General features: G+C 44.8%; 3 protein-coding genes and 2 long non-coding RNA genes across 5 annotated transcripts; 3 read left to right on the plus strand and 2 right to left on the minus strand.

Annotated features, from left to right (window-relative positions):
- The first annotated feature begins 12,424 nt into the window (after positions 1-12,424).
- LOC134640738 (olfactory receptor 4B13-like) lies at positions 12,425-13,402 on the plus strand. Its single transcript, XM_063492639.1, has one exon. It carries the CDS (start codon positions 12,473-12,475, stop codon positions 13,400-13,402), a length of 930 nt encoding a protein of 309 aa, XP_063348709.1. The 5' UTR covers positions 12,425-12,472.
- A 9,637-nt stretch (positions 13,403-23,039) lies between these two features.
- LOC134640739 (olfactory receptor 4C3D-like) lies at positions 23,040-23,969 on the minus strand. Its single transcript, XM_063492640.1, has one exon. It carries the CDS (start codon positions 23,967-23,969, stop codon positions 23,040-23,042), a length of 930 nt encoding a protein of 309 aa, XP_063348710.1.
- A 6,611-nt stretch (positions 23,970-30,580) lies between these two features.
- Positions 30,581-31,503, plus strand: LOC135933754 (uncharacterized). Its single transcript, XR_010573927.1, has 3 exons — positions 30,581-30,791; positions 31,103-31,191; positions 31,305-31,503. It is a non-coding gene; the product is annotated as an uncharacterized LOC135933754 (long non-coding RNA).
- Positions 31,504-31,748: 245 nt separating this feature from the next.
- LOC134641667 (uncharacterized) lies at positions 31,749-32,786 on the plus strand. The gene is made up of 2 exons (XR_010095555.1): positions 31,749-32,093; positions 32,574-32,786. It is a non-coding gene; the product is annotated as an uncharacterized LOC134641667 (long non-coding RNA).
- A 7,208-nt stretch (positions 32,787-39,994) lies between these two features.
- Positions 39,995-40,957, minus strand: LOC134640741 (olfactory receptor 4B13-like). The gene has a single exon (XM_063492641.2). The coding sequence runs from the start codon at positions 40,955-40,957 to the stop codon at positions 39,995-39,997; it is 963 nt and encodes a 320-aa protein (XP_063348711.1).
- Between the last annotated feature and the right edge of the window lie 31,132 nt (positions 40,958-72,089).

Here is a 72,089-nt window from a genome sequence, read left to right on the forward strand (position 1 = left end):
CCAGGTGTTTCTGCTGTATGTTTAAAGATTCCTGGTCGGTTTTGTTAGTTTTCTCAATTTAGCTTCCCCTTAGTTTCTGTGTATGCCATTGTCTGCTCCTGCTGTATCCTGCTCACCTTAAATAAAGCTCACTTACATCACAAGCCGTGCCTGCATTTTGGGTGCTCTATCACAACCCCACACATCTGCCACTGCAGCCGTGGCAATATGGACCAGCTGAGTATTCCGGTACGGACCCACTGGAATTCGCCCCGTTGGAGGAGCTTTGTGAGGACATTATTTACTCCGTTGAGAAGTTGGTAAACCTGTGGCTGAACCAGTCCGGGAAGGAGCTTCACCGCACTGTGGAGGCCCGGCTACACAGGATTTCCTCCTCAACGAGTTCCATCTCCACCCAGACACAGCCGCTTGCCTTCCCAGCCCGGCGGAGGATTTGCTGCCCGGCCCGACGGAGGATGTTTTGCCCGGCTTGTCAGTTCAGCCTTTGGGAAGGAAGTGGCGCTCACACTGCTGACTCCCTCGCCCTCGCCAGACCCCAGGATTTCAGAAAAGATGGCTGTGATGAGTAAAAGAGAGACTTTTTCCATTTTTTAGGATGTTGAGACTGTTCACTCTGGCTCTAAGATTGTTAAAGACTGCTGTTCATCTGCATCTGCTCACTCTAAACAGAGAGCTAATCTCACAAGGATTGTTTTGTTTCTTTTTTTTAGCCTGGTCCTCTGCCTATCAGTGCTCCAACCCCTCTTTCACTACCACCACCACTACTACTATTAGCCCAGTCAGCTGCCCAACCTGGAGCTCAGGTACCTACTCCATTGTCTGCATTTCAGTTACCTGCTCAGTGTGCAGCTCAACCATTAGCTCTGCCTTCTCCCCAGTATGCAGCTCAACCTTCTCCCCAGTGTGCAGCTCAACCATTAGAGCAGCCTGTGTCCTCGTGTCCGCCAAGGGTCCTGAAGAGCCCAGCCAGTGGTCTTCTGCCTCCACTGGAGGGTTTGAGGGGCCCATTCAGCCGTCTGCTGTTCCTGGTGGAGGGTCCAAGGGGCCCGTTCAGCCGTCATCAGTTTCTGCTGGAGGGTCCAAGGAACTGCTTCAGCACCACCAGATCCTCCATCTATGGTTTCCACACCGTCACCTGGCCCTGCCTCATCTGGTCCTGCCTCGCCTGGTCCTGCGGCTGCCACGCCATTGTCAGGTACATGTCCTGTTCGGACGGCACGTATTGCATAGCCGTCTCATCCATGTTTGCCTCGTCAACATTGCCGGACACTTTCCAAGCAGTTGGCTGGACATCATTGTTGTTGTCGGCCTGAACTCTGTCGCCGCTGCCATCCGCACGGCCGGCCCCCCTTTTCCCCTTGGCTCCTGTGCTGTCGGCCTCTGGGTCGACCCCCTGAGCTATCTGTGAACTGTTGCCTGAGCTCCTGCGTTTCTTGTGGATTTTTTGTTTTGGACTCAGTCCCTCCGTCCTGGTCGCCCACCGCCCGCCATTGTTCCTCCTGTATCCGAGGTCTGACTAACGAACAAACTCTCCTTTCCAGCACCCTGGCATAGACTTTCCCAGAGAGGCTGAGGAGTGTGAACACCCCTATAGAACACATCCACCACCACAGTCGGCCATTCAAGTCTGCAGCTCACCACCTGCGCTATACACAGTACAGGTAGAGCACAGCTTTCCCGTCCTGAGTCGCCTGATGGTTTGCCAGAATCACTTCAAGGCAGTCCAAAAGTCTTTTTCCATGGCCTCTCTGACCTTCTCCTACACCCAAGTTTTTGCTTCAGCCACTGCCCAAGCCATGTTCGGTTTGGCCTGTCAGTACCTATCAGCTGCATCTAAAGTCCCACAGGCTAAGCCCGGCTGGATTTCTTCTTCAGCCTGGTGGCTCCTTTCACCTCTGGTGTCCACCATTCGTTACCACCATGTCAGAGACCAACCGCCTTGTAGTGTAGAGCTCAGTGTAGCAGCTTCGGCAATGGAGATGCTCAACATGGTCCATTCCGACTCAGTGTCCCCTGTCTCATTAGGAATGCTCTTAAAGCTCTGCTGAAGGTGTGCGTTAAAGAGCTCACGAACCAGGGTCTGTGCTTGGTGTTCCCAGTGCTATACATTTAAGTACACCAGGTCTCTCCAGCATCCTCCCCCGGCATCTGATTCAACTCACCACCAGGTGGTGATCAGCCCCTCTCTTCCACCAAGTGTCCAGAATTTATCGTAATACGATTACAAAATCAATCATTGACCTGCGGCCTAGGATGTCTGTCAGGTTTATATTGTGGATTGTCATTTATGCTTAGAAATATTTACTCATATATGCTTAGTTTTATAATTGATTGCATAATGATAGGATGTCTGATCCTTAGCAGTCTGCAAAGGAGAGAGGTCATACCTTCTCTTACTGATTTATGGTATAGGAGGACACCTACTCTGTATCTGTTTAAGTATAAGTGCCTGTTGTTTAGGTGGACCGCTGGGGAGTCTTCACAGGGTCACATTTTGACCCCCCTCTCTCTCTCTCACACACACACACACACACACACACACACGCACACACGCGCGCGCACACATGCCTATATGTACACACAGACAAGGTACTCTTTGTTTACATGTATGCCTATGCAAGACGTCATATGTTAATGAACTTATGCATCTTCATGTAACCACAATAAAGAGCAGTGTTACGAGGGAGCAGACGAGAGCGACTGGGGTGAGCGACAGGAACATGCTTGTCACAGTTCTCTCCCTCGTGCATGAGATCAAAGAGCTCTGCTTGGTGTTCAATGCTTTTTGCTGTTGTAGTAGAATTGTCTCATTCCAGTGGTGGGTCTGTGCTAGACAGACCCGTCAATGTCCCAGTGCCCTGTGCACTTATGGACACCCTTATGTTCGAACATAGTGTTCGTTATGGACAAACTGTGGTTTGCACAGTCCAGTAACTAAAAACCCCTTGGGTTCAGATCCAGGATGCTGTTCCTCCCAATCGAGCCCCTCCAGGTCTCACTCTCCCTGAAAATCTCACAGTAGGAGAACAGTCCCCAGGTGGAGTACCCTCAAGCACCCCAGGGACCCCAAGAAGGCTGGGTACTCTGAACTGTTGCTCGGTGCATATGCGAGGAAAACAGTTAGGACCAGTTCCCCAACCCACAGGGAACAAACCTTCTCATCCACAGGGAGAAACCCTGCAAGCCGAGGGGATACTAGGATACCCACCACAGCTCGCCCCCTCTCACCAAGGGCAATTCCAGACTGAGACAGAGTCCAGTGTCACAGTCTGGCTACAAAGCAGACTGTTGAGTGAGGAAGAGGACCCAAGTGCAGACACGCAAGAACAAAACTTAATCTTAACAGAAAACAAGCTGTTCATTAAGCCTGACAAAATAAATACAAACTAAGGGCATGGATGAAACTGAACAATAACCTAAACTTGGTGGACTAAAATTAAAACATGAAAAAAACTTTAAACATGGAGACCTAGCATGGATACATAGAAAGACCTGGAAACATGACGTGAACCTAGCAGACGACCTGATGATGAATGACTGGAAACAGACTAAATGCACACATGAGGTGATCAGGGGAAGTGGAAACACGTGGGGAAAAAGCTGATATGAATGAACCTTTTGTGAGTGTGGACGCTTCCTCTCTTTGCTCTTTAATGCTTTGCTTCTTTTATTGATTTTTATGCTGATTTTTTCCCTTTTTTTCCGTATGAGCTTACCTGCGATAGCTTTTGGACACTTATAGATCATTTAGACTAAAGTGTTCTTAACAGAAACAGCAACATTTTTATAGTTACCTTATCTTCAGCGCTCCGTGTGTCTGTGGCCTATACACAGCTGAAGCCTGATTACTGCGTCTGGGCACCGAACAGCCTCAATAGCCTGGAAAGGTGCTAACCGCTAGGCTAACTAGCAACAAGATGCCTCCCCTCTCCACAGATGACTACCACAAACTCCTGCAGAAGATTGCAGTACTGGAGACAAAAATTCATCGCTTAGAAGTAAACGTGGAGGTAAATGGACTGTGTGGAAATGAAACAACCTTGCCTTTGATTCAAAACAATGGCGATGAGCAAGCTAGTACACAGCTAAGGAGCACAGATAACATGACCAAGAAAGTAGACTCTGTGCATTATTATAAATCATCAAGCGATAATCCCCCCTCGGACTGTCTTGGTGCAAAACCAAGACATAAATCATGTCTCCTGGAAGGGGGAGGACGTATCACAGGCAGAGCACAGCGAGCTGAAATCTCTGAAACCGACTGGCCTTCACTTCCTACGAGACAGAGAAGCTCTTCTACCCCTGTATACGGGAGGAAACAGGACTGGACAACCGTGAATAGGAAGGTTAACAACAAACCTCCAAAACAACTGAATGTGAAACTGCAGAACAGATTTGCTCCACTATCAAAGGACCCTGGATCTATATCGGACAACCATCCATCTAAAAGTAGTGAAGTAAGGTCTGAAAATCTGTTGAAAAGTAAAAGGCCACAGGGAAAGCTAAAGGCTAGGCCTGAAACTCTGATTGTGGGTGACTCTGCCGTAAAGGATGTACAAAGGATGTGCGGTAAGAACACTAAAGTCCTCTGCTTTCCTAAGGATATGGTCAACAACCTGAAGGAGAGAATTCTTCAGATTGCAGATGAATATCCAACTGTGACAAACATTATTTTGCATACAGGGTCAAACGATGTGTCCAAACAACAGTCGGAGGTTCTGAAACGGGACTTTACTGGATTATTAAATACTGTAAACTCTCTGAATGCAGCTGTATTCATCAGTGGGCCTGTACCGCCCGTCAGAGGAGGAGACGAGAGATTCAGCAGGTTGTTAGCACTGAATAAATGGCTCATATCAGCATGTACTGACCACTCAGTGCATTTTATCAACAACTTTAATATTTTCTGGGAACGCAGGCATCTGTTTAAAGCAAATGGATTTAATTTTAACAAGTCAGGGGTGAAACTGTTCACCTCCAACTTGTTTTATTTCATACATCATCCATCTGTGCTTGGTGCCAAGGCTGAGATAAACGAGGAGTTATCTCATATAGAGGAACAAACAGTACTCCAAGAACAGACAAAGCCCAGCAGAAACCTTGAGGAGGAGCTCCATCTGCCCCCACCCGGGAAGAGCCTCAGAAAGGAGAGACATCTGAGGCAAGAAGAGGGGTCCCTACTCGCCTCCAACTCTCTCAACAACACCAACGACCAGGACCAGGGACCACAACCTTCCTCAGTCCCCCAAACCCCTGACAGGCCATCACCCTCCTCTCCCTCCCTTTCTCCCTCCTCCCCACACCTGAAATTCACTGAGGAGATGATGGAGCGGGTCAATGCTGGGCTCAGATCTACCCCCCGGCCCAATCCCTTTTTGTCCCCCATTAACCCCCCACCAGAGCAGCCAAAGGTTCGCCATCGAGCCCTGCCCTCAACAGAACAATCAAAGTTACACTGCCCAGCCTCGCCCCCCTTAGTTCCTCCTTACCACCTTCATGCTCTGTCTCCACAGTCTGATGTGTGGAGGGTCCCGGCTGCGAGGATTATGACAGTGGTGACTTTTCCCAGGAGAAGCTGGGACCCTGTTTACTAGAAGGTTTTAAAATTTCTGTACTTTTAGGTGACAGAAGGAGACGTGTGGCCTGGTCAAAACACAAAGAGCTGCACTCTAAAAGATCTTTAAATATAGTAAACATAGCTTGTGTGCCACAGACTGCTCCCAAACACGAGGGGGCAAATAATACCTCTAAAACACTTAAGTTGGCTTTATTAAACGTGAGATCTTTAGCTGGGAAAACATTTTTAATTAATGATTTAATCACTGAGCACAGCCTTGATTTTATGTTTTTAACTGAAACTTGGTTGGACCAAAGTAACAGTGGAGCTGTTCTCATCGAGACGACCCCTCCTAACTACAGTTTTATCAGTGAGGCCAGGGTGAGCAGGAGAGGAGGAGGGGTTGCTGTCTTATTTAATGAATCATCTCAATGTAAGCAGCTATCTCCTGGAAGTTTTCAGTCTTTTGAATATGTGGCTTTACAGCTGAAGGCCCCATTCAAAGTTGTGTTTCTTAATGTTTACAGGCCTCCCAAATACTGCACAGACTTTTTTAATGACCTCAGTGAACTGCTGTCTGTGATATGTGTTGATTTCGACTGTGTAATTATTGTTGGGGATTTTAACATCCATGTGGACAACCCTCAGGACAAAGGGACTAAAGACCTGAGTAACACTCTGGGCAACTTTGGGCTGACTCAGCATGTAACAGAGGCCACACATAATAGAGGACACACTCTTGACCTACTGATCTCCAAGGGCCTGAGCATTTCAAAGGTTACTGTGTCTGATGTGGGCCTGTCTGATCATTACTGTGTTTTCTTTGAAAGTAAAATTTCAGCCCACACAAATATATCAACAGCAGTGATCACAAAACGGTGTATAACTGAACACAGTAGTGAGATCTTTAACCAGGTCTTCCCATTAACACCTGACCTGTCCAGAGGTTCAGTCAATGAGCTCGTCACTAGCTTCAATGCTAAAATGTTAAATGTAATGGACACTATTGCTCCCATTAAGGTGAAGGTTATCTCTGGAAGGAAAAAGTCTCCATGGAGAAACTCCACACTGGTGAAAAATGCAAAAAGAGAGTGTAGGAAAGCTGAGCGCAGATGGAGAAAAACAAACCTCCAGGTTCATTATGACATCTATAAAGAGAAACTTCACAATTATAATTTACAACTGAGGAGTGCAAGGAGGTCCTACTTCCCTGATATCATCACCAAAAACAGTCATAACGCTCGGGTCTTATTTTCTACAGTTGACAGACTAACAAACCCTCCTGTGTCAGTGGCAGCTGAACTTCATTCGACCATGGCCTGCAATGACTTTGCCAAATTCTTCACAGAAAAAATCCAAAAGATTAGACAAGCAATTGGTACATCAACAGCAGATCCAGGATATGTACTGTGTCCACCGAAAAACTGTTTAAACACCATCAAACAGTTCCACCCTATTAACAGCAAAGACCTGGAGGACATCTTAGGTCAACTGAACTCCTCCTCTTGCTGTTTAGATGTCCTGCCAACAAGTTTTTTCAAAAAGGTCTCAAAGACTTTAGAGTCAGACCTGTTACAGATCGTAAACTTTTCTTTAATGTCAGGTGTGTTTCCAGAATCACTAAAAACTGCTGTAATTAAACCTATACTGAAAAAGGACAATCTTGACAAGACACAAATGAACAACTACAGGCCGATCTCAAACCTCCCATTTTTAAGTAAGATCATTGAAAAAGCAGTTTCTCAACAGCTCAATTACTTCTTAACACAGAATAACTGCTATGATGCCTTCCAGTCAGGTTTTAGACAGAACCACAGCACTGAAACCGCTCTGACCAAAGTGTTTAATGACATATGTCTGAATACAGACAGTGGAAAAATGTCAGTCTTAGTTTTACTGGATCTCAGTGCAGCATTTGATACAGTTGACCACAACATATTACTCAAACGACTGGAGAACTGGGCAGGTCTTTCAGGAACTGTACTAAACTGGTTCAAAACATACTTAGAAAGCAGGAAATACTTTGTATCAATAGGTAACTTCACATCTGAGCAGACAAGTATCACATGTGGAGTTCCCCAAGGTTCCATCTTGGGACCCCTTCTGTTTAACATTTACATGCTCCCACTGGCACAGATTATAAAGAACAACAAAATAAACTATCATAGCTACGCAGATGACACACAAATATATATCACAATGTCACCAGGAGACCGAGGCCCTGTACAGGCTCTTGGTAAATGCATTGAGGAAATTAATGACTGGTTGTGCCACAATTTTCTCCAGTTAAACAAAAACAAAACTGAAGTAATAGTCTTTGGTGCCAAAGAAAAACGATTACAGGTCACCAGAGAACTTCAATCTATACACCTAAAAACCACAAACCAGGCGAGAAATTTGGGTGTAGTGATGGATGCAGACCTAAACTTAGAAAAACACATTAAGACAATAACAAAATCAGCTTACTATCACCTCAAGAATATTTCAAGGATAAAAGATCTGATGTCTCAACCGGACCTGGAAAAACTAGTCCATGCATTCATCTTTAGCAGGCTTGATTACTGTAACAGCATCTTTACAGGTCTACCTAAAAAATCAGTCAGACAACTACAGCTCATTCAGAACTCTGCTGCTCGAGTCCTCACTAAGACCAAAAAATTGGACCACATCAGTCCAGCTCTGAGGTCTTTACACTGGCTGCCTGTCCGTCAGAGGATAGACTTTAAAGTTCTGATGCTGGTCTATAAAGCTCTGAATGGTTTAGGACCAAAATATATCAGTGACCTCCTGACCCAGTATGAACCTTCCAGATCCCTCAGGTCATCTGGATCTGGATTTTTATCAGTTCCCAGAGTCAGAACCAAACACGGAGAAGCTGCATTCAGCTTTTATGCTCCATATATCTGGAACAAACTCCCAGAGAGCCTCAGATCAGCTGAAACACTCAGTTTATTTAAATCCAGGTTGAAGACTCACCTATTCTCAGCTGCATTTGAATAAAACACCAAATCCACACTTTTAAGCTTAAATTTCTAAACTTAAATTTTAACTACTGATTTTATCTACTGTTCTGATTTTATCTACTGTTTTTTTTTAATCAATTCTAATCATGCTTTTTATTTGTTTTTGTTTTTAATGTCCCTGTAAAGCACTTTGAATCACCCTGTTGTTGAATTGTGCTATATAAATAAACTTGCCTTGCCTTGCCTAATGTCACAGGAGGAGAGTAAAACTAAACACATGGATCGCAGAAGTACAATACCTCTTCAAAATAAAACAGGAAACTTAATGAGATGAGCTTGACAACATAAGATGCACAGACGTGACACACATGAAGGCAAAGGAAACTTAAACACTGGGGTTGAAGACCCAAGGGGATCTGAAAGATAAACTACAACAAGGCAACCTAGGCAAAACAGAAATGAACTTAGAAAACCTAGAGGACTTAAACATAAACTAAAACTCAACACGTTGGGTTACAAGACACAGGATCATGACTTCCAGCTCCTCTCCAGGAGATTGGTTCCAGAGACCAAGCGATGTGTTGATGTGACCCCGACCTCTAAACCTCATGCACTAACTCAGACTCCATCCCCACCAGAGAGTTGACATTCCATGTACCAATTGCTAGTCTTGGTAGCCAGGGATCCATCCGCCAGGGCCTCTGTTCCTGGCCACCGCCCGACACACATTGCACCTCACCACTATGGCACCTCCTGCGGCTGTTGGGTCTACAGGAGGATGGGCCCAGGTCCCCTTATTCGAACTGTGCCTGGCCGCCCCCCATGAATCGCTCTTTGTCTGGTCCCTCACCCAGGACCAATTTGCCATGGGAGACCCTGCCAGGGGGCAGATGCCCCCAGACAACATATCCCCTGGGATCCCTGGGACACACAAACCCCTCCACCACAATAAGGTAGCAATTCATGAAGGGAAAGAAAAGACTTATGAAGTAAATTTCTAGATCACAGCTGTTGGGTGATGGTTAATCCACCAATACTTTTTTTCTTAGAATCCAGCTTCGAACCATAGCCATAATACTTTCTTTCAGATATCCTATGTGCTCACTAAAAAGAGCAGAGGAAGGATGTTGTTTTTGATGCTCTGTCCACAGACCCCTCTGGAGATGCCTGAACTTGTCAGAGGCTGAAAGGCTGATATGTGGGAAATGGACCCAAAAGTAGACTCAAGGCACAACTGACAATTACAGTGCTTTATTGAGCACAGGAAAGCAAAACTGGAAATGTGGAAAATGTAGCGGGAGTCTCTGATGTGGGGATTACTGAAAGAGAGGGAGAGGGTAATTAATTCCTTAATTAGTTAGGAGCAATGTCTTACTTTGCAGGCAAAAATAGTGTCTGGTTGAGAAGCAGGATGAGACAGATGGTTAATCCCATCCTTTATTTCCAGAGATCCAGAGTGAAGCGATGGGCAGGAGGGCAGGCAGGTGAGGCAGACACGGCCGAAGCGTGTAGCCTGAGTAGACAGGGTTGCCAACTGTCTTGTTTTAGCGGGACATAAAGCTACCTTAAATGTCCCGTATATTGACGTTTACCTGCACTGTCTTGACTGCAGTTGTATCAGACGCACACCAGATGTGATGTAATATGTGATTCATAAAAATAAGGTGCCATTTGGTCTGCATAGCACAACAAACTGGGTAAGTGAAGTCTGTATTTACAGTATTTTATTACAGTATATAATTTTTCTTTTTTGCTTGCTTTTAAAAGGAAATGCCTGTGTGATTTCTGTTATCATTTACTGTATTTTTCAATAATGTTTTAGATGAGGAATTGATTAAATTGAATACCACCATCAGCACAGCTGAGTGTGCATTGAGCGTCTGGCATGCCAAAGTCTCCCTTATTTGATAGTTAGTAGTTAGTAAGCCCATGAGGTGATGAGTGATTGCAGATGAACAGCGAAGCAAGTTGCAGGTGAGTTCAGTACTGTTCCAGGAAAAACAAACTGGGCACACAAGAACACCACAGTTAGAATATGACGAGGCCATGCACAACCCCCCCGACCCTGAAGAGAACTGAACACCAGTAGGGATGGGTATCGTTTAGGTTTTATCCGATACCAGTACCAAACTGGTACTTTTGAAACGGTGCCGGTGCTTAAACGGTGCTCGAACCGGTGCTTAAAGAATCAAGAACACAAACTTTGTCCTAAAACCTCTCATGTTTAGCTGTTTTTTGTAAAAAGATAACAATGTTAGCCTTTTCTTCAGCTATAGGGCATATATGGTATCACTCTTGGCTGGAAGCAGTGCTTAATCAATGGAAAAAAAAACCCACCAACTTTGTCCAAAAACCTCTCATGTTTAGCTGTTTTCCACTTTTTCTTTGGTCATTTTAGCCTTTTTGGCCAGGGTGAAGGGAGTATCTGCCATCAAACAAGAAGACAGCCGCATGTAACTACGACGGTGTTTGCTAGTTCACCTTACATGCATTAATTTAATAACGTGGTTAGCCTACTCAACGTAAATTACACACGAACAACATTAAGCTACTCACGCAGAGAAGAACGGCTGCTGCTGCCATCATCATCCGTCATCATTTCTGCTACACTGGCAGGGCTAGGGGCCACGACTCTACTCTTCGGGTTCTTGGAGGATGTTGCTAACTCCGGGTCCGATAACAGGCACCACACCCGCAGTAGATGTGCTCGGTGTGAGGTCTTACAGCAAGCTATCAAATACGGTGCATTTCTCGGCTTTTAAAAAAACGCTATGCGTCGCCAGGTGTTTCATCAGATTCGAGGAGTTACCTCCTTTGCACAGTATCACCTTAAAGCACTTGTTGCAGGCTGCTGAGTTTGCATCTTTTGCTGTGAAGTACAGCCAGACTTTTGACCACTTCCTGGGCCCACCTACTAGTACTTGCAAAGGTAAAATGATTGGCTAGAATCCAAAGTGTATGACATATCAGTAAAAAAAAAAAGCACCGAAATAAAGCACCGAAATGTGCGCTGCTTTTCGGTCTGGTTACTACCATTTATGTCAGAACCGGTGCCATAATGGCACCGGATACCGGTACCCATCCCTAAACACCAGAGGCCACTCGCCCTGAGGATAACTATGTGTCATCCCCAGAAGAAGGAAGAGGGAGGCACACGGTGGAGCCTACATAGCCAAAGGTCAAGAGGCCCAAAGGACCAGAGCCAGTGGGCAACTGGCAGTGGTGGGTCATCCCGGTATGAGCAGGACAGGGCCATTATTCCTCAGATCCTCCAGAACAGCCTAGCACCGGGCTCACAAAAGTATGAGAATGGGAATAGCAACACTATCTTCAGTGCCACTGTGTGAAGTTTTGGGTATTCTCCCGTAACTTTAATCTGAAGGATACAATAGGTTGGGATGTGAATAGAGCATTTTACTTCTACATACATTTCCTTGATGTTGTAAGTTTGTGGTTAATTTAATACTCTCAGTAAAATAAATAGCAAAGAACAATCCACTAGGCCTACATTTATCTCTCCCCCCCTGTCTTCCTCCAGGTACCAGCACTGGCAGGAACTGTGCTGCTGTGGGATAGATGAAATACAGTTAATTTGAGGTTGAATATTTACCAGATTTAGAGTAAAAAAACTTCTGAACTAATCTCTCTCTCTCTCTCTCTCTCTCTCTCTCTCCCTCTCTATAGGAAGGTTTATAAGAAGCTGAAGCAGTGTTTCAGCTCAGTGGGGACAGGGCAACGGGACATTTTGTTAGTTATTTCTAAACTAAACCTTTAATTGACTTTGTTATGTTCTTTCCCTGATAATGAATTGCTTTAGCATTATAACACTCACTCATCCTCCGGTGAGCTTAATGTGTAAGGTGCATGTGGTGTCAGTGCAGTCCAGTTTCAAGAAAAGGTAAATTATTTATTGATGTGAACTAATCAATTGTTCTAAATCCAAAGAACAATCATGATGAACACCACACAGGTCTCCTTTTTCACCCTTGCTGGCTATTTTGACACAGGACATGTAACTAACTTGTGCTTCATTGTTATTCTTGCTTTATATATTTTCATTGTAGGTTCCAATGTCCTGCTGATTGTGGTTATCTGTGTGAACAGAAGCTTACATGAACCTATGTACATGTTTCTGTGCAGCCTGTTTGTGAATGAGCTGTATGGTAGTACAGGGCTGTTTCCGTTCCTCCTGCTTCAGATCCTCTCTGATGTTCACACTGTTTCTGCTCCTCTGTGCTTCCTGCAGATTTTCTGTGTACATTCATATGGGGCTGTAGAATATTTAAATTTAGCCATCATGTCTTACGACAGGTACCTTGCTATCTGCTGTCCTCTGCAATACAACACACATATGACATCAAAAAAAATCGGCATACTTATAGCTGTAACGTGGTTCTATCCTTGTTTTGCAATGGTTGTCTTGCTATCTTTAACTTCACCTTTGCAGTTCTGTGGAAACACAATTTACAAAGTATACTGTGACACACACTCTGTTGTGAAGTTGGCATGCTCAGACACCACTGTGATCAACTTGTATGGCCTCCTTGCTACTTTTAGCACAATCTTTGGTGCTTTGCTTTTCATTCTTTACACCTACATGAAGATTCTGCTGGTTTGTTTTTCTGGTTCTGATCAGACGAGACAGAAAGCTGTCAGTACCTGCACGCCTCACCTGGCTTCCATATTGAACTTTTCCTTTGGAGCGAGCTTTGAAATTTTACAGAGCAGATTTAATATGAAAAATGTGCCAAACATGCTGCGCATATTTTTATCATTATATTTTCTTACATGCCAGCCGCTCTTCAATCCTGTGATGTACGGCCTGAAAATGACCAAAATCCGCAACATCTGGAAAAGTCTGATAACAAACACACACCTCTGAAATAAAGTTGCGCATCATTGCCCTTAATTATTGACCATTTTTAAGCCTATATGTGTATGGTGACATTTAGACATTTAGGTATACATTTTCCACCAGGCTCTCAGACTTGAATTACATTCCCCTACTGTAAATGTTAGAGGATGATCTCACATGTAGGAAAACCTTTACCTATATATCTCATGGGAAGAGTAGTTGCCAATAAAGTGATGATTTTGCCTAAAATAAACAAGTTTTTTAACTGGTCACAAATAACCCTTGTATTGCTTGGTTTACATGACTAGATTCAAACTTTTGGAAGTTTTAAGAAAAAATAAACTGTTACGGATAAATATAAAAACTCTGCAAAAGCCCAAACACAATGGTGATCTTTTTATTACTACATTTTATCTCATGCAATAGATTGTCATATATTTCAAAATGGACCTCCTAGGTCCCTTGGCTGGACCTAGAAAAATATCTAATCTCGCACTCATCAGCTCCAGTATTAAGCATCATGACTGCTTTCAAAGCCTTCACATAAACACCTCTTACAGCCCGGTTTGAATTTTTAAAAAGAACGTCACTTCTTTATTTATCCCATGTCAACTAAAACCCATTTGGAACAATCCAGAAATTTGCTTCGAAAAGAAAATACTATGTTTCTTTTTGTCATTCATGAGAAAGTGATTAAAAAAAAATGTATAAAATACTGTGGAAACTTTATTTCAGCTTATATCAAAATATTTAATCAGAAACAGTAAATTTACTGAATATAATCAAATCCATCACGCAACTGAATCTAGAAATACCTACGTGGGGAACAGAATTTCCAAAATTCAGTATCTCCAAATTGTGATAAAAATGTATGTTATTGTTGTTTGTTATACTCAAACATATACATCTACTGAACAGACAACTCTGCTGAGAACTACATGCATCCTATATGGTCCTGTATGGCTGTACAGAGGTTCTGAGGTTATGTCCGACAATATTTTTACGGACCGGCCTTTAAGGTGTCACAGATAAATACAACAAAATAAAACCAGTGCCGGTACCGAAAAAAGAAGATTTATTCTTCTTTTAACATTAAAAATGATTAAAAAATAACGCTAAAAGCTGATAAAAACCCTGAAAACCACAAATTTCACACCCGAGCCTCAACTCTCCCGGCCCGATACCAAATGACTCACAGACCGGTACCGGTCCCTCCAGTCATGTTTTCTGTCCTAGTCCTGCCTCTGTAGAAATCACTCGTCTCCATGATTGTTTACTTTTTCATCTCTGTGTCAGTGTGCGTTTCCGTGCTGCGGGTACCATTCATCCTCCCGTAGCGTCAGCTCCAAAGTCCACCCCTCTGCCACCTGCCTCACTCGTTGTTTTGTGCTTATTCTAATTGCTTCCGTAGATTGTGCGGCTCCATCTTGCTGCCGATCACCCATCCTCTCCTCTCCTCTTTCCTGCTCGCCTCCACCGCTGCCACCAGCCCTGCCAGCAGTGATACACTCTGTCTTCTGGTGGACAGAAATTATTTTTTGAGTGGCACAAATCACTTATTTGGCATCTTATTGTGACACCTGATTGTTCTGTAGTTCTGAATGGTTGTACCAAAAACGCCTAAGGCTGTATTATTAGGTAAATAGTTATACAGTGACTTGCAAAAGTATTCGGCCCCCTTGAACTTTTCCACATTGTTTCACATTACAGCCACAAACATGAATCAGTTTTATTGGAATTCCACGTGAAAGACCAATACAAAGTGGTGTACACGTGAGAAGTGGAACGAAAATCATACATGATTCCAAACATGTTTTACAAATAAACAACTGAAAAGTGGGGTGTGCGTAATTATTCCGCCCCCTGAGTCAATACTTTGCAGAACCACCTTTTGCTGCAATTACAGCTGCCAGTCTTTTAGGGTATGTTTCTACCAGCTTTGCACATCTAGAGACTGAAATCCTTGCCCATTCTTCTTTGCAAAACAGCTCCACAACTGCTCTGTGATGGCCTCAGAGGTTGTCTAAGAGAATATTGGGAGCAACAAGACCATGAAGTCCAAAGAACACACCAGACAGGTCAGGGATAAAGTTATTGAGAAATTTAAAGCAGGCTTAGGCTACAAAAAAATTTCCCAAGCCTTGAACATCCCACGGAGCACTGTTCAAGCCATTCAGAAATGGAAGGAGTATGGCACAACTGTAAACCTACCAAGACAAGGCCGTCCACCTAAACTCACAGGCCGAACAAGGAGAGCACTGATCAGAAATGCAGCCAAGAGGCCCATGGTGACTCTGGACGAGCTGCAGAGATCTACAGCTCAGGTGGGGGAATCTGTCCATAGGACAACTATTAGTCGTGCACTGCACAAAGTTGGCCTTTATGGAAGAGTGGCAAGAAGAAAGCCATTGTTAACAGAAAACCATAAGAAGTCCCATTTGCAGTTTGCCACAAGCCATGTGGGGGACACAGCAAACATGTGGAAGAAGGTGCTCTGGTCAGATGAGACCAAAATGCAAAACGCTATGTGTGGCGGGAAACGAACACTGCACATCACTCTGAACACACCATCCCCACTGTCAAATATGGTGGTGGCAGCATCATGCTCTGGGGGTGCTTCTCTTCAGCAGGGACAGGGAAGCTGGTCAGAGTTGATGGGAAGATGGATGGAGCCAAATACAGGGCAATCTTGGAAGAAAACCTCTTGGAGTCTGCAAAAGACTTGAGACTGGGGCGGAGGTTCACCTTCCAGCAGGACAACGACCCTAAACATAAAGCCAGGGCAACAATGGAATGGTTTAAAACAAAACATATCCATGTGTTAGAATGGCCCAGTCAAAGTCCAGATCTAAATCCAATCCAGAATCTGTGGCAAGATCTGAAAACTGCTGTTCACAAACGCTGTCCATCTAATCTGACTGAGCTGGAGCTGTTTTGCAAAGAAGAATGGGCAAGGATTTCAGTCTGTAGATGTGCAAAGCTGGTAGAGACATACCCTAAAAGACTGGCAGCTGGAATTGCAGCAAAAGGTGGTTCATATAACTTCCGGCGCCGTCTCGGATGGCAGCCTGTCTAGCATGCTCTCTACAGTTGAAAATTACTTTCCCCTTTCTTTCTTTTCCTCTTATTTATTTCTTTTTGTCTACTTAGTTAGTTTTTTAGTTTATACTTCTTGTGTAGTCGAGAAGTTTTTATCCGTGTTTGGACACGAAACTCCATGTAAAACTACTGAGATGACCGCGACGCCACGCTGCCCCTTTGTCTATAGCTGGGACCAGCTGCTGGGGCTAAGACAGCACAGCCATGCCGGTGTTCAGCATGAGATCCCTGCGGTGATCAAGAGGAACTACAGTGTTATGTGTTTCACGGAGACATGGCTGCACAAAAACATCCCGGACCAGGTGGTGGATATAAACGGATTTACGTGTGTGAGAGCGGACAGGGACCCAGGCAGCAGCGAGAAGAAGAGGGGAGGAGGACTCGCTCTTTATGTCAACAACTGCTGGTGTTCCCCCAGTCACGTTAAGGTTAGGATGGCTGTGTGTAACAAACACATCGAACTGTTAGCAGTCGGTCTTCGACCATATTATCTACCGCATGAGTTTTCCCTCGCCATTATCGTCATTGTTTACATCGCCCCTGATGCCAACATATGACGTCATCAGCTCTTTTTTTTTTTTTTTTTTTTTTTTTAAACCTGTCCCGTTTGGTTCTTTTGCCATCAGAATTATTGTCTAAAGGCGAAGAAAGATGCCCAACGGATTTACTTTACCAAATGGACCATCCCAGCCTTGCCGTAATGGTCCATTTGATTTACCTTTTATTGTTTATTTTATTTATTTTTTTTTTTTACTTGCTAGATACGGGACAGGGGAAAAGAAAAGGGAGAAAGAAAGAGGGGGGAAAAAACAAAACAAACAAAAAAAAAAAACAGCGGGGAAGAGGGACGGGGATAAAGGGCAAAAAACAAAAACCAACAGAATAAGCAGACAAAAAATACATATATCGATCACCTGGATCACCTGTTGAGAAAGAAAAAAGAAAGCAAGCAGAAGAAAACGAGAGTAATAAACAACATCACAATGATATATGGGACAGTGCACAGTGTGCTTTGAGGTAGGAGCCAAAAAGGGTGTAGTTTGTGTGTGTGATCACCCGTGTGTACACCTGTGAGCATGAGCGCGCTTGTTTTTAAAAGGTTCCTTCATGTAATGATCTGCTAGAGGGTGTGGGGGGCCACTGCCCCGTCCTCCAGGGCATGAAGCAGGTATGGAGGAGATCCAGGCTCCAGACATCCAGAGGCCCCCAGAACACAAGAGACCAAGGAAGACCAACAGAGGGGCAGCCGCGCCACTGTCCCAGAAAGAGCTGAGGAGAGTTCCAGATGAGGGGTCACTCAGCAGCCGCGGAGCAGAAGCCAGGGGGGGTTGCAGTGACGTGCCCGTGAGCTCCGCCGGCAGCCAGCTGTGCCTGAGTGACCGAGCCCCAGGCCGAGAGGCCGAGGGCACCCCACCCCCGAAGTGGCCCGAGCGAGCCCCAGGTTCCAGGCCCCGATAAGCAGCCACCAAGGAGTGAGCCGGTGTGTACCCGGACGCCCACCCCCGGACACAAAGAACCACCAACGCATCGATGTCTGAGGGCGTCTGCCACCGGCAGGGAAAGTGGTGGGGGGAGATAGGCCTCCAAACCTTGGAGGGCCTGAGATGTCCCCAGAGAGGTGGCGTCTGATACCCAACCTGACATATAGACACAGACATACAGGCACACTCAAATACAAACATCCATTCCCACCCTCATGCTCTCATAGGCAATTACTCCACACTCAACCAACGTACAGACAGACATAAAGAGACACTGTACACACAATCACACTCCCCAAGCGTACTCTAAGAACCGGGTCTAGGTACCCTTGCCCCTGGAGGGGGAAACTGCACCCAGACCCAGGTGGTGTTACCCTTTTCCCTGCAGTGGGGAGAAGCAGACTGCCCCGACTCCGCAGCAGCAGGGAGGCCCCACACCCCAGACCCCAGTCGGACGGCCAACTCCTCCTCCTAGCCCCCCCGCTCCAGCAGGCCGCAGAGACCGGGGGTGTGAGAAGACTCCAAACCTCCCTCTACCCGCTCATATGTAGTGTTGATGTATATGTGTTCTAAGGTGCAATTAAAACCCAGGAGGGCATGGAGCTACCTGCCAGAGAGCAGCAGGTAAGCGCATAGCCCCTCCTGATAGCCCTCAATGTCTACGTGTATTTAAAATTGAGAGGTGGGCAACGACGCCAGGGGTGAGGTGTACACCCTGATGGTAATTTGGAGTCCGTGTTGTGAGCCCACCCCCAAGATCCTATATGTATGTGTTATGAGAGTGTGAGTAATGTGAATGTCTAAGTTGTGAGATAAAATTGAGGCAGAGGCAGCCAGAAGGGGACAGAGGGGGGGGATGCCTCCTCTGCACCCTGGTGACACACCCCTACCCCAAGGCCCTGCATGTGTGGGTGATTGTGGTGGAGCGGGAAGAGGGAGGCAGCTGGAGATGGGGAGGGAAGAAAGGGAGGGGCAAGTGACCCCTCCCTGGGGCCAGCTCCCCCGCTGACCCCAGTAGGCACCCCCATGCTCTGCAACCCGCCAGGGAAAGGGGGCCCAGGCCCATCCGGACCAGGGCCCAGTGCAGCAGCGCCGCCCGGCCCCACAGGGCCCGGGACAGCCCACCCGACCCCACTACAGAGAAAACTGCACCCACCCCATCATCCACTCATCTTCGTCATCAGCTCTGCGACAGCGGACCTGCTAAATCGTAGTCCCTCTGCGTTTGTGGCTATAACGGGCGATTTTAACCACACGAACCTCTCCACTGTTCTACCTACATTCAAGCAGTATGTGGACTGCAAAACAAGAGACAATAAAACACTGGACCTGTTTTATGCCAATGCTACTGAGGCATACACCTCCAGCCCTCTCCCTCCTCTGGGCAGGGCTGATCACAACCTGGTCTACCTCCAGCCCCTTTACAGACCTGCTGTTCAGAGACAACCTGCAGCCACAAAAACGGTTACAGACTATATCAACTTCTGTGTGGACACTCTGGTTCCCAAAAAAACCATTCTGTGCTTCCCCAACAATAAGCCCTGGGTTTCCAAAGACATAAAAGCAACCCTGAACAAGAAAAAAAGAGCTTTCAGAAACGGTGACAGAGATCAGCTGAAACTGGTGCAGAAGGAGCTGAAAGCCAAGATTGCAGAGGGTAAAGAGTCCTACAGACGGAGGCTGGAAAACAAACTGCAGGAAAACAACACCAGGGAGGTGTGGAATGGAATGCGGGCTATCACTGGCCTGAGACAAAAGAGAGGTGTTGGGATGGATGGGGACATCGAAAGTGCTAACAACCTTAATCTGCACTTCAATAGGTTTGACTGCCCTGCGTCTCCTGTCTCCACACCCAGCTCTTCCCATCTTCTCCTTTCGCCTCCCCCCTCTCCTGCCCCCTCAGACTGTCTCACCCTGTCCCTCTCAGCAGATGACATCAAAAGAGAATTGGGCAGACTCCACTCCAGCAAGGCTGCTGGCCCTGACGGTGTCAGTCCCAGGGCCCTCAGGTGCTGTGCTTCCCAGCTGTCTGGAGTTCTACAACGGATCTTCAACATGAGCCTGGAAATGCAGAGAGTCCCATCACTCTGGAAGACATCCTGCCTGGTTCCTGTCCCTAAAAAGATCAACCCGTCGACCCTCGGTGACTACAGGCCAGTGGCTCTGACCTCACATGTCATGAAGACGCTGGAGAGACTCATCCTGAGACACCTGCGTCTGCTGGTGGAGCCTTGGCTGGACCCCCTGCAGTTTGCTTATCAACCCCGTATCGGTGTGGAGGATGCCATCATCTACCTGCTGGACCAGGCTTATTCTCACCTGGACATTGTTGGGAGCACTGTGAGGGTCATGTTCTTTGACTTCTCCAGTGCTTTTAACAGAATCAGACCATCACTGCTGGGGAATAAGCTCACGGAAATGCAGGTGGACGCCCCACTGGTAGGTTGGATTACGGACTATTTAACAAGTCGACCACAGCATGTGCGACTGAAGAGCTGCCGCTCAGATAACATCCTGGGCAGCACGGGGGCGCCGCAGGGGACGGTCCTATCACCCTTCCTCTTCACTCTCTACACATCTGACTTCAGGTACAAGTCTCAGTCATTCATCTGCAGAAATTCTCAGATGACTCTGCCATTGTGGGCTGTATCAGGGATGGACAGGAGGAGGAGTACAGGAGTGTGGTGGACAGCTTTGTCGAGTGGTGTGAGCTAAACCATCTACAACTTAACATCACAAAGACAAAGGAACTGATTATGGACTTTAGGAAGCATGCTCCTCCTCCTACCCCTGTCACCATCAGAGGGGCTGATGTGGAGATCGTTGAGGACTACCGGTACCTGGGGGTACACTTGGACTGTAAACTGGACTGGACCAAGAACACCAATGCTATCTTCAAAAAAGGGCAGAGTCGGCTTTTCCTACTGAGGCGGCTCAGGTCCTTCAATGTTGGTAGGAAAATGCTGACCATGTTCTATCACTCGGTGTTGGAGAGCGTCGTGTTCTTTGCAGCTGTGTGCTGGGGCAGTGGGGTGAAGACAGCTGATGCCAACAGGCTGAACAAACTGATTAGAAAGGCTGGTTCTGTCCTGGGTGTCAGACTTGAGAACCTGGAGGAGGTGTCTGAGAGGAGAATGCTAAAAAAGCTTCTTTCTATCATGGACAACCCCTCCCACCCCATGCACGCCCCCATTTGAACTTATGAAAATGGTTCTTTAAACATGTTGTTTTCACAGTACATTCCTTTGTGTTTTTTGTCTGTCAACTGTGTTAATACAGAAATAAAAAAAATAATAATTGTAAATTCAAACAGGTTGTCCTGAAAAGAATGATACAAAACACATTTTCAAAGATGAACTATATAGGTAAAATCAAAAGTATAAAGGACAGCCAAACATGTGCTGGATGGAGCTGGCATAAGAACTTTGAATGAAGGAGTGAATCTAATCTTTGCCACCCTGAAAACTTCGAGCCTGACAACCTTGTTTCCTGCCCAGTGGCTATTTGTGTTCCAAGATGAGTCCTGTTTGAATCCGTTTGAATCTGAACCATGCACCTGAGCAGCCTTTTCCAGGGACTGTTTATGCTCCGCAGCCTGCATATTCCGTTGCCAAGCCTCCAATTTGAGAGAATAACTTCAAGGCAGTCCAAAAATCTTTTTCCAATGCCTCTCTGAACTCCTCCCAGACCCAAGTTTTTGCTTCAGCCACTGCACAAGCCACGTTCTGCTTGGACTGCTGGTACGCATAGGCTGTCTCCAAAGTCCCATATGTTAACCAAACCCAGATCTATGATACGATTATAAGATTGATCATCGATCTGGCCTAGGGTGTTACTCTTGCACAGAAGTCCAGTAACAGAACACTTCTCACTTTTCAGTTTTAGGTCAGTCAGACCCTTCCCCCAGGTTTCACTGTAGTTGCCCACATGAGTGTTGAAGTGTCCCAGAATGACGACAGAGTCCCCAGGTGGAGCGCCCTCAAGCAACCCACTGTTAGGGTTGAAAATATTTTATTTTCCTACTAAAGAAAGCTGGTTTCAATCATTTTCATATAAACAAATGTTCTCATATGAGTTGGCACTCCGTCTTTTGAAAGTCGAAAGCTTTGTTCAGCGTGACTGTCCGGATATAATGTTGAAATGATGTAGAGTGCAGAGGGTTGATTGCAAACACGCTAATGGTTAAAATAATTCTCTGGTTAGAGAGTCCCGAACATGATATCCTGAACCAGAACTTAGAATCAGTAGAAGAACAATGGATAATAACATTAGATTAGCAAGGCTAGGTGGGGAGGTGTTTTCCTTGTGTGTCTCTTAGAGAGGAGGAAGCAGATACCAGACGGGGTCACAGAGGTATGAGGATGATTCGCAGCAGACAGCAAGACTGCCACGTCCATGTGGGGGAAAGATAGCTGCGATAATCTTTGTTTTTGTCTCACTATATAATGTTATACAGCCTGCTTGAGGGTTATCCTTTTTGTGAAGCATGCTGCTGGTTCACACAGAGGTCCACAGCGCTGTGTAAACTTGTAATTTCAACTGCCAAAGCAAATTAAATCAATCAAGTTAAATCATTTTAAATGACAGATCTTTCTCCTGAAATTCCTTCTGAAAAACTTTGAACATGACACCACCCAGGGACTCCAAGAAGGTCGGGTACTCGAATTGATTTTCAGCGCAAAAGTGCAGACGAATTGATAAATATTTTTAAAATACAACACTTTAAAGTGACGGGAACATTTCAGTAATGATGATTTTCACTTCATTCATGGATCAAGTATTTGTTTATTTTAGGCAATTTATTGTGTAGTCAGCAGAAATTACACAACCATCAAGCAGACATAGTAATTAAAAAATATACATAGTAATACTAAAAATGTAACATAAAATGTAACTCTAACCCCAAATCTAGAAGTCGAGAATAAAATAGTAACATTCAAGCATCCTAAGGCATTTAAAAGACCCATGGCTGCCTGGAAATAAGGTTTAATGCCTATTTTTTCTTAAGGTTGACTTAAGATGTAGCCAAAGCCAAGAAACTCCTTAGAAAATGTATGTCTAGGATCATCATGCAAAACTTTACTTCAATTTAAAGTTCTAAGTGTCAGCAGATTTTTACATAAAATGCGGATCTTAGTCATGTTCAGGCCATAAACTAAAGGATTTAATAGTGGTTGGCTTATTAGCCAATATAATGACAGAAATATACGTAACAAAATAGGTACACTGCTCATATTGAACCTACTCTGTAATATTTCAAAGCAAGCTCCACATGAAAAGTTTAACACACAGGCAAGATGAGGACTGCAGGTAGTGACAGCTTTCTGCCTCACCTGTTTAGAACCAGAAGAACAAACTCTAAGGATTTTTATGTAAGTGTAAAGCATGAACATCAGAGGACAACATACTGTGCATAAAACAATAATAATTCCATATATATTAAGTGCTTTAGTGTCAGAACAAGCCAGCTTTATGACAGAGTAGTTGTCACAGTACACTTTGTTAATAATGTTCCCACAAAGTGGTAAGGTGGAACTCAATGAAATCATGAGAGCACATGCAAGAATAGCATATAACCATGTTATAGCAATTAGTATAGCAATCCTCTTGGGTGTCATGTATGTGTTGTATTGCAGTGGAAAACAGATAGCGAGATATCTGTCATAAGACATAACAGCCAGATTTAGATATTCGGCACTGCCATAGCAGTGAATACAATAAATCTGCAAGTAACATAAAGATGCAGAAATGATATTAATATCACAGATGATGTGAAGCAGGAGCGGTGGAAACAGAGTTGTGCTACCATACAATGCATTCACAAACAGGCTGCACAGAAACATGTACATAGGTTCATGTAAGCTTCTGTTCACACAGATAACCACAATCAGCAGGACATTGGTGCAAACTACTGAAATATAGAAACATATGACAAGCATAAAACTTAAATACTTAAAAATCCCAATATTCAACAATGCAAGTCTGAAATGTGAGAACTGTGTAGAGTTTGTCATGATTACCACTTCAGTTGATAAAGCTTATTGACAGTGCCCACTGGATGATGTGATTTTAACAGTTCTTACGTAAAAATGTAAAAAAAATCTTTGGCACAACATCCAATTACATCATCAACAAACTGAAACTGTGGTCAGTTTACATATTCAGATGAAATTACTCAATGTGAAATCAACATCAGCTTGGTTTTAGACCACTGTGTAAATCCCAGTGTCTACCTGCAGTCCTTACCTGCTCACAGTCAGCCCCTCCTAACTGAGTGGAAACTCTGCATTCCCTTTTAACCATTTCAGTTCAGGGAAAGCCCACAGCAGGACACTGACCCTATTACCCAACATCCCACAGGAAGGGCCTCTTGGTAACGTTGGAAGTTTGTTCCATCTAAACAAACAACTATAATCATATTTTGCATTATAATAAAGAATCCACAGAAGTAAGAGGTTTTTGTTTTTTTTTTATTTGTGGGATGTGTTTGTATGTTTGCTTTTGTATGTGTCCATATTTTAGATTATGATTCCATGACCAACAAGGTCAGTAATAAGGAAAAAGCTACACACTATCATGGGCTCCTTTTGTGTAATGGACACAATGTTTTTTTGCCCAGATTGTCCCGAGTTTTTCCAGTTAAACACTTAACATTCTTAAGTTACTGGTTTCCCATTTTCCACATACTTTTTACTGTTAATTTCCTAATGTAATTACGAGTGACAACAGTAGGGTACGAGTATGTGCCTTAGACGTAGAGAGAGGTATTTGTTGCTGCTTGCCAAAAATGAAGGACATTTTCAAGATACTCTGCTGAACACAGAGAGCTCTGAATGGCGCAGCACTTGGTACTGCTATCAGAGGAAAGTCATGTATGACAAAAAGGAGCCAAAGCATACAGCGTTGCGAGTCAAGCAACATTTATTTGCACTGTTTTTCTTTCACCCTTATCAGAGCAGCTTTTCAGCTACCTCCATTGTTCCACATCACACACTCTGCACAGATTCAGGTGTTTCCTGACAGCTCCGACTTACTGCCCTCCTCCTCTGGCCCTGCTGGCTCCTGAAGTAGAGAAGGTGGATTAGGTAATGCTCACCGGCTGTGACAACCAGCCTCCCCTGACACCCTGAACCTGCTGGTGCACCACTGCCCTGCAGCTGAGCCACAAACCACACTTTGCCAGTTGGGTGGGAGAGGAAATCAGCCACGACCATTTGTGCCCCCAGTCTATGGACCACTTTGAACCTAAAAGGCTGAAGAGCAAGAACCCACCGTGAGATCCCGGCATTGGGATCTTTCATGCAGTGGAGCCAATGCGGGGGGGGGGGCGTTATCCGAACAGAAGGTGAAAGGGTGGCCCAGGAGGTAATAATGGAGGAAGTTGACCGCCCACCAGATTGCCAAGCACTCTGTCTCCACGATGCTGTACCTGGACTCCCACTCCAAAGGTTTCCTGCTGATATACACAACCTTTCTTAACTGCTAGGAAAAACAGCCCCCAGGCCTACGTCAGTCTGCATCAATCTGCAGGATGAAAGGTAGGGAAAAGTTAGAAATGGTGCAGGGGTTTCCCACAGAGAACCTTCTTCACCTGTGCAAAAGCTGCCTGGCACTGTTCTGTCCAATTGACCAGATCTGGTCCAATCAGGGAGATCCTTTTGGATGAGATCAGTTAAGGGGCTGGTCAGCTCCACAAAGTTCAGGGCGAACCATGGATAAAAACCAGCCAGCGCCAAGAGCTTGCACACCTCTGTTTTAGTCTTAAGATGGGGGCAGGCTGTGATAGCCATTGTTTTATCCACCTGCAGGCGCACCTGCCCACCTACCATGTGGTACCCCAAATATAGTTCAATCTCAGACTTTTTCAGCTTCAAGGACTCCAGGACTGTGGCCATCCATTGCCCAGGCAGCACATGCAGCATGTGAACAGAACACCTGGCCTATGAGGCGTTCCAAGATGGCGCCAGTGTTCACGGCAAGCCGTCTCCTCCGCTGTTGTTTGTTGTTTGTCGTCCTTCTCTCTATGTGCTGCCCTGATGTCTCCACGTTACTTGCCTATGATCGCCAAACTCTTTTGAATCTCCGGCCTTTGGACTACCAGACACAAGATTTTAAATGGAGATCTGACAATCCTCCTCTGCTTTCGAAGGACTTCCCTGATTACCTCTGCCACTTACCATCTACCTTCTCTCAAAGGAAACGTTCACGGAGACGGGGTAAACGTGGCGGCATCCGTGTTCGTATCAAGGCCTTTTTAAAGTCCTATGTTGCGACAAATGACTGCTATTCTATAAACATTTTGTCATCTATTCCTGCCCTCTGAGACCATGCTAACTTCAGACTGTTCTGTCATCGCTGGATTCGCCCTGTTGGACCTTATGGTTACCTCGACCTCCCAGCTGATCTTCCACCCGGTCGGTGCTGGGTGCGGTCCTCCAGAGGAGGCGCGAATCTCGGCAACCTTCGCCTGCTGCGGCGTTCTCCTACCAGTAACAGTGTGACCACTCTCCGTATGGCATTGCTAAATACAAGGTCACTGGCGAATAAGACTTTTATTTTAAATGATCTTATTCTGGGCAGCACGGTGGCACGGTGGTTAGCACTGTTGCCGCACAGCAAGAAGGTCCTGAGTTCAATTCCAACATCAGGCCGGGGTCTTTCTGTGTGGAGTTTGCATGCTCTCCCCGTGTTTGCGTGGGTTCCCTCCGGGTACTCCGGCTTCCTCCCACCGTCCAAAGACATGCAGCTTGTGGGAATAGGTTAATTGGATAATCCAAATTGCCACTAGGTGTGAATGTGTGAGTGAATGTGAGTGTGAATGGTTGTCTGTCCCTGTGTGTTGGCCCTGCGACGGACTGGCGACCTGTCCAGGGTGTACCCCGCCTCTCACCCTATGACAGCTGGGATAGGCTCCAGCGCCCCCCGCGACCCTGAAAAGGATAAGCGGAAGCGAATGGATGGATGGATGGATGGATGATCTTATTCTATTGTCAGGACTGGATTTCTTATTCCTGACGGAAACTTGGCTTCGCCCCGGCGAACTTTTTCCCTTCTCGGAGCTGCTCCCACCTCGCTACGCTTTTATTAGCTCACCCCGGACCACTGGAAGAGGTGGAGGGCTAGCTTCAGTTTTTAAAAACAAACTTCGATGTCGGCAGCTGCCACCTGTTTTGTACCCCAGTTTCGAGGTGCAGTTATTGGAAGTGAACTGCGTCCCCTCCATCCTCTGTGCTGTGGTGTATCGCCCCCCGAAACTTATCAAGGATTTTCTTCCAGAATTTGCTGATCTACTGGGGAGCCTAGTGCCACGTTATGACCGTATACTAATTGTTGGTGACTTCAACATTCATGTTTGCTGTCAGGACAGTTCGCTAGCTAAGGATTTCCTCGCTCTTATTAGCACCCTCAATCTCACCCAGTGGGTAAGTGAACCAACTCACACTAAAGGTCATATACTTGATTTGGTACTATCTTACGGTCTGGATATTTGCATCACGGACATAAAGGACTCTGGGATTTCTGATCACTTCCCGGTTTTGTTTAATACTGTAGCGAGCGATGTGGATTTGAACAGTGATGGTCCTGTGCGGCAATCACGCACGATTAACTCCCAGTCAATCGCCCACTTCATTGATGCTTTCCTTGACTCTCCCCTCTCTGATGCTAACTGTAATGGGGTTTTATCAGCGGATGAGCTTGCTAACCTCTTTTATACTACATGCGCTGACATTCTTAACTCTGTGGCACCTCTGAGGATTAAACGTGCCAAATCCTCACAACCCTGGCTAAATGATACTACTCGCGCCCTTTGGCGTGAATGTCGTCGTGCTGAAAGAAAATGGAGGAAAGACAAACTCCACGTCTCTCTGGACATCCTCCATAATTGTCTAAGTATCAAAAGTCTGTTAAAGCTGCCAAATCTGCCTTTTTGTCTAGCATTATTATGACTAATAGCCACAACCCCCGAGCCCTTTTTAATACTTTTAACTCTGTGATAAACCCTTGCACTATCACTTATAGAGACGCCTCCCATGCTCTTTGTGATAAATTCTTAAAGTATTTTTCTGAAAAGATCTCAGCTTTAAGGGCTTCTCATCCATCTTATTCATCATCAGTTTTAGACCCAGTTCCAGCCTCTGAATGCTTGACTGTCTTTCAACAGTTTGAGCCAGTGTCTTATCCTGCTTTAAAAGATATAATTGATCATCTCAAAATCTCTGGTTCCCCACACGATATTCTTCCTTCTCGTTTCTTTAAGGAAGCTTTACATACTATTGGTCCTTGTATCTTATTTCTGCTGAATGCATCATTGTCATCAGGTTGTGTACCGTCTGTCTTTAAGCATGCTGTTGTGCAACTATTATGAAAAAGAAAAATCTTGACCCTAATGCTCTCACTAACTACAGGCCGATCTCCAAACTCCCTTTTATTTCCAAAATATTCGAAAAGGTAGTTCTAAAACAACTTCAGGCCTTTTTAGATGCAAATGGTATTAACGAAAAGTTTCAGTCTGGTTTTAAACCTCGCCACAGCACAGAGACAGCCTTACTTAGAGTTTTTAATGATCTTCTTTTAACTGTTGACTCTGGATATTCCGTGGTTTTAGTTTTACTTGACTTGTCTGCTGCTTTTGACACGGTTAACCACAACAGTCTTCTATCAAGATTGGAACATCTTGTTGGTCTCAAAGGTACGGTTTTATCTTGGTTTAAATCGTACCTCTCAGAGAGGTCCTTCTCTGTTGCTATGGGGCAACACTCCTCGGCTTCTGCCCCTATTTATTGTGGCGTGCCTCGAGGGTCCGTGCTGGGACCTGCTCTTTTCTCTTTGTACATGTTGCCGTTGGGATTAATTTTTAAAAATATAACATCTCCTTTCACTGTTATGCCGATGATATCCAGATTTATTCACCTTTGAAATTCGATGTGACTGCTTCTTTGCAACCTCTGTTCAACTGTTTACATGAAGTTAAAATTTGGTTATCACATAATTGTCTTACACTGAACGAGAATAAGACCGAAATCATAGTATTTGGTAGTCAAACTCCGCTAGACCAGTTAGCTGATGCCCTAGGCCCTCTCGCTAGCCATCTCTCGCTCACTGTAAGAAACCTCGGGGTGTTCCTGGATGGCTCTTTTAAACTTGAGAAACACGTCTCCACTGTGGTAAAAAAAAACAGCTTTTACCAGTTGCGTCAGATATCTAAAGCAAAGGCATTCCTTCCTTTAAAGGATCTTGAAAAGCTTATCCACGCATTTATTACATCTAGATTGGACTACTGTAACTCCCTCTACTCGGGCCTCCAACACTCTTCTCTTTGCCGGCTTCAGTTAATTCAAAATGCAGCTGCGCGTCTTTTAACAGGTACGAGAATCTATGAACACATAACTCCAATTTTAGCCAAATTACATTGGCTCCCTGTTATATATCGGCCCAGATAGCAAGACGACATTGAATCTATGTTGATTTTTCATCCGAACCGTCGTATATGGTCGGGGTTGAAATGCCAATGTTGTAACAACATTGAAATACTGTGGTAAACCGACGGTCTTACTATAGAGACGTTGTAACGATGTTGATTCACCGTTGTTTTTTTGTCATTGATATTTGATCTATTTATAGTCGACCAGGTGACAACAACAACGTTGAGAAAACGTCTATTTATAGTTGACGATCATTCGGCTCCGGTCACCATCAAAAACCATCGATTTGTAGTTGAGCATTAAATTGCATTGCAACTGATCGGGTATAAAGTACCAGAGAAAGTAGATTTATTGTTCATTTGTTATCAATGACTTGGTCTAGTTCACCAGCTTTAAAAAATCGTGTCTATGTGCAATTTATGTATAGTTGACCGGGAAATTAAAGCAGCGATCACTTGGACTATTCCACAGCACCCCTCTCACATTGGTACATCCCCCCAGGTATTCATTGTCTTCTACAGTAGAGCGGGACATTTGATTTACTCTCAGCGGAATTGACCGGAGAAGGCATCAGTTCATGCACTGCACTGGCCTGCACCATGATTAGTATAAGGTAAGAATGAATGATTTTTTTTTACTCGTTATTTCGTTATGTTTGCATTTGAATAACAGTAAAAAACTTGTTAATGTTGTACATTAACGACTTTTTTACTGTTATTTACGTTGCTCCCACAAAATGTGGGAGCCCGAAATTGTGTCTACTTCTTACAATTCGGCAACAAATAAATTGCACTGCGAACAAAGTATATCAACAAAGAAAACATTTTCGTTTCATAATTTCTTCGTTATATTCCCTTACAAAGCTAGCTTTAACGCTTCGAGGTTTCCTTTCTTCTTGCCGTCGCCTCGGCGCTTGACCCAGACTTTCGCTCTGTAGTTGCTTAGTACTACAAAAAATTCTAAATCTGTGATATATGATTGATAAACGTAAAGTTAACTGTATAAACGTGTTCAATGACTTTGTTACTTTTGATGATTGGAGAGCACTCGCTTCAATTCGCACACGAAAACTTTAGACTCAGTTTGAAAGCTCACGCAGCATGCCCACGTGACTGTACGTCGCACGCGCACCTAACTTTACGTTGCACGTGTACATGACTTTCCGTTTGTGCCTTAAATAATGAATAAGGCTACGTCCACACGTACCAGCGTATTTTTGAAACCGCTGATTTTTCTATGCGTTTGCACCTTTTGTCCACACGTAATGTATGTCTGGCCGTACATTGTGTTTGTATTTCCAGGCGCATTTCACGAAGCAGAACGCAGTCTTCAGAGATATCCACGTGAACGCTGTGATACGTCTGACCTTCAGTCCGAAGCTGAAACTCAGACCAGTCTTAAAAGAAAGCACAAGTAAAACTTTTTTATTCACAAACATATCTTTGATTGTTAAGAATTTATGATCTTGTCTTTTATACATATCTGTGGTGCTTGCATACTGCAATATCACCACATAATATAGTCCAAAAAGTGGAAGTTTGTAAACTTTTTAAAAATGCAAAGCCGTGTACACTTGTGCACTTCAAAAATTCATTGTATACTGCACCTTCTTGCACATCTCTGTTTCCTGTGTGTGTTGTTAGAAATCAAACTAACTTTAGGAAACAATATGCCAAAAGCATATTTACAATTACTTAAGACCGTTTTTAATTTCTTTTCTTTAGACCAAATCCCCTGTACACATATACGGACTCAGAGGATGAGCAGCCTACAAAAAAACGGTTTCCCCAGGCCCCTCGAGTGAAAATACCAGGTAATAAAATACTGTCTAGTGTCTGTTTACATATCTGTGTCTGACACAAGGAAACTTTTTTGACAAGTTGTCTGTATTCTTAAATACTTAAAAAATTATCTTTTTCTAAACAGCCCTCACCACTCCGCAGTCTGCCCCCCAGCCCACTGATAGCAACCATCATAATGCCCCACCCAGCTCCCGGCACCTTTCGCCACTCCGGCACAAACCGACACAGCTTTGCGATCTCCCCAGCATGCAGAGTCTGATGTCTTCCCTATAGATGGTATGCTTTTAAAAAAGCTTTAAAGCTGCATCACAATGTCATTGTACTCTTATCTAAAAAGAAAACCCAATTTATACTCCTGAATGTCATCTTGTTGTGATTTTTTTTTTCTGTAGATTCCAGAGACTCTGTGAAGCCACTATTGCAAGGCAAGTTTGAAAATCTTGGAATTTCACAGTTTACATGGTATAACAAATATATGTGACAGGCAAAAACTAGTAAACACTTTTAGCAGTTACAAGAACTAACAAATGAATATCCAACAAAAGGGAATAGAAATACATTGCACTGCCAATACTTTGGTTTATTCTTTGTATGACTTGAAAATCAGGCTTTAGGGAAAACTAAATGACATGTTTCTATCATCAATTACATGAAGTAAACACACAAGCACTTGCATACACATTTAAGACATGAGACACGCTAATTCCATCTCATAAAATGTGTCTATAGGTGAGACGCTTTGCGTTGATTGGTGCTGCTGGACCACACTGGAGGTGCGAGTCCGCCGTGTAATGGTTTATGCCATTACAAAGGAGCTGGCCTCTGTACTCAACTGGGCAGGGAAAAAATACCAAGGACCAGACAAAGCAAAAAAGGGCATTTAAAGAGACAGCGCCGTGCAGATGCATATTTGGTAAGTTTTAACATTTATTGTAGTTTTATGAGCCTAAAGTGAACAATAAAGGGATCAATTGATGTGCTGGGTGCGTTTCACATTTCCTATGTCTGTTTTTTGCTATATTACTTTGTCTTTCTTAATAACAAGACTTTCATGTCCGGTTAATCTGGAGATGGAGTCTTTGGTCTTCGGCTTGTTTTGTCCTTGGGTTGTACACTTTGTACAGCCTGAGGGCCCTATGTTTTCTTTTTCTTTTTCTTTTTTTTAAAGGATACACGGCACACCATGCTAAGACATATCACATTTTCAGCTTATAGCTCTTTGGGAATCAAATGCGGCAGTTTGCTGATTTCCGCCTGGTGACTTTCATGTTTATCAGCCTAGGAGTTTACATACTTTCTCCCTGCTGAAGACAATTAACAAGAGCTTATTCATGTGCTCTAATTCCCTTTTTTTGTCTTTGTTTTTTTGTGTGTGTGTCTATTTTTGTCCTAGATGGCCTGGCGCAGCAGGTAGGGGCGAACTCTATGTCTGAGTTGGTCTTTGCTCAAGCAGTCCAGAAATGGCTCAGATATGCTCCAGATCGTACGGGTGGCACGCAGGACGCACATCATCCATCCCCATCCCGGAGTAAATAATAAAAAGTGACGTGAAACATAGAAATGTAAATAGGAAACTTTGTCTTTTAATAAAGTACTTTGCAAATGATACATGTCTATTGACCTTTTTTGTTTTTTTGTTTTTTTCAATAAAAAGCAACTGTGCGAAAGAGGTGGAAAATCAATACCATATCTCAACAGTGTTTCAATGTCAACAGTGTTAGAAAATATAACGTCGAATCAATGTCAGGTTTCAACATTGATTCAACATCAAAACCTGACGTTGTTTCAATGTTAAAAATGGGTGCAAGAGTGACGTTGGGTCAACGTCACACTTCAACGTTGATTCAATGACGTCGCCTGATATTGACTCAACATTGTTTCAATGTTTCCTTGCTATCTGGGATAGATTTTAAAATTCTTTTGTTCACTTTTAAAATTCTGAATAATTTAGCGCCCAGCTATCTTTCTGAACTACTCCACTTATACAATCCCAACAGAGCACTTAGATCGTCCAATCACAGGCTCCTAGCACAACCTAGGTCTCGAATGAAGTCGAGAGGTGACCGGGCCTTTGCATCCGTGGCACCTAGACTCTGGAATAACCTCCCTGTTCATATTCGTACTGCAGAGTCTATCCAGTCTTTTAAATCACATCTTAAAACTTTTTACTTTGGCTTTTGATTCTGTCTAGTTGGCTGGTCTAGCTTGTGTTGTTACCCATTGTTTGTTGTCCTCTGAAACTGATCTTGACCCTGTTCCTGTGGGTGGCGCTGTCACTTGGTGTTTCGCTCGCTTTGTGGTAGAGTATCACTTCCTGTTCCTTCTCAAACACAGTGGTGTTTCTGAGTAGCTTTTCTGCTTAGCAATTTAATTGAAATCTTTTGATACATCCCTTTTCATAGTATAATCTTAACGTGCTTCATCTGAATCACCCTTTCTGTGTGCTCACTACCTAATTTATAGCCAAAGTATTCACTCACTGTCTCTTTACTGTTTCGCTAGCTTAGCTTAGCTCAGCTCGTAGCTGACTCGTTAGCACCATGGCTACTTCACCTGTCCCTGTTGCACTTTCCTGCTCATTGTGTCAGATGTTTAGTTACTCCTCGGCCTCCTTTAGCAGTAATGATACCTGTAACAAATGTAGCATATTTGCAGCTCTGGAGGCCAGGATTACTGAATTGGAGACTCGGCTTCGCACCCTTCATTCACCCGTAGCTAGCCAGGCCCCTGTAGCTGGTGCAGCCGACGATAGCGTAGGCCCCGCTAGCTCTCCCCCGGCAGACCCCAAGCAGCTGGGGAACGAGGGCGGTTGGGTGACGGTGAGGAGGAAGCATAGTCTTAAACAGAAGCCCCAGGTACACCACCAACCTGTTCATGTGTCTAACCGTTTTTCCCCACTCGGCGACACACCCGCCGGGGGTCAAACTCTGGTAATTGGTGATTCTGTTCTCAGACATGTGAAGCTAGAGACACCGGCAACCATAGTCAATTGTCTTCCAGGGGCCAGAGCAGGCGACATTGAAGGAAATTTAAAACTGCTGGCTAAGGGTAAACGTAAATACAGTAAGATCATAATTCACGTCGGCAGTAATGACACCCGGTTACGCCAATCGGAGGTCACTAAAATCAATATTGAATCGTGTGTAACTTTGCCAAAACAATGTCAGACTCTGTAGTTTTCTCTGGTCCCCTCCCCAATCAGACCAGGAGTGACATGTTTAGCCGCATGTTCTCCTTAAATTGCTGGCTGTCTGAGTGGTGTCCCAGAAACGATGTGGGCTTCATAGATAATTGGCAAACCTTCTGGAGGAAACCTGGTCTTGTTAGGAGAGACGGCATCCATCCCACTTTGGATGGAGCAGCTCTCATTTCTAGAAATATGGACCAATTTATTAAACCCCCCAAAATATGACTATCCAGAGTTGGGACCAGGAAGCAGAGTTGCAGTCTTACACGCCTCTCTGCAGCTTCTCTCCTCCTGCTACCCCCCCAAAAAACCATCTCCATTGAGACTGTGTCAGCTCCCAAAAAGACAAAAAACAAACCAAAAACCAGCAATAACAAACTTAAACATAAAAAATCAAAAAGAAAGAACAATACAGTATCCACATCTGAACCAAAGAGTAAAACAGTGAAATGTGGATTATTAAATATTAGGTCTCTCTCCTCCAAGTCTCTGTTAGTACATGACTTAATAATTGATCAACAAATCGATTTACTCTGCCTTACAGAAACCTGGTTGCAGCAGGATGATTATGTTAGTTTAAATGAATCAACACCCCCGAATCATTCTAACTACCAGAAACCTCGAAGCACAGGCCGAGGGGGCGGTGTGGCAGCAATTTTTCACACCAGTCTATTAATTAACAAAAGACCAAGACAGACTTTTAATTCATTTGAAAGCCTGATGCTTAGCCTTGTCCAACCCAGCTGTAAAACTCAGAAACCAGTCTTACTTGTTATCATCTATCGTCCACCTGGGCCTTACACAGAGTTTCTCTCTGATTTCTCAGACTTTTTATCTGATTTAGTGCTCAGCTCTGATAAAATAATTATTGTGGGTGATTTTAACATCCATGTAGATGCTAAAAATGACAGCCTCAACATTGCATTTAATCTGTTATTAGACTCAATTGGCTTCTCTCTAAATGTAAAAGAACCCACCCACCACTTTAATCACACTCTAGATCTTGTTTTAACATATGGCATAGAAACTGAACATTTAACAGTGTTTCCTGAAAACCCTCTGCTGTCTGATCATTTCCTGATAACATTTACATTTACAATGATTGATTACACAGCAATGGAGAGTAGACTTTATCAAAGTAGATGTCTTTCTGAAAGTGCTGTAACTAAGTTTAAGAATATAATCCACCCACTGTTATCATCTTCAATGCCCTGTACCAACATAGAGCAGGGCAGCTATCTGAACGCTACTCCAACAGAGGTCGATTATCTTGTTAATTATTTTACCTCCTCACTACGTACGACTCTGGATACTGTAGCTCCTGTGAAAACTAAGGCCTCAAATCCGAAGTCCCTGACTCCGTGGTATAATTCTCAAACACGTAGCCTAAAGCAGATAACTCGTAAGCTGGAGAGGAAATGGCGTGTCACAAATTTAGAGGATCATCATTTAGCCTGGAGAAATAGTTTGCTGCTTTATAAGAAAGCCCTCCGCAAAGCCAGAACATCTTACTATTCATCACTGATTGAAGAAAATAAGAACAACCCCAGGTTTCTCTTCAGCACTGTAGCCAGGCTGACAAAAAGTCAGAGCTCTACTGAGCCAACCATCCCTTTAACGTTAACTAGTAATGACTTCATGAACTTCTTCACAAATAAAATTTTTATCATTAGAGAAAAAATTACCAATAATCATCCCACAGATGTAATATTATCTACAGCTACTTTTAGTACCATTGATGTTAAGTTAGACTCTTTTTCTTCAATCGATCTTTCTGAGTTAACTTCAATAATTACTTCCTCCAAACCATCAACGTGTCTTTTAGACCCCATTCCTACAAACCTGCTTAAAGAAGTCCTGCCATTAATTAATTCTTCAATCTTAAATATGATCAACCTATCTCTAATAATCGGCTATGTACCACAGGCCTTCAAGCTGGCTGTAGTTAAACCTTTACTTAAAAAGCAATCTCTAGACCCAGCTGTCTTAGCTAATTGTAGGCCAATCTCCAACCTTCCTTTCATATCAAACATCCTTGAAAGAGTAGTTGTCAAACAGCTAACAGATCATCTGCAGAGGAATGGCTTATTTGAAGAGTTTCAGTCAGGTTTCAGAGCTCATCACAGCACAGAAACAGCTTTAGTGAAGGTTACAAATGATCTTCTTATGGCCTCTGACAGTGGACTCATCTCTGTGCTTGTCCTGCTAGACCTCAGTGCAGCGTTCGATACTGTTGATCATAATATCCTATTAGAGCGATTAGAGCACGCTGTAGGTATTACAGGTACTGCACTGCAGTGGTTTGTATCATATCTATCTAATAGACTCCAATTTGTTCAAGTAAATGAAGAGTCCTCTTCACACACTAAGGTCTATTATGGTGTTCCTCAGGGTTCAGTGCTAGGACCAATTCTATTTACATTATACATGCTTCCCCTAGGCAGCATCATTAGAAGACATAGCATACATTTACACTGCTATGCTGATGACACGCAGCTCTATCTATCCATGAAGCCAGGTAACACACACCAATTAGTTAAACTGCAGGAATGTCTTAAAGACACAAAGACCTGGATGGCCGCTAACTTCCTGCTTCTTAATTCAGATCAAACTGAGGTTATTGTACTCGGCCCTGAACATCTTAGAAATATGGTATCTAACCAGATTCTTACTCTGGATGGCATTACCTTGGCCTCCAGTAATGCTGTGAGGAACCTTGGAGTCATTTTTGACCAGGACATGTCCTTCAACGCACATATTAAACAAATATGTAAGACTGCTTTCTTCCATTTGGGCAACATCTCTAAAATTAGAAATATCCTGTCTCAGAGTGATGCTGAAAAACTAGTTCATGCCTTCATTACTTCCAGGCTGGACTACTGCAATTCTTTATTATCAGGATGTCCTAAAAACTCCCTGAAAAGTCTTCAGCTAATCCAAAATGCTGCAGCAAGAGTACTGACAGGGACTAGGAAGAGAGAGCATATTTCTCCTGTTTTGGCTTCCCTTCATTGGCTTCCTGTTAAATCCAGAATTGAATTCAAAATCCTGCTCCTCACTTACAAGGTCTTAAATAATCAGGCCCCATCTTATCTTAATGACCTTGTAGTACCATATCACCCTATTAGAGCACTTCGCTCTCACACTGCAGGCTTACTTGCTGTCCCTAGGGTATTTAAAAATAGAATGGGAGGGAGAGCCTTCAGTTTTCAGGCCCCTCTTCTGTGGAACCAGCTTCCAGTTTGGATTCAGGAGACAGACACTATCTCTACTTTCAAGATTAGGCTTAAAACTTTCCTTTTTGCTAAAGCATATAGTTAGGGCTGGACCAGGTGACCCTGAATCCTCCCTTAGTTATGCTGCAATAGACGTAGGCTGCCGGGGATTCCCATGATGCATCGAGTTTTTCCTTTCCAGTCACCTTTCTCACTCACTATGTGTTAATAGACCTCTCTGCATCGAATCATATCTGTTATTAATCTCTGTCTCTCTTCCACAGCATGTCTTTATCCTGTTTTCCTTCTTTCACCCCAACCGGTCGCAGCAGATGGCCCCGCCCCTCCCTGATCCTGGTTCTGCCGGAGGTTTCTTCCTGTTAAAAGGGAGTTTTTCCTTCCCACTGTCGCCAAAGTGCTTGCTCACAGGGGGTCATATGATATGATTGTTGGGTTTTTCTCTGTATTTAATATTGTGCTATCTACTGTGCAATATAAAGCGCCTTGAGGCGACTTTTGTTGTGATTTGGCGCTATATAAATAAAATTGAATTGAATTGAATTGAATTTTATTGTTTGTTTTAATTGTCTCACGCTTTTACTGACTGTGAATCACTATGGTCAACACTGTTGTTTTAATATGTGCTATATAAATAAATTTTGATTGATTTGATTGATTGATGAGGCCAGTGTTAATAGACCTCTCTGCATTGAATCTCTGTCTCTCTTCCACAGCATGTCTTTATCCTGTCTTCCTTCTCTCACCCCAGCCTTTCACAGCAGTTGGCCCCGCCCCTCCCTGAGCCTGGTTCTGCTGGATGTTTCTTCCTGTTAAAAGGGAGTTTTTCCTTCCTACTGTCACCAAAGTGCTTGCTCATAGGGGGTCATATGATTGTTGGGTTTTTCTCTGTATGTATTATTATAGGGTCTATCTTACAATAAATGACTGTTACTATGATTTTGCACTGTACAAATACAATAGAATTGAATTGAAATAGATATAATAATAAGTCTTTTTTTTCAGACAGCTTTCAATTTGTTTCCACTCATGTACTGTTGCACGAGATAAACATCAAAACTAAACAGAAACAGTTGCATAACTGATCATGAACCAGCCACAGGCCTGCACTTCATCTGTCACCACAGATGATCCAATTGGTAGGTACAGTAGGAGCTAAGTGCATGATATTTAAGCCTAGAGAGAGACCTAGCTGTGGGAACAGACTCTGTGGATTTGCCTGAACTGGAGCCAATGAATTATCAGACTTCTATTAAGGGCACTTTGGATGATTGTTGAACACTGACTATAAACAAAACGCACTGAACTTAACCTCCCAAGTCTGCATTTTGAGTCCTGCAGCTCTCCTTAGTTATGACACCTCCTCAGTAAATTAACAACATGTGCTGCTAGGATATGCTCTGCAAATGTATTTTTGCATGGTCTTTATATGAAATGCCTTGAAGCACCTGTCTTTGTGATTTAATTCTATATAAACATTAAAATTGAAACTTAAAAATTGATTTTTTTATTTTTCACATGCCATGATTGAAACTGAAGATAAAAAACAGTACTGAGGAAAATTATAACTCAAAGCCCTACACTGAACTTATTATTTGGTTAAACACACACACACACACACACACACACACACACACACACACACACACACACACACACACACACACACACACACACACACACACACATTTTTCATATCCTGCATACATGCTGTGTCCTTTGGGTCTGACAGCAAAGTAGATGGATGTTTTCTCACTTCCATTTTCACTGGTTACTGCAACAAAGTAAATGACTCTTTAATCTGTTGGTTTGCAGAAATTTCAGGCACAAGCAGGTGTTTATAAAATGAAAGAAATCACCTCTGTAAAGAGATAAAGAGAAAAACCTGTTTACTAACTTACATTTATTAAATCTAAAAGGCAAAGAAACTGGCATTAAAACTTCATCTGTGCACCAAATCAGCTGTGCCATTAGCTCTAACTAACAACCTGACTGCCAAAAATGATCTTGTAGCCTTTAGGTTGACTTAACGCTTCTAAATATACTAAACAATGAACTAAGTGATGGCACAATGACTTCTGATTTCAGACACATTAAGACCAGAAACAATACCAGTTCAGACAATTCTGTTTAGTTTATTATATCATGTCTCATAAGATTTCATTATAATAAGACACTGCAACAGTCCTTGTAAACCTGTCAGCTTGAGGCTGAATTCAAATCAGAAAAGAGACGGATCAGGAAAACAAAAAAAGAAAGAACGAAAAAGACAAAATGGATGGATCGTGATTCTGACATGAAGACGTATTTAATCTTCTCCAGAACTGACTCTCGAGAAATTTAACTGCCAAATATTTGCTGAATAAAGCACAAACACATAGTTTTAACTGGATATTATATTTTAAAGCTTGATTTGTGACAAAGTGTAAAAACCTTCATTCTACCAATGACATTTTTACATGAGACTCGGATTTTGGTCAGATTTAGCCCATAGATTACAGGATTGAAGAGTGGTTGGCACGTCAGCCAATATATTGATAAAAAAATACGCAACATATTTGGGAGCTGTCTCATATCAAATCTGTTTTGTATAATTTCAAAAAAAGCACCACATGAAAAGTTGAGCAGTGAGGCGAGGTGAGGCGTGCAGGTGCTGATGGCTTTGTGTCGTGTCTGTTTGGATCCAGAAAAACAGACTTTAAGGATCCTCATGTAGGTGTAAAAAATGAAAGTTACCAGAAGAACTAAAGTGAACGTGTAGAGTATTCCATAGATGTTATTGACTGTGGTGTCAGAACAGGCCAGTTTAACAATGGAGTAGTTGTCACAGTACACTTTGTTAATGATGTTCCCACACAGCTGCAGAGGAGCACTCAGAGAAATTAAAACACTTACTGCAAAAAAAGTCAACAACCATGTTAGTGCAATGAGCACGGACACCTTACTAGAACTCATACATGTGTGATATCGCAGAGGACAGCAGATGGCAAGATATCTGTCATAAGAAATAACAGCCAAGTTACTAAACTCAATACTTCCATAAGCATAGACACAGAAGATCTGCAAGAAACAAAATGAAGCAGAAACAGTGTGAACATCAGAGAGGATCTGAAGCAGGAGGAACGGAAACAGCCCTGTACTACCATACAGCTCATTCACAAACAGGCTGCACAGAAACATGTACATAGGTTCATGTAAGCTTCTGTTCACACAGATAACCACAATCAGCAGGACATTGGAACCTACAATGAAAATATACAAAGCAAGAATAACAATGAAGCACAAGTAAGTGACACGTCCTGTGTCAAAATAGCCAGCAAGGGTGAAAAATGAGACCTGTGTGGTGTTTATCATCATTGTTCTTTGGATTCACGATAACTGAATGGTTCACCTAAAAATATGTTGTTTTGTTTATCTTTCCAACATCTCACAGATCTGCTGGCTGTACAACTGGCTCATCAAACCTAATGATGATAAATAAGTTCAGAAGAAACAAGCTCTAAACTTATTGTATATACATTTTCAATGAGAAGCTGGACCTAGATGAAACATAAATCTGTTACGGGAGCACAGGTTACAGGTTTAATGTGTCATCACTAAGCAGATGCTTATAATAAATAAAGACAATAAAAGTTAAACATAAGCCAAACTTATCGTTCCCTTATCAAAAGTATTCTAATGATTACAACAAAGTCTTGGATGAAATCATTACATGAGCTGATCTTCTGCTGTCATTGACCTGAAAATTTGATGCTGCATCTTCTAACCTCAGCTGACACCCACCGCAGGAGGCAGAGCTCATTATCTAACACTCATGTTTAAGACTGCCTACTATTACTGTTTTTAAAAGGACAAAGGGGATTCAGGAAATCCCAGGAAGGAGGTCAAGAAAGTCTCCCATCAAGGTTATGTTCTTGTGTTTACAAAGATGATCCTATTTTTCTAACCTCTCCCTGCTAATCCCATTCTCTGGTTGTGAACACTTGCACTGTTCTGAATCCTCCATTCTCTTCCTGTTTACTGCTGCTCTTTGCTATCTACACAGTACAGTACTACACAGCTCAGTTACCTGCTCCGTTTTTTGTTGTTATCCCTCCTCCCGGTGGGACATGCCCGGAACACCTCACCTAGGAGGTGCCCAGGAGGCATCCTTGTCAGATGCCCGAACCACCTCAGCTGGCTCCTTTCGATGTGGAGAAGCAGCGGCTCTACTCTGAGCCCCTCCCGGATGGCTGAACTTCTCACCCTATCTCTAAGGGAGAGGCCAGCCACCCTTCTGAGGAAGCTCATTTCCGCCGCTTGTATCCGCAATCTCTTTCTTTCGGTCACTACCCACAGCTCGTGGCCATAGGTGAGGGTAGGGACGTAGATCGACCGATAAATTGAGAGCTTCGCTTTTACACGTCAGCGTCCGCATCACTGCGGCCGCAGCACCAATCCGTCTGTTGATCTCCGGCTCCCTTCTCCCATCACTCGCGAACAAGGCCTCGAGATACTTGAACTCCTCCACTTGGGGCAGGAACTCATCCCCGACCCGGAGTGGGCATTGTTGTGGAAAATTTAACAATGACCTGCATGTGTGAGTCGCTGAAGCACACCCCTTTTTGAAAACAATGGTGGGACTGAGGCAATTTTACCTCAGTCACCGCGTGCCCGTGATTCAGCAAAACTCACCGGAGGAACCCTGCCCGACAACGCCAAATTGTTGTGGAAAATTGAACAATAACCTGCAACACACCCAGTGAGCTTGATTGGAAGTGGGTTTAATAAACACACTGCAATGTGGAGAGAGCATCCCAGTGAAACACCAGGACCATCTCTAAATTGTGTCCACCGCCCTTACATCTTATATACAGAGACACAGACAAAGAACATTCCACAAACTCTTACATGTTGGCCCCTCTCACGGGGGGGGCTATACCTTCTCCCTCACAGAGAGAATTATGACCTTGTTTTCTGCTTGGCCGTCACCTAAGGATTTACATCCCTGATAAGCAGGAGTCCCACTATCTGTTTAACGTCTCCCATTACAATGGCCTCACTGTGTTAACATTCCAGATGCATGTAAACTAGTGACAGGAGTGCTCTTACTAAAGTGTAGTAAAGTAGTAAAGTAGTAAAGTGAGAAAGTGATATTACTATAACTAATGTGATATGATTAAATATGTGATTAATACATGAGAAAAGAAATCTGCCAGCCCAGTACTCCACCCTTTTCCGGCTGAGAACCATGGCCTCAGATTTGGAGGTGCTGATTCTCATTCCCGCTGCTTCACACTCGGCTGCGAACCGTTCCCGTGCGAGCTGGAGGCCATCACTCGATGAAGTCAACAGAACCACATCATCCGCAAAAAGCAGAGATGAGATTCTGAGGCCACCGAAGTGAAAGCATTCCGCCACTTGGCTGCACCTAGAAATCCTGTCCATAAAAATTATGAACAGAATCGGTGACAAAGGGCAGCCCTGGTGGAGCCCATCACCCACCGGGAACGAGTCCGACTTATTGCCGGCAATGCGAACCAAGCTCTTGCAATGGTTGTATAGGGATCGAATGGCCCGTTTTAATGGGCCAGACACCCCATACTCCCAAAGCACCTCCTACAGGACACCCCGAGGGACACGGTCGAATGCCTTCTCCGAGTCCACAAAACACATGTAGACTGGTTGGGCAAACTCCCATGCACCCTCAAGTATCCTTGAGAGGATAAAGAGCTGGTCCAGTGTTCCGCGACCAGGACGAAAACCGCATTGTTCCTCCTGTATCCGAGGTTTGACTAGCGGACAAACTCTCCTTTCCAGCACCCTGGCATAGACTTTCCCAGGGAGGCTGAGGAGTGTGATCCCCCTGTAGCTGGAACACACCCGAGTTTTTGCTTCAGCCCCTGCCCGAGCCGAATTCCGCTTGGCCTGTCGGTACCTGTCAGCTGCCTCCGAAGTCCCACAGGCTAACCAAGCCTGATAGGTCTCCTTCTTCAGCCTGGTGGCTCCCTTCACCTGTGGTGTCCACCATTTGGTTCGGGGACCATGACAGGCACAAACCACCTTGCTGCCACAGCTCAATGCAGGAGCTTCGGCAATGGAGATGCTGAACACGGTCCATTCGCACTCAATGTCCCCAGTCTCCCTCGGAATGCTGTTGAAGCTCTGCTGGAGGTGTGCGTTGAAGATCTCACGGACTGGGGCCTCTGCTAGGCGTTCCCGGCACACCCTTACTACGCGTTTAGGTGCACCGGGTCTGTCCAGCATCCTCCCCCGCCACCTGATCCAACTCACCACCAGGTGGTGATCAGTTGACAGCTCAGCCCCTCTCTTTACCCGAGTGTCCAGAACATATGGTCGTAGGTCTGGTGATATGATTACAAAATCGATCATCGACCTTCAGCCTAGAGCGTCCTGGTGCCACGTGCACTTATGGAAACTCTTATGTTCGAACAAGGTGTTCGTTATGGCCAAACTGTGATTTGCACAGAAGTCCAATAACAAAACACCGCTCGGGTTTAGATCAGGGATGCCGTTCCTCCCAATCACGCCCCTCCAGGTCTCGCTGTCGTTACCCACGTGAGCACTGAAGTCTCCCAGTAGGACAACTGAGTCTCCAGGTGGAGCACCTTCCCGCACCCCACCCAGGGACTCTAAGAAGGCTGGGTACTCTGAACTGCCACTCGGTGCATAAGCGCAGATGACAGTCAGGACCTGTTCCCCAACCCTAAGGAGCAGGGAACAAACCCTCTCATCCACCGGGAAGAACCCCAACGTACCGGCAGCATGCCGAGGGGATATTAGAATACCCACCCCAGCCTGCCGCCTCTCACCAGGGGCAACTCCAGACTGAGACAGAGTCCAGCCCGTCTCCAGGAGACTGGTTCCAGAGCCCAAGCCATGTGTAAAGGTGAGCCCGACTATATCTAGCCGGTACCTCTCAACCTTCCCCACCAGATGGGTGACATTCCATGTCCCAATTGCCAGTCTTGGTAGCCAAGGATCAGTACGCCAGGGCCTCCGCTCCTGGCCGCCGCCCGGCACACAATGCACCCGACCCCTACGGCGCCTCCTGCGGGGGAAGGGCCCATGTCCCCTTTTTGGGCTGTGCCCAGTCAGGCCCCATGGACTAAGGCCCGGCCACCAGACGCTCGCCCTCGGGCACCCTCCCCGGGCCTGGCTCCAGGGCGGGGCCCCGGTAACCCTATCCCGGTCAGGGTAAACTGTTCCCTTGATGTTTTTCTCATAAGGGTCTTCTGAATCGCTCCTTGTCTGGTCCCTCACCCAGGACCAATTTGCCATGGGAGACCCTACCAGGGGGCAAAAGCCCCCAGACAACATAGCGCCTGGGATCCCTGGGACACACAAACCCCTCCACCACGATTAGGTAGCGACTCACGGAGAGGTTCTTTTATTTTATTTTATTTTATTTTATTTTATTTTATTTTATTTTATTTTATTTTATTTTTAGTTGTTAGAGATAGGACAGGCATGGGGGATAGGAAAGGGAGAAAGAAAGAGAGGAAGGAAAAGAAAAAGAGAGGGGGAAAGGGACAGTGAGAAAGGGCACTTAAAAAGAAAAGATCTCCTGGATCACCTGTTGAGAGAGGAAAAAAGGGGAAAAAAGAGAAAACAAGCAGAAAAGAGAGCAACATAATAACCACAACACCATCGCATTTATCTAGCTAAGTGTAAATAACAGTAAATACTAAATATTGAATGTTGTTGTCAGTGTTGGGAAGGTTACTTTTAAAATGTATTCCATTACAGAATACCGAATACATGCCCCAAAATGTATTCTGTAACGTATTCCGTTACGTTACTCAATGAGGGTAACGTATTCTGAATACTTTGGATTACTTAATATATTATCATGCTGTTTACAACTACGTGAATGTACTATTGCTGTGATTTATTACTGTTACTGAAGGTCCGCGGCTCCGAACCGTAGTAAAGGGACCTCTGACTAATACGTCGGGTTCGTGTCGGGCTCGTAGCTGAAAACTAGCTTTACTTTGTTGTCTGGGTCAACTTTGTTTGCCAGAGACAGAGAGAGGCGTTGAAAGGCTGCTCCAACGGAACTTATTTTTTCCGGAGGAAAACACGAACACAGCGTACAGTCGAGTCTTAATAGCTTACTTACAAATGGGCTCGTCAGGCACTCTTCTTGGCTGCAGTGGTTATTATTATATTTACATGCTTCCAGCTCCCGTTTTTGCTCCGTGACAGTTTGGACTTTTCCTTTCTCTCCCTCCCTCGCTCACAGACACATAACGTGTATGGTAGTCCATTCTCGCTGCAGCACGGACTACACTGCCCATCAGGCTACATTCTTTAGGGCCATGCCTGTAGCATTCTGCCTTTTAGCTTAGCACAACAACAACAACAAAAAGGCGCTCTCTCACCCAGGAAACACGCAGAGAGAGAGAGCGTCACCCTGTAACCATGGCAACCGTAACGCTGCCGCCTGGAACAACAGAGCGTAGCTGTCAAACAAACCCAAACAGTCCTGACCCGCGACAATATGAAACAGGAAAGTAACTGTATTCTGAATACCACCTTTTTAAACGGTAACTGTAACGGAATACAGTTACTCATATTTTGTATTCTAAATACGTAACGGCGGTACATGTATTCCGTTACTCCCCAACACTGGTTGTTGTGTAGCATGCAGGACCGACAGCGCACAATGTGCTTTAAGGTAGCAGCCAAGAAAGGTGTAGTTTGCGTCTATGAACAGTGAATCAATCAATCAATTCATTTCTAAGCATATTTTAAAGCAACACAGGTTGACCAAATATGCTGTTGTCACGCAGGTGAAAACAGACTCAGGCGCAGACCAGCTGAACTAGAATAGCAGTCGTAAGTGAAAAGTATATACAGTGTACAGGGCAGGTATATGCAATGGTCCAGGGGAAAAGGGGAGAAAGTCCAAAACGCACTCCGCTCGTTCACCCCTTTCGTATTTGTCTCCAGCACATTCACTCTCACTCCACTCCACGCCACGCTGTCAGGGAAACAGATCAGGATTGCGGACGAGTCCGAAAGCCTATGCACAGGAGAACTGCGGTTAGCATAAACAGAGAAATCACACGAGAAACAGGGTTTTATCGGGGCTGTACTGATGAGAGTAATTCAGCGATCCAGCCTTCTGAGCCCTCAGCTTAAATAGCAGCCCAGGAGTCCAGGTAATCAGGTAGATTCACGGCAGGTGCGTGGGCCAAGGGTGGGAGCCCAGCTGAGCTCCGCCCAGGCAGACAGGTGAGAGACAGGCAGGAGAGAAAGAGAGACACAAACTAAAAACAACATGTGGCCTGGAACCTAGGTTCCATGACAGCAGTACATATTTTAAAAAGTATAAAGTAGAACAAACACAATGCTAATTTTAAGAAGCAGACTGTTCGAAAGTTTGGGTGCAGCAATTGCAAAGGCCCAGTCTCCTCTGTTTTCTATCCTGCGCCTAGGGACAACTAGAAGCAACTCATCAGCTGACCTGAGAGATCGATTTGGAGTATTTCTCCATATAACAATCCGCTAGAGGGTGTGGGGAGCCATATCCCTGCCCCCCAGGGCATGAAGCAGACACGGAGGCGATCCAGGCCCCAGATATCCAGAGGCCCCAGAGTACGAGAGCCCAAGGAGGACCATTGGAGGGGCATCCATGCCACCCTCCTGGGAAGAGCTGAGCAGAGCCCCAGATGAGGGGTCACCCAGGGCGTTTGTTGTCAGGGTCTGTTGTGCTGTTGTGAGAGCGACAAGGGCTCCCTGCAGCTGCTCAATCATGTGCCCTTGTTGGGTTAATAATGCTCGTTGGGCTGCAAGCGTTTGGTGGGAGCCACGAAGCAGAAGCCAAAGGGGGCTGCAGTGATATGCCCATGGGCTCTGCCGGCAGCCAGCTGCGCCAGAGTGAACCGAGACGCAGGTCCATCCCCCGGAAGGGGCCCGACCAAGCCACGGGGAGTGAGCCGGTACATACCTGAGCGCCCAGCCCCGGAAACCTAGAACCACCAACGCCTGGGCGCATCAGCCACCAGCAGGGAGCGTGGTGAGGGGAGATAGGCCTCCATGCCTTGGAGGGCCTGAGATGTTCCCAGAGAGGTGGTGTCTAATACTCGACCTGACATATAGACACAGACGAACAGGCACACACAGACACAAATGTGCATTCCCAACCTCATGCACACATATGCAAATACTCAGCACTCACCCAACATAAAGACAGACACAAATGGACACTGTACACACAATCACACTACCCAAACATACTCCATACCCCAGGTCCAGCTTCCCCCTCCCCCTCAGAGGGGGAAATGGCACCTAGACCCTGGAGATGTTACTTTTTCCCCCTGGGTAGAAACAAGCAGACTGACTCCAGCTCCGCAGCAGCAGGGAGGCCCCGCATCCCAGACCCCGATCTGAAGGCCAACACCTCCTCCCAGCTCTGGGAGCTGGGAGGAGCTGGGAGGAGGTAGGAGCGAACACCCGTTCGCTAACAGAGAACGGGTGTGTGTGAAGACCCCATATACCTCCCTCTGCCTGCTCATGTGTAGTGTTGCTGTGTGTTGTTCTAATGTGCATTTAAAACACGGGAGGGCATGGTGTCCTCTGGACATCTGCAGACCGTCCTCTGGACGCCGTGTAACATACCCACCCTCAAGGTCCTATATGTATGTTATGAGAGTGTGAGTAATGTGGATGTCTAAGTTGTGGTATAAAACTGAGGCACAGCGGCCAAAAGGGGACGGGGGGTGGGGTGCCTCCCCTGCACCCTGGTGACACACCTGCACCCCAAGACCCTACATGTGTGGGTGGGTCTGATAGAGCGGGAAGAGGGAGGCAGTCAGGGTTGGGGAGGGAAGGAAGGGAGGGGCAAGTAGCCTCTCCCTGGGACCAGCTCCCCCGCTGACCCCAGTAGGCACCCCCGCCCTCTGGAACCCACCAAGGCCAGGGGGCCAAGGCCCATCCAGACTGGGGCCCACTGCAGCAGCACTGCCAAGCCCCACAGAACCCGGGGCAGCCCACCCAACCCCACCACAGAGGAAACTGTACCCACCCCATCATCCAATCTCCCAGACTACACAAGACAATAGACACCCAGGTTAAGTTTATTCTCCACCTCTCCTATATCTCTCACCCACCTGCAGAGTGAACTCCTGGAGAGCAAAGAACTCCTGAAGGATGAAAACCTCCCTGCCAGTTGAAGAGACCCCAGTTTGGCCGATGCACCAGAGGCCCCCAGGTACCAGGGCTGAGCCCCCGTGCATCCACCCGCCCACAACCTCGGCAACACACCAACCAGGACCCAAGTCCCCAAGGCCCAGCCAGAGCCCCAGCCCGGAGGCAGAGTGCCAGCAGAACCCCAAACCCCCACGCCCGCCCTGGACCCACTCAGGGGCAGCCAGGCCAACAGGCCAATGACCTACGTTCGCCATCACAGACCCTCCCCCAGCCCTGCTGCATGCAGCCACGAGGAAAACACCATCTAAGAGCCACCAGTGCCCCTAACCAGGTCATGACCACAAACCGCGGGTTAAGACCTCAAGGGAAAACATCCCTAGGGAATCTCCAGACACCCTAAGCCCATCCCTATGTCCACATCAATCACCATAACAAAGGCAGGACCAAACTACGACACCCCACCCCCACTAGGTGATGGAACCGATCAAAGGAGCCCAGAGGGATTGAGCTAATGTGGTGGCAGAGGCTGTACCAAGACTAATGTGATCTATTAGATGATTTCTATATTGGTTAGAATTAAGATTATTTTTATTTTTCCAGTTCATGAGGACCGTTTTCTTGGCAATGCATAGGGCAGTGAAAACCTGACTGACTGTATTCGTTTCTGTAGTGACCTCCCTTTGCCCAACAAGCATACTGAAGGGGAGGTTGGAATTTTACTTTCAGACACTTTGATAAGTCTTCAAATATCTCGCACCAAACTTCTGAACTGGTGGACAGAACCAAAGAGCGTGGTTGTAATTGTTTGGTGTATTGCTTTGACAGTGTGACCAGTTGTTGGAAGATGGAAACCCCATCTTGTCTGTGAAGGTTCTCAGTCATCCAGGTCATCGTAGTCAAATGAGTTTGCAAGGAAAGCGTCTGGACTTCTTTAAGTTGCTTGAAGACGTTTCACCTCTCATCCGAGAAGCTTCTTCAGTTCTAAGGTCAAATGGCCGAGAGTCCCAGATTTAAACCAAGTGGGAGTATCCCCCCAAAGAGGGACAAAGGACCCCCTGGTGATCCTCTAATCACATGAGCCAAGGTGTGAAAGTGGGTGTGGGACCTAATCAGCCAGGGTTTCGGGTGAGCTCATTGTGAAACCTGGCCCCACCTTGTCGTGTGAATTCCTGAGGTCAGATGGCCCAGGATGTGAGTGGGCATTAAGGCGTCTGGGGAGGGAACTCAAAACTGGATTATAGATGGCAGACAGTTGGTGTCGTAAACCACCGCCTCTGTTCAAAGATGGTCGCTCACAGTGGACATGGATGGCCTCTTTCACTCCTCTTTCAAACCACCTGTCCTCTCTGTCCAAAATGTGAACATTGGCATCCTCGAAAGAGTGACCTTTATCCTTAAGATGCAGATGGACTGCTGAGTCTTGTCCTGTGGAGGTGGCTCTTCTATGTTGTGCCATGCGCTTGTGAAGTGGCTGTTTGGTCTCTCCAATGTAGAGGTCTGGGCATTCCTCGCTGCACTGTACAGCATACACCACGTTGTTAAGTCTGTGTTTTGGAGTTTTGTCTTTCGGGTGAACCAGTTTCTGTCTGAGTGTGTTGCTGGGTCTGAAGTACACTGGGATGTCGTGCTTGGAGAAAACTCTCCTGAGTTTCTCTGATACACCGGCTACATAGGGGATAACAACGTTGTTTCGTCTGTCTTTCTTATCCTCCCTCGCTGGTGTCTGATCTTCTTTTTTGTGCCTCTTTGCTGACTTTATGAACGCCCAGTTCTAGATCCTGCAGTTTCCTGTCCAGCTTCGAGGGAACGATGGTGTTGAATGCTGAGCTGTAATCTACAAACAGCATTCTCATATACGTGTCTCTCTTCTCCAGGTGTGACAGGGCAGCATGGAGTGTCAGGGCTATGGCATCATCAGTGGACCTGTTGTGGCGGTATGCAAAATGTAGAGGGTCCAGTGAGTCGGGTAGTGCAGAGCAAACGAAGTCCCTGACCAGCTTCTCGAAGCATTTGCTCACGGTGGGGGTCAGGGCTACAGGTCGCCAGTCGTTCAATGAGGAGATGGTGGAGGATTTGGGTACAGGGACGATGGTGGCCATTTTGAAGCAGGCTGGGACTACAGACAGAGAGAGGGAAAGGTTGAAGATGTGTGTAAACACTCCAGCCAGCTGAGCCGCGCATGACTTGAGGACGCGGCCGGGAATCCCGTCCGGACCAGTAGCTTTGCGTGCGTTCACCCTCCTGAAGCACTTCCGCACATCCTCCTCAGACACAGTGTGCGCACTGACGTCATCCGCGGTGCGCACACTGTCCGGTCTCATGGTGTTCGCTGTGTCGAATCTAGCGTAGAATACGTTTAGATCCTCACACAGAGAGGCCGTGGTCTGCGGTGTGCTGGTTTTCCCTCTAAAGTCTGTGATTGTGTTTAGTCCCTGCCACGTACTCCGAGGGTTGTCAAACTGTTGCTCCACCCTGTCCCTGTACTCACGTTTGGCTGCTTTGATCGTCTTCCGGAGTTGGTAATGTGCGTGTTTGTAGTCCGATGTGTTCGCGGAGGCAAAAGCGGTGCTCCGTGCCGCCAGCGCCGTGTGAACATCTCCGTTAATCCAGGGTTTTTGATTTGGGAAGGATTTAACTGTTCTGGATGGGACGACATCTTCCACGCATTTTCTGATAAATCCGCAGACTGAGTCTGTGTACTCATCAATGTCTTTAGCAGCCACGTGAAACATTTCCCAGTCCGCGTGATCAAAACAGTCCCGCAGCGTAGACTCCGATTGGTCCGACCAACGGTGCACCGCCCTCAGGGTTGGAGCTTCCTGTTTCAGCTTCTGCCTGTAGGCGGGCAGGAGCAGGATGGAGCGGTGATCTGATTGGCCGAATGGGGCGCGGGGGAGGGCTTTGTACGCATCCCGGAAAGAGGTGTAGCAGTGGTCAAGAAGCCGGTCTCCACGAGTGCTGAAATGGATGTGTTGGTGGAGTTTTTGTGAGACTTTCTTCAGGTTACCCTTATTAAAGTCCCCGGTCGTGATAAACGCCGCCTCTGGGTGTGCGGTTTCCTCACTGCTGATCGCGCTGTACAGTTCCCTGAGTGCTCGGTCAGTGTCGGCTTGTGGGGGAATGTAAACAGCCGTAATAATCACTGCTGTGAATTCCCTCGGTAGCCAGAATGGCCGGCACTTAACCATCAGGTACTCCAGGTCCGGTGAGCAGAAGGATTTGACCGGGTGCACGTTCGCATAATCACACCAGCTGTTGTTGATCATGAAACACACACCGCCGCCTCTGCTTTTCCCAGTAAGCTCCTGTGACCTGTCCGCGCGGTGCACAGAGAACCCCGGTAGTTGTATTGCGGAGTCCAGTACCTTGCCCGATAGCCAGGTTTCTGTGAGGCAGATCACGCAGCAGTCCTGCATCTCTCGCTGGAATGAGATCCGTGCCCGAAGCTCGCACAGTTTGTTCTCCAGAGACTGCACATTAGCCAATAATAAACTGGGTAACGGTGGTCTGTTAGTGCGCAGTCTCAGTCGAACCAGAACGCCAGATCTTCTCCCTCTGCGTCGGCGTTTGCAGCCTCCACAGGCCCAGAACAAAGGCGTCTCAGGTGAGATGAATGGGGGGTCTGCAAACGGAGGGTCCGTGTTGCAAAACTTGAACTCCGGAAAGTGATGAGAAAGTCCGTCTTTTATGTCCAGTAAGGTTTGTCGGTTGTACACAAGGAGACATGTGCTACTCGTGAAAAAATAAAGGAAAAGTAAAATTAAACACAAAAAACAGCTGTTGCTTGGGGGAGCTCGCGACGAGGCTGCATACTCGGCGCCATCTTGTTGGATGTTTCTCCCACCAGCGAGGGAGGATAAGAAAGACAGACGCAACAACATTGTCATCCCCTATGTAGCCGGTGTATCAGAGAAACTCAGGAGAGTTTTCTCCAAGCACGACATCCCAGTGTACTTCAGACCCAGCAACACACTCAGACAGAAACTGGTTCACCCGAAAGACAAAACTCCAAAACACAGACTTAACAACGTGGTGTATGCTGTACAGTGCAGCGAGGAATGCCCAGACCTCTACATTGGAGAGACCAAACAGCCACTTCACAAGCGCATGGCACAACATAGAAGAGCCACCTCCACAGGACAAGACTCAGCAGTCCATCTGCATCTAAAGGTCAAAGGTCACTCTTTCGAGGATGCCAATGTTCACATTTTGGACAGAGAGGACAGATGGTTTGAAAGAGGAGTGAAAGAGGCCATCCATGTCCACTGTGAGCGACCATCTTTGAACAGAGGCGGTGGTTTACGACACCAACTGTCTGCCATCTATAATCCAGTTTTGAGTTCCCTCCCCAGACGCCTTAATGCCCACTCACATCCTGGGCCATCTGACCTCAGGAATTCACATGACAAGGTGGGGCCAGGTTTCACAATGAGCTCACCCGAAACCCTGGCTGATTAGGTCCCACACCCACTTTCACACCTTGGCTCATGTGATTAGAGGATCACCAGGGGGTCCTTTGTCCCTCTTTGGGGGGATACTCCCACTGGGTTTAAATCTGGGACTCTCGGCCATTTGACCTTAGAACTGAAGAAGCTTCTCGGATGAGAGGTGAAACGTCTTCAAGCAACTTAAAGAAGTCCAGACGCTTTCCTTGCAAACTCCTTTGAAACCCCATCTTGAACATCCGATGACCTGTATAGTGCACTCTGTGTAGTATTTTGTGTTGTATTAACCCTCTCGAGGCAGGCGTTGCCGATTTGCAACAGTTAAAAACTAACAACCTGATTACCCCACATACACATTTTATGAGTTTTTTTTTCTCAGAAGTACCACTGCAGGACTTGGTTGTGTATTAGCAACAAAAACTTAATTTGAGCCTGAGAGGGTTAATTGCAGACTGGGATTTCTAATCAATGGAAACGTTTTTATACATACCTGAGACCAGAAGTTTTGGTCTAATCTGACTGATAAATCTGCTTCCCATTTAGCATCTATTTTAGAAAGTGTTTTATATATTTTAGACAATAATTTGGGGCATTTAAGAGTAAGAAATTGTACCACACTTGGTGGTGTTTATAATTCAGCTTGACTGGGCTTAGATTTCTTTTTTACTCTAGATTTAATTTCTTGATATTCAAAATTCTTTTCTTGTTGATCCCATATTGTATAACTAGTCTGTCAAATGAAATAAAGTCTGTTCCTTCTAATATATATTCCAAGTACTTAATTCCTTTACAACTCAAATCTGGAAAATTAATCATATTATTGTTTTGTAATATGTCAGGGTTATTCCAGATAGGTGTACGTTTGCATGGGATTAATGAAGACTCTGTTATTTATGGAAACTCCCACCATGCTGTCAGAGAAGAGCTGATATTGATGCTTTTAAAGCATTTATGTCGTTTGATGTTTGAGCTGATAAATGGGAAATCTGAAATCTCTAGATTATTGCATAGTGACTGTTCTACGTCTAGCCAAGGTTCATCTAAGAGGGTATGTGTTGGGTCTGCGCTTCCACAGACCCCGCTGGTTTAGAAACGTATTCCCGTTAACAAAGCAAGGAAGCAAGACAAATATCTTTAACTGGTTTTTACTTGCCAGCAAGGGAGGCTGGTCAGAACCAGGCTCTTGGAGCTGAACGCTCCTCACCTGTCTCCTAGCCAGCTTCAAATAAACAGCCTTCCAAATCAAATCAAATCAAATCAAATCACTTTTATTGTCATGTCACATGTGCAGGTACACTGGTACAGTACATGAGAGTGAAATTCTTGTGTGCGAGCTTCACAAGCAACAGAGTTGTGCAAAAATACAATTGCCGCCTTTTATTGAAAACGGTGAATACAAGCATCACCCATTGTAAAAAAAAACCCTATGGTCACAAAAGGTTAAAACACTGCGTGTGAGTGTATGTGTGTGTGTGCATGTATGTGCGAGCATCTGTATGTGTGTGTGTGTGTGTGTGTGTGTGTGTGTGTGTATGTGCGAGCATCTGTATGTGTGTGTGTGTGTGTGTGTGTGTGTGTGTGTGTGTGTGTGAGTATGTGTGTTTGTGTTTGGGGGTGCGTTTGTGTGACCTCCTGCCCACAAAAGGGTCATAAAGGCAGGAAGTTTACTAAGCAAGAAAACAGAACCTTCACCTAGGACAGGGGTCGGCAACCTGCGGCTCCGGAGCCGCTTGCGGCTCTTTAGTCCTTATAGTTTAACTTGTAGTTCTAAATTGGAAGATTATTGTGATATTGAAATATAACAATATAATTATATTCTATTATTTTTTCATTGCTCAAAATAAGCGTCACACTCGCGGAAGCCGATATACCCGCCGAAACGCCGTGCATTTATCGAGACTTTCAACCCCAGGTAGGCCAAGTATGGATCTTCGGATCCACATTATGTCAGCAGCTATTCTCCACCGTGAACTATGTTAAAAACAAACACCGCTCACGCCTCACAGATGACAGCTTACAGTCCTGCGTAAAGATGAAATTGACTTCGTACAGCCCCGATTTGCAGACGCTGTGCACAGAGGTTCAGGAGCAGAAGTCCCATTGTAAACATATCACAACAGTTTTTGTTTGCTACATGGATCATTTTAGTTCAGCTGGGTGTCTTTCCTTTTGTTATATTTCTTTAAGAGTTCAAAATGTGTTAATTACATAAATAAAATGTTGTTTTATTACAGGAGACCCACATACCTGTCACAGGTTTGAATAAACTTAAAACACCTGAGTTTCTTAATGTGTTCTCAGCTTGTTATAATTCTAGACAAAGGGGAGTAGCAATTTTAATACATAAAAATATTAATTTCACAATATTCGACACAGTTATAGATCCAGAGGGCAGATTCCTAATCATTAAACTATCTATACTTAACCAAAAGCTATGCATTGTAAGTATATATGGTCCAAAAGTTGATGACCCCTCATTCTTCCATGGTTTTTTTAGTACACTCTCCGAACACCTAGATTGCACAATTGTTCTTGGGGGAGACCTCAACCTTGGACTAAATGAAGAAATGGATAGGCTCAATACAGCAGGAACTCAGCGTAATTGGCAGTCCACAAATATAATCAAACAGTATATGAGCGACTTTGGTCTTTGCGATGCATGGCGCTCCCTCCACCCCAACAGTAAGGAATATTCTTTCTTCTCACATGTCCATCACTCCTATTCTCGTCTGGATTATTTTTTGGTCAGCAGCTCACTGCTGAGTGACATTTCAGACACTGAGATTCATCCTATAGCTGTCAGCGATCATGCTCCTGTATCTTTAACACTAATGCAGAAGAATAATACTACACCAAGTAAAAACTGGAGATTTAATACATCGCTGCTCAAAGATGAAGAGTTTATCAAATACTTTAAAAAAGAATGGACTTCATATTTAGACTTTAATGACATTCCTGGAACATCAGCATCTGTCCTCTGGGGAGCAGGGAAAGCTGTGATGAGAGGTAAAATAATTTCTTTCTCATCACATAAGAAGAAAGAGGAAAACAAAAATATTCAGGAACTAGAAAAAAACATCAAATCCTTAGAAGAAGCCTACGCGTCCCACCAAGATCAAGAAATATTAAACAAAATACACAAAACAAAACTAGAATTAAATGAAATTATTAATAAAAAGACTAAATTCTTAGTACAAAGACTTCGCCTGCAAAATTATGAACACGGTAACAAATCCGGACAATTTCTAGCAAACCAGTTAAAAATCAATAAAGAAAAAACAACTATATGTGCTGTTCAAGATTTATCTGGGAATACAATATATGATCTTAAAAAAATAAACAAAATATTTAGGGATTTCTATGAAACTTTATATACACCACAAATAAACCCATCTAAAAACGAAATTGATCAGTTTTTGGACAACATAACTCTTCCAAAATTATTAGACACCCAAGCAATGGCACTGGATTCGCCACTGACGCCAGGTGAACTCCAGGAAGCCCTGATAAGTATGCCCAATAATAAGGCTCCAGGTCCAGACGGCTTTCCTGCAGAATTCTACAAAGAATTCTGGACGATTCTGGCACCAGTTTTTTACAGAACGTTGTTGGAAATCAAAGAAAATGGCAGACTACCACCAAATATGAACTCTGCAAATATCAGTCTCTTACTAAAACCAGGCAAAGACCCTATATTTGCCTCAAGCTATCGTCCAATATCCCTTATTAATGTAGACCTTAAAATAATCTGCAAAGCTCTCTCAAAGAGATTAGAGAAAATAACCCCCCTTTTAATTCATCCTGACCAAACTGGTTTCATAAAAGGTAGGCACTCATCAACAAACACTCGTAGATTACTTAATTTAATAGACTACTCATGCAGTAAAAACATTGAAACCATAATATTATCTCTTGATGCAGAAAAAGCATTTGACAGAGTTAACTGGAAATTTCTATTTGCAACTTTACACAAATTTGGTTTTGGAACCTCTTTCATAAACTGGTTAAAAATATTATATAATTCCCCAACAGCTTGTATCAGAACAAATGACCAGACATCCTCCAGCTTCTGTCTCCTGAGGGGCACCAGGCAGGGATGCCCACTCTCCCCTTCACTGTTTGCAATTTTTATTGAGCCACTAGCAGCAGCAATTAGACAGGCTACAACAATTAAGGGCATAAAATGTAAGAATGTAGAACATAAAATCAGCCTTTATGCGAATGATGTGTTACTTTTTCTCCAAAACTCACAAACCAATATCTCTGGGGTGATTGAATTGATAAACTCCTTTGCAAGAATATCAGATTATTCAATTAACTGGTCAAAATCTACAGTTCTTCCGATTAATTGCTCCTTCCATAATTCTTCTCCTACACCACTACAATCTGGAAATATAAGATATTTAGGTATTAATGTATCTCCTAAGCTTTCAGAATTAACTAAATTAAACCACATCCCGCTTTTAAAGACAGTAGAAAGCGATCTGGCTAGATGGACATCTTTACCCATATCACTCATGTGAAGGGTCGCCGCTATAAAAATGATGGTCTTGCCAAAAATAAACTATTTGTTTTCAATGATCCCAAATAAGCCATCACAAGATTGGTTCAGATCTCTAGACTCATATATTTCTAAATTCCTTTGGAAAGATAAACCCCCACGTATCAGCTTAAAAACATTACAAAGGACCAAGGATAAAGGAGGATTAGATCTGCCTAACTTTAATCACTACTTTTTAGCCAGGAGGCTTCAATTCATCTCTAGATGGTTTAAACACACCTTCTTAGATGAACCCTGGATAGATGTAGAACAGGCACTATGTAATAATCTAGAAATTTCAGACCTACCATTTATCAGTTCAAACATCAAACGACATAAATGCTTTAAAAGCATCAACATCAGCTCTTCTCTGACAGCATGGTGGGAGTTTCTAAAAATGACAGAGTCTTCATTAATCCCATGCAAACGTACACCTATCTGGAATAACCCTGACATATTACAAAACAATAATATGATAAACTTTCCAGATTGGAGTTGCAAAGGAATTAAATACTTGGAAGGAACAGACTTTATTTCGTTTGACAGACTAGTTACACAATATGGGATCAACAAGAAATGATTTTTGGAATATCAACAAATTAAATCCATAGTAAAAAAGAAATTTAATCCCAGTGAACCTGAATTACAAACACCACCAAGTGTGGTACATTTTTTTAATCTAAAACCCCCCAAATTATTGTCTAAAATATACAGAATGCTTTCTAAAATAGATGAATCAATATCCCTTCCTATTGCAAAATGGGAAGCAGATTTATCGATCAGCTTAGACCAAAACTTCTGGTCTCAGATTTGCTTAAAAACCTTTCAATGGATCAGAAATCCCAGTTTGCAATTAATACAATACAAAATACTACATAGAGCGCACTATACTGGTCATCGGATGTTCAAGATGGGCTATACGTCTTCCAACAACTGCTCACACTGTCTAGCAAATACACCGGACAATTACATCCACGCTTTTTGGTTCTGTCCACCAGTTCAGAAGTTTTGGCGTGAGATATGTGAAGACTTATCAAAGTGTCTGAAATGTAACATTCCAGCCTCCCCTTTAGTATGCTTGCTGAGCAACTTGGATGAGGTCACTGCAGAAATAAACACAGCCCACATCGTTTTTACAGCCCTATGCATTGCCAAGAAAACAGTCCTCCTTAACTGGAAAAATAAAAATAATCTTAATTCTAATCAATATAAAAACCATCTAATAGATCACATTAGTCTTGATACAGCCTCTGCCACCACATTTGATCAATCCCTTTGGGCTCCTTTGATCGGCTTCATCACCTAGTGGGGGTGGGGGGTCATGGTTTGGTCCTGCCTTCGCTATTGTGGTTGATATGGGGGTAGGGACCGCCTTAGGGCGTCTGGGGAGTCCCTAGGGACGTTTTCCCTTGAGGGCCTAACCCGGGGGATGTGGCCATGACCTGGTTAGGGGCTCTGATGGCTCCTAGATGGTGTTTTCCTTGTGGCTGCGTACAGCGGAGATGGGGGAGGGTCTGTACTGGCGGACGTTGGTTACTGGCCTGGTGGCCTGGTTGCCCCCGGGTGGGTCCGGGACGGGCATGGAGGCTTGGGGGTCTGGGGGTGCTCCGCCCCCGGTCTGGGGTGCTGGCAGGGCCTTGGGGGCTTGGGTCCTGGCTGTTGTGTCGCTAGGGCTGTGGGCAGGTGGGTGCAGGGGGGCTCAGCCCCAGTGCAGGGGACCTCTGGTGCATCAGCCCAACTAGGGGGCTCTCTAACTGGTGGGGAGGCTGTTATATCTTTGCAGGTGGTCTCCTCTCTGCAAAGATAGGAGACCACCCATCGTTCAGAAACGATGTGGGCTTCATAGATAATTGGCAAACCTTCTGGAGGAAACCTGGTCTTGTTAGGAGAGACGGCATCCATCCCACTTTGGATGGAGCAGCTCTCATTTCTAGAAATATGGACAAATTTATTAAACCCCCCAAAATCTGACTATCCAGAGTTGGGACCAGGAAGCAGAGTTGCAGTCTTACACGCCTCTCTGCAGCTTCTCTCCTCCCGCTACCCCCCCAAAAAACCATCTCCATTGAGACTGTGTCAGCTCCCAAACAGACAAAAAACAAACCAAAAACCAGCAATAAAAAACTTAAACATAAACAATCACAAAGAAAGAACAATACAGTATCCACATCTGAACCAAAGAGTAAAACAGTGAAATGTGGATTATTAAATATTAGGTCTCTCTCCTCCAAGTCTCTGTTAGTACATGACTTAATAATTGACCAACAAATCGATTTACTCTGCCTTACAGAAACCTGGTTGCAGCAGGATGATTATGTTAGTTTAAATGAATCAACACCCCCGAATCATTCTAACTACCAGAAACCTCGAAGCACAGGCCGAGGGGGCGGTGTGGCAGCAATTTTTCACACCAGTCTATTAATTAACGAAAGACCAAGACAGACTTTTAATTCATTTGAAAGCCTGATGCTTAGCCTTGTCCACCCCAGCTGTAAAACTCAGAAACCAGTCTTACTTGTTATCATCTATCGTCCACCTGGGCCTTACACAGAGTTTCTCTCTGATTTCTCAGACTTTTTATCTGATTTAGTGCTCAACTCAGATAAAATAATTATTGTGGGTGATTTTAACATCCATGTAGATGCTAAAAATGACAGCCTCAAAATTGCATTTAATCTGTTATTAGACTCAATTGGCTTCTCTCAAAATGTAAAAGAACCCACCCACCACTTTAATCACACTCTAGATCTTGTTTTAACATATGGCATAGAAACTGAACATTTAACAGTGTTTCCTGAAAACCCTCTGCTGTCTGATCATTTCCTGATAACATTTACATTTACAATAATTGATTACACAGCAGTGGAGAGTAGACTTTATCAAACTAGATGTCTTTCTGATAGTGCTGTAACTAAGTTTAAGAATATAATCCACCCACTGTTATCATCTTCAATGCCCTGTACCAACATAGAGCAGGGCAGCTATCTGAACGCTACTCCAACAGAGGTCGATTATCTTGTTAATAATTTTACCTCCTCACTACGTACGACTCTGGATACTGTAGCTCCAGTGAAAACTAAGGTCTCAAATCAGAAGCACCTGACTCCGTGGTATAATTCTCAAACACGTAGCCTAAAGCAGATAACTCGTAAGCTGGAGAGGAAATGGCGTGTCACAAATTTAGAGGATCATCATTTAGCCTGGAGAAATAGTTTGCTGCTTTATAAGAAAGCCCTCCGCAAAGCCAGAACATCTTACTATTCGTCACTGATTGAAGAAAATAAGAACAACCCCAGGTTTCTCTTCAGCACTGTAGCCAGGCTGACAAAAAGTCAGAGCTCTACTGAGCCAACAATCCCTTTAACGTTAACTAGTAATGACTTCATGAACTTCTTCAGAAATAAAATTTTTATCATTAGAGAAAAAATTACCAATAATCATCCCACAGATGTAATATCGTCTACAGCTACTTTTAGTACCATTGATGTTAAGTTAGACTCTTTTTCTCCAATCGATCTTTCTGAGTTAACTTCAATAATTACTTCCTCCAAACCATCAACGTGTCTTTTAGACCCCATTCCTACAAAACTGCTCAAAGAAGTCCTGCCATTAATTAATTCTTCAATCTTAAATATGATCAATCTATCTCTAATAATTGGCTATGTACCACAGGCCTTCAAGGTGGCTGTAGTTAAACCCTTACTTAAAAAGCAATCTCTAGACCCAGCTGTCTTAGCTAATTATAGGCCAATCTCCAACCTTCCTTTCATATCAAAAATCCTTGAAAGAGTAGTTGTCAAACAGCTAACAGATCATCTGCAGAGGAATGGCTTATTTGAAGAGTTTCAGTCAGGTTTCAGAGCTCATCACAGCACAGAAACAGCTTTAGTGAAGGTTACAAATGATCTTCTTATGGCCTCTGACAGTGGACTCATCTCTGTGCTTGTCCTGCTAGACCTCAGTGCAGCGTTTGATACTGTCGACCATAATATCCTATTAGAGCGATTAGAACATGCTGTAGGTATTACAGGTACTGCACTGCAGTGGTTTGTATCATATCTATCTAATAGACTCCAATTTGTTCAAGTAAATGGAGAGTCTTCTTCACATGCTGAGGTTAATTATGGAGTTCCACAGGGTTCAGTGCTAGGACCAATTCTATTTACATTATACATGCTTCCCCTAGGTAGCATCATTAGAAGACATAGCATAAATTTTCACTGCTATGCAGATGATACGCAGCTCTATCTATCCATGAAGCCAGGTAACACACACCAATTAGTAAAACTGCAGGAATGTCTTAAAGACACAAAGACCTGGATGGCCGCTAACTTCCTGCTTCTTAATTCAGATAAAACTGAGGTTATTGTACTCGGCCCTGAAAATCTTAGAAATATGGTATCTAAGCAGATCCTTACTCTGGATGGCATTACCTTGGCCTCCAGTAATGCTGTGAGGAACCTTGGAGTCATTTTTGACCAGGACATGTCCTTCAAGGCACATATTAAACAAATATGTAAGACTGCTTTCTTCCATTTGCGCAACATCTCTAAAATTAGAAATATCCTGTCTCAGAGTGATGCTGAAAAACTAGTTCATGCCTTCATTACTTCCAGGCTGGACTACTGTAACTCATTATTATCAGGATGTCCTAAAAACTCCCTGAAAAGTCTTCAGTTAATCCAAAATGCTGCAGCAAGAGTACTGACAGGGACTAGAAAGAGAGAGCATATTTCTCCTGTTTTGGCTTCCCTTCATTGGCTTCCTGTTAAATCCAGAATTGAATTCAAAATCCTGCTCCTCACATACAAGGTCTTAAATAATCAGGCCCCATCTTATCTTAATGACCTTGTAGTACCATATCACCCTATTAGAGCACTTCGCTCTCGCTCTGCAGGCTTACTTGTTGTTCCTAGAGTATTTAAAAGTAGAATGGGAGGGAGAGCCTTCAGTTTTCAGGCCCCTCTTCTGTGGAACCAGCTTCCAGTTTGGATTCAGGAGACAGACACTATCTCTACTTTCAAGGTTAGGCTTAAAACTTTCCTTTTTGCTAAAGCATATAGTTAGGGCTGGACCAGGTGACCCTGAATCCTCCCTTAGTTATGCTGCAATAGACGTAGGCTGCCGGGGATTCCCATGATGCATTGAGTTTTTCCTTTCCAGTCACCTTCTCACTCACTATGTGTTAATAGACCTCTCTGCATCGAATCATATCTGTTATTAATCTCTGTCTCTCGTCCACAGCATGTCTTTATCCTGTTTTCCTTCTTTCACCCCAACCGGTCGCAGCAGATGGCCGCCCCTCCCTGAGCCTGGTTCTGCCGGAGGTTTCTTCCTGTTAAAAGGGAGTTTTTCCTTCCCACTGTCGCCAAAGTGCTTGCTCATAGGGGGTCATATGATATGATTGTTGGGTTTTTCTCTGTATTTATTATTGTGCTATCTACTGTACAATATAAAGCGCCTTGAGGCGACTTTTGTTGTGATTTGGCGCTATATAAATAAAATTGAATTGAATTGAATTGAACTCTCTACAGGAGCTCACTTTGCAGGTGGGGGAGACACATAGGAGAGGTGGAGAACAAACCTAACCTGGGTGTCTATTGTCTTGTGTAGTTTGGGAGATGATTGGATGATGGGGTGGGTGCAGTTTTCTCTGCGGTGGGGTCGGGTGGGCTGCCCCGGACTCTGTAGGGCTGGGCGGTGCTGCTGCTGTGGGCCCCGGTCCGGATGGGCCTGGGCCCCCTTGCCCTGGTGGGTTCCAGAGTTGGGGGTGCCTACTGGGGTCAGCGGGGGAGCTGGCCCCAGGGAGGGGCCGCTTGCCCCTCCCTTTCTTCCCTCCCCATCCTCAGCTACCTCCCTCTTCCCGCTCTACCACACCCACCCACACACGCAGGGCTTGGGGTGCAGATATGTCACCAGGGTGCAGGGGAGGCACTCCCCCTCTGTCCCCTTCTGGCCGCCTGTGCCTCAATTTTATTCTGCAACCTAGACATCCACATTACTCACACTCTCACATAACACATACATATAGGGCCTTGGGGGTGGGCACGTTTTACAGCATCCAGAGGATGGTCTGTGTATTCAAACCCACCTCTGGCGCTGGTGCCCTACCCTCAATTTTAATGCATATAGACACTGAGGGTTTTCGGGAGGAGCCGTGTTGCTCTCTGGCAGGAAGCACCATACCCTCCTGTGTTTTAAATGCACTTTAGAACAGCACACAGCAACACTACATATGAGCGGGCGGAGGGAGGTTTGGGGTCTTCACTCACCCCGGTTCTGTTAGCCGTCAGGGCTGGGGGGCTGGGAGGAGGTGCTGGCCGTCAGATTGGGGTCTGTGATGCGGGGCCTCCCTGCTACTGCAGATAAGGAGGCGGTCCGCTTGCCTCCACCCCAGAGAGAAGGGTTACACCTCCTGGGTCTAGGTGCGGCTTGCCCCTCCGGGGGCGGGGGTACCTGGACCTGGGATATACAGTATGTTTGGGGAGTGTGATTGTCTGTGCAGTGTCTATTTGTGTCTGTCTACATGTTGGGTAAGTGCCGAGTATTTGGTTGTGTATATGGGGGTGGGAATACACGTTTGAGTCTGCGTGCGCCTGTTCGTCTGTGTCTATATGTCAGGTTGGGCCTTAGACTCGACCTCTCTGGGAACATCTCAGGCCCTCCAAAGTACGGAGGCCTATCTCCCCTCACCACACTCCCTGCCGGTGGCTGATGCCCTCAGACGTTGGTGTGCTGGTGGTTCTTGTCGACTGGGGCTGGGCACTCATGTATGTACCGGCTCACTCCTGGTGGCGGATTGGCGGGGCCTGGCGCCTGTGGCCTGGCTGGGCCCCTTCCGGGGGGTGGGGTGTCCTCAGGCCTCTGGCCTCTGGGCCTGAAGCTTGGTCCTCTCTGGCGCAGCTGGCTGCCGGCAGAGCCCGCGGGCACGCCACTGCAACCCCCTCTGGCCTCTGCTCCGTGGCTGCTGGGTGACCTCTCGTTTGGGGCTCTACTCAGCTCTTCCCAGGAGGGTGGCACGGTTCCCCCCCTTTAGTGGTCCTCCTTGGGTCCTCGTACTCTGGGGCCTCTGGATGTCTGGGGCCTGGATCTCCTCCATACCTGCTTCATGCCCTGGGGGACGGGGCTATGGCTCCCCACACTCCCTAGCAGATCGTTACATGGAGAAACCTTTGAAATACAAGCATGCTTATCCACACAGGTGTGCACACGGGTGTTCACAGACACAAACTACACCTCAAAGCACATTGTGCGCTGTCTATCTTGCGTGCTGCACAATAACATTTAATATCTAGTATCTACTGTTATCTACTGCTAGCTAGTTTATTGTGATGGTGCTGTATTTATTATGTTGCTGTTTTTTGTTTTTTTGTTTTTTCTTCTGTTTTTTTTTCTCCATACAGGTGATCCAGGTGTTTTGTTTGTTTTCTCTTTCTTTCTTCTCCCCTTTCTCACCATCTCTTCTCCCCTCTATTTTTCTTTCTCTCCCTCTCTTTCTTTCATTCTTTCTCCCTGTCCTATCCCCCAGTCATGTCTGTCCCGACTGTAACAACCGAAAATAAAATAAATACATAATTATAATAAAGGTCATTCAAATGGACCAATATGGCAAGGCCATGATGATCCACTTGGTAAAGTAAATCCGCTTGGCATCTCTCTTGGCCTTAAGACAACAATTCTGATGGCTAAAGATCCAAACGGGACAGGGGGAAAAAAAAAATGTAATTTTCTCTGTAGCACTTCATGGATTTCATAAGCAACACACCTTAGTTGTTCACACAAAGCATAAAAGTAAAAAACAATATATACAGTGTTATCTTCATTTTAGATGTCAAAAAGTATTTGCGGCTCCCAGTGTTTTCTTTTGCGTGGAAACCAGGTCCAAATGGCTCTTTGGGTCTTAAAAGTTGCTGACCCCTGACCTAGGATGTGCCCTAATAAAACACTATAGCCTCTCCCACCAACAGACTGGCTGGGGAGGTAGTCAGAAACAAAGGAATGTCTTTGATCATACAGTTTGAACCAAGACTTACAAATTTAAGTAACACAATAACAACATTTAACAATTTTACTCCAACAGTATGTTTTAACCCTAGAACACTATCGCTATAAATAGTAACACAATCACTAATGCCGGGTGATTTTTACCCGATATAATATGACCAATAAAAAGTAATCAAATATATCAAAATATGACAACACATGACAAATTAGAGTGGTCTTCTTTTACTTTCAACTGTGCCATGTCTAACAAAATGAAAAAAAAATCCTAAAACAAAATGATGACGCTGGAAAGCTGGTCTTTGGTCCACCCATTCCTGGGACATTTGAGACTTCCCTGGTGAAGGCACAGGCTCCTCGACATGCAAACAGCTGCAGGAGAGAGAAATCATGTAAATGTATTTGCTCGGGTGTAAATCACCCAGCGATAGTGTTCTGGGGTTAAACATCCTGAGATGAAATGAAGCATGTTGGCTTAGAAGTAGTATTCAAAGTTAGGCAGATTTAGTCCTATTTTATCCTTGGTCCTTTGTAGTGATTTTAAGCTGATACACAGGGGTTTATCTTTCCAAAGGACTTTATAAATATATGAATCCAGAGATCTAAACTAATCTTGTAATGTCTTACTCGGGATCGTTGAAAATAACAATTAAATTTTGGCAAGACCATCATTTTTATAGTGGCGACCCTTCCCATGAGTGATATGGGTAGAGATTTCCATCTAGCCAGATCGCCTTGTACTTTCTTTAAAAGTGGGACGTGGTTTAATTTAGTTAAGTCTGCAAGCTTAGGAGAAATATTTAACATTTCCAGATTGTAGTGAGGTAGAAGAAGAATTATGGAAGGAGCAATTAATTTGTCGCCTTTGTCTAGAATTGTAACAAGCTGCGAACACATTAGGAAACTCAGGTGTTTTAAGTTCGTTTAAACCTGTGACAGGCCTGTGGTGTGTGCTGTTGGACTAAGCCATATTATTTGCCCAGGGAATTTACAAATGTCATCTTGGTGGCTGTTTACATCCCTCCCTCTGCCCACCGCTGCATGTGACACTATCCAGTCAGCCATAGCCCGGTTACAGACTCAGTACCCAAGGGCCTTCATTGTGAACTCAAGTGACTTCAACCATGTCACCTTGGACAGTCTACTACCAATATTCAAACAACATGTGGACTGTCCCACCAGCAGGGAGAGAATCCTGAACCTACCTACTGTATGCTAATGTCAAGGATGCATACAGCTCCTCCTCCCTCCCCCCACTTGGAAGGTCAGATCACAACCAGATTCACCTCACCCCCCGCTATGTGCCAGTTGTGAGGAGGGAACCTGTGACCACGAGGAGCATTAGGAGGTGGTCAGAGGAGGCCTTAGCGGAACTACAGGGCTGTTTCGAGGTGACTGACTAGGAAACACTCTGTGAGCCTCACGCCGAGGACATCAGTGGGCTTACTGAGCATATCACGGACTACATAACTTTCTGCACCGACTCCATTGTTCCAGCTCAGACTGTTCATTGTCACCCAAATAACAAGCCGTGGGTGACTAAAAAAATCAAAGCTCTCCTCAACGACAAGAAGAGGGCTTTCAGAGGGGGCAATAAAGAGGAGGTGAGAAGGGTCCAGGTGTTACTAAAGGACAAGATCAGAGAGGCTAAGGACAATTACAGGAGGAAGCTTGAGTGGAAACTACAGCAGAACAGCATGAGAGAGGTGTGGAGGGGCATGAAGACAATCACTCAATTCAGGCCAACCAACAGCAGGGGAGCTGAGGGAGGTGAGGATAAAGCTGATGAGTTGAATTTGTTTTTCAACAGATTTGACACTGCAGTGTCTGCTCACACCCCCACAACCTCACCTGTAGTCAGCCTGGAATCCAGAGCCACACCACTGTGCCTGCCTCTCTCTTCATATGGCACTGTTGCCTCAGGTGAGAATCCTGACACCCCACCCCCACCCATCACTTTCGGTCAAGACCAGGTTCAGATGGAAATGAGGAGACTCCACTCAGGCAAGTCTGCTGGATCAGATGGAGTGAGTCCCCGCGTCCTCATGGCCTGTGCCCCACAGCTTTGTGGAGTCTTTCATAAACTGTTCATGCTGAGTCTGAGACTGCAGGGGGTCCCAGTCCTGTGAAAGACATCATGCCTCGTCCCTGTACCAAAGACGCCACGTCCCTGTGGCCCCCAGGATTACAGGCTTGTGGCACTGACCTCCCACATCATGAAGACTGGAAAGGCTCATCCTGGACCAGCTCCGACCCATTGTCAGACCACATCTGGATCCCCTTCAATTTGCTTACCTGCCCCGTCTTGGAACTGAGGACACCATCATCTATCTGCTCAATCATGTCTACACTCACCTGGACCAGCCGGCGAGCACTGTGAGGGTCATGTTTTTTGACTCTTCCAGTGCTTTCAAAACCATCAGGCCGACCCTCCTGGGTGATAAGTTAACAGCGATGCAGGTGGATGCTTCTCTGGTGTCCTGGATTGTTGATTACCTGACAGAAAGACCACAATATGTACGTCTCCCACAGTGTGTGTCTGACAAGGAAATCAGCAACACAGGGGCACCACAAGGGACTGTCTCCCCCCCTTCCTCTTCACTCTCTACACCACAGACTTCAGCCACTGCACAGAGACCTCCATCTTCAGAGGTTTCCTGATGACTCTGCAGTGGTTGGATGCATCAGCAGGGATGATGAAACAGAGTACAGGGCTGTGGTCGACTCCTTTGTCCCGTGGTGCAAGCAGAATCATCTGCAGCTCAAAGTGGCAAAGACCAAGGAATTGATTGTGGACTTTAGGAAGACCAGGGAAACCTTAACCCCTGTTTGAATCCAGGGGGTCAATGTGGACAGTATGGAGGACTATAAATACCTTGGAGTACATCTTGATGCATTCTCAATCATCCAGGAAAGTAAATCTCCAAAAGTTGATTCTGTTCATCTGGACGTAGCGTTTTGTGGGAGAAACGTTTCGTCACTCACTTTCATTTACGTGAAAAGGGAAAGACCATCTTTGAATCGAGGAGGGGGCCCAAGGGTACATCTTTCGCCATCTTACAATGCTGTGATTGCAGCCATTCCCCAACTCTCTGTGAATGGTACTCATGGCCATTGATCAGTGGGCTTTGATCAGTGGGTTTTGGTCAGTGGTTGTTGATCAATGGTCATGAGAATTTGCATAATTATGATTAAGGAACTGACCTACCAGCCCACTATTCCTTCAGTGGACTGGTTTTAGTCATTATGCAAATGTACTATTTATAAGATTTGGGGAAACCTGCAGTCAGCTGAGACTGAAGAAGTCACCTGGATGAGTGACGAAACGTTTCTCCCACAAAACGCTACGTCCAGATGAACAGAATCAACTTTTGGAGACCTTGGAGTACACATAGACAATAAACTGGACTCGGTTAAAAACATCACTGCACGCTAGAGGAAAGGCCAGAGTCGTCTCTATTTTTCGAGGCGGCTGAGGTCCTTCAACATCTTTCAGACAATGCTATTATGTTGCATGCTGGGGCAGCTTGAGGGTTGCAGATGCCAACAGACTCAATAAACTGATAACAAGAACAGTAATTTTCTGGGTATGGAGCTGGACTATTTTAGGATGATGTCTGAGAGGTGGATGTTATCCAAGATAGGGACAATGATGGATAATCCCTCCCACCCACTCCATGACATGCTGGCTAGCCACAGGAGCACGCTCAGTGAGATACTGAGATTACCAAAAAGCACCACTGAACAACACAGGAATTCATTCCTGCCTGTGGCCATCTCCCTGTACAACTCATCCATCTAACACACTGTATACTGCAATAGCTACACCCTTTTTGCACATGCTCTTCTTTCTTATTCAGATATTTATTAGTAAATGACTTATATGTATGTATATATTGTATATATTCTGCTATTCTTACTTCTTGTATTGTCTGTCATTGTTACTGTTTGTACTGGAGCACTGCAACCAACATAATTTCCCCTAGTGATCAATAAAGTATTCCAATTCTGATTTTGATTTCTGTGCTGTGATGAGCTCTGAAACCTGACTGAAACTCTTCAAATAAGCCATTCCTCTGCAGATGATCTGTTAGCTGTTTTACTACTACCCTTTGAAAAATTTTGAAATGAAAGGAAGGTTGGAGATTGGCCTATAATTAGCTAAGACAGCTGGGTCTAGGGATGGCTTTTTAAGTAAAGGTTTAACTCATTGACTGTAGAAAACATGGACACGCGACAGCACCCCAAAAATGAAGCCAAAACATCTCTATCGCCCCCTGGTGTCTGGCTGCACCTCCTCCATGTTAGCGGATGGGACTGGGGTCAGACTAATTTATTCTCCTCAGATAATTTTTTTCCAAAGATTCTTTCTTTTGTTATCAATAGTTCTCATCACGCTGATTGATGTCCAAGAGGTCTCCTTTCCCATAAGTTTGATTCTAATTCCTACTGCGGTGATGTTAAATTGGGGTGAAACATCATCATAGCAGCTTTGACTGGCAGCTGCAGTCACGGAGAAACTTGCGTATCTCTGTTCGGGAAGAGCAGATAGAGCGTAGGCTCTGAGAGGAGGGCCAGCGTTTACGCTACGAAAACACGACTGAGTGTTTTAACCTGACAGCCTGAGGTGTTCTTCAGTAAACTGGACTACCCGACAGAAGGACCCGAGGCCCCGCTGCACTTTTTCGGTAAGCTAAACGTGTTTGTAAGCTAATCCGTAACTACCGTCCTTAGCTAGGTCCTGAGACCTAGCTAGCTAAGATGAGCACTCGGCTGTCAGGGTTCGTTTAGCTAATCTGTGCAGGTGAATGAATTTACTAAAGAAATCAAGAGAAACGCCCCGGGCTGCTCAGTCACTAATTACTGTTACTGTACTTTTATTACAAGTATTATACTGTAAAAGCAACAGGCTGCACTCTGCTGCAGCTCCTGTGCAGAGCTGAATATTAAATATGTGCAAACAGCATGTTTTCAGTCTCTTGCCACATCTGTAAAGACAGTAACATCTTTTTTAAAAGCTTGTACTTCAGTAACTCCTCATTAATCAGGAACTATGGATTAAAGTACTGTAGTGTACTGTAATACTGAAAAAAATGTAAGAGAAGAACTTCAGATCCTGAGTGTGTGAGGACAGAAGAATCAGCTTTATTTCAATATTGAGGGATAAAATTTATATCTGAGTTTGATGATTCTGTTCTCTTTGTGATTACAGGAGCTGCCCTCAGATTCAGACCTCAGCACCACCCAGTGACAGCAGACAGATCATCCAACATGTTCACATGTTAACTGCAAAATGAACTGATGAAAACAGTACAAAGGTTAAAGGACCACACGTGCTGTAGTGAAAGCTGCAGCTTTATTGATAAAGTTAAAGACAAAAAAACAAAAGGATTAATCACTCATGTAACTGTGTCACTATATATCAGCATTAACAGGACCTCAGTTTGGTGTTTCACAAAGCTGCTGATCTCAGACCTGCACAGCTTCCATTTTAAACACTTGATGTACTCAGCTGCATGAAGAGCATATGAGATTTTCTCTGACACAATTAAATAAAACCTGATGAAGGTCAAAGGTCGTCAAGCTGAACTACAAACTTGTGATCTGGAATTCTTTCACAGTTTTTTGCAGATAATGTGTTATTTACCATAAAGTGATTCAGAGTTATTCATACCAGAGTAACCAGAGAGGATCATATATTTTTAAATATATAACTTTCTACAGGACTGAATATATTATGTTTATGTAAAAGTCCGGAGCCTCTGGGGAGTATCCGAGTATTTATAACATTACACAAACCAAGGGTCTCATCACAGTGTTCATGAAATGCTGGGTTTATCCATCTCCTGGATCGGGCCTACAGAGGAGTGCTGAAGATTTCCCTGTGAGGGAGCTGCTGGTGAAGATCATGAGTCCTGCTTGATCAATGCGATGAGCTTCAGTGTTCCTGGTGTTTCTTAAATGAAGCCTCTTTCAGTGGGTCAACAGAACTTCTGGCACAGGACAGCTGTGATGAAAGAAAGGGAAGAAGTTTCTCCAAACCTCTGGACCCAGGAAACCCAGCTTGGTCCTGATGGTCTCCCTCACTAGTTTCTCTCCAGGGTGAATGTAGCTGTTGATATAATATGGACTCTATTATTAAATGAAAAGAACAAATTAGACTACACTACTGAAACGTTCTGCTGTTTTTAAAGTTTCCATGTTACCAGGCTGTAGAGGGCTCTGAAGATTTAAACAGTTTTAGATCCATTACACTCACAGTCTTATGTTAAAATCTCAAAGGACAGCATTATATTTTTGATATTAACAGTAACTCTGGGCCTCTGTGGAGTGTGCAGATGATCTC

This window comes from Pelmatolapia mariae, linkage group LG14 (assembly GCF_036321145.2).
Source record: "Pelmatolapia mariae isolate MD_Pm_ZW linkage group LG14, Pm_UMD_F_2, whole genome shotgun sequence".
Taxonomy (NCBI): domain Eukaryota; kingdom Metazoa; phylum Chordata; class Actinopteri; order Cichliformes; family Cichlidae; genus Pelmatolapia; species Pelmatolapia mariae.

Bases quoted from the DNA above. Each gene is read 5' to 3' on its own strand.
- LOC134640738 (XM_063492639.1), top strand. From the start codon at position 12,473: ATGATGAACACCACACAGGTCTCCTTTTTCACCCTTGCTGGCTATTTT.
- LOC134640739 (XM_063492640.1), bottom strand. From the start codon at position 23,969: ATGACAAACTCTACACAGTTCTCACATTTCAGACTTGCATTGTTGAAT.
- LOC134640741 (XM_063492641.2), bottom strand. From the start codon at position 40,957: ATGATGATAAACACCACACAGGTCTCATTTTTCACCCTTGCTGGCTAT.